This window comes from Cornus florida, unplaced genomic scaffold (assembly GCF_030987335.1).
Source record: "Cornus florida cultivar Cherokee Brave unplaced genomic scaffold, ASM3098733v1 CherokeeBrave_3.0.0_Hap2_Chr05, whole genome shotgun sequence".
Lineage (NCBI taxonomy): Eukaryota > Viridiplantae > Streptophyta > Magnoliopsida > Cornales > Cornaceae > Cornus > Cornus florida.
In genome coordinates, this window is record NW_026775575.1 from 93,177,066 (window position 1) to 93,249,154 (window position 72,089).

Here is a 72,089-nt window from a genome sequence, read left to right on the forward strand (position 1 = left end):
ACTTAAATTTTTTAAGTCATGATCAAAATAATGATGGTGATACAACATGTGCGGGTCACCTGAGAGAGGCTTTAAAAAGCAGGTGCGGGGCTGTGATTTTAAAACTTTATAGTTGACTCCCTATTTCCCGGGGGGGGGGGGGTGGGGGTAATGAAAGAGATGAAAGGTATATTGACTGAATGGTACTTTGGTCATTTTCTTTTTTTCCTTGGTACTTTGGTCATTTCATTGAGTTGATATTTTGGTCCAAAATATAATATTTTTATTGAGAGACAAACATTTCATATTGCTTTATAGGTGGTTGAGTACAGAGTGATTATTCAATCCAGCAAACTTTGGAGTGTTATTGTCCAAACACTACACAACTTGTTGATGAATGTCTTTAATCCAAACTTAAGTGGATGTGAGTGCAATTTACCCAAATTCTAATATTATGCTCCACCTCAAACTCAAGTGAAGCTTGAACAAGTTGCAATTTGATTTAATGGCACATAAATGCTTCAATACCCCGTAACAATACTTAACACGTTATGAAATAAATAAATTTGAATTTGATTTAATTGTATTCAAATGGTAATAGTGTAACATGTCTTGACATGCAAGGACCTTTCATTCGAAGGAAACATAAAACTTGTTTAATTTAAACTTGATTTTAATTTTTTAACTGACTTTTGAATTTCGACTAATGGTCAAAAAATCGTAAAAAAAAAGTGATGGTTATTCTAAAGATGTGATGGTTACTTTAAAGAAATCCTTGGAAAAAGTTTGACATATATATATATATATTTTTCATAGGATTTAAGCCGAAAGTATTAAGGTAAGAGAAATTTGTTGAGTTGAATTTAAATGATTTGGACATACCCTGAAAAAGGTGGAAAATACAATGTACCTTGCTACATACGGTAATTAAAAGAGACAAATCAAAATCAGTCTTCTTTATTATAATATTCCTTGTCGTGCAAGTTGAAATTCATCTGAAAACGGCACGTGAATTATCTGATTTGCACTTAATTTTTGTATTAGTTTATATATTCTCTAACGTGATCTCACCCTATATGTATTTGAGAATTAAGACAGAGTACCAGAGAGTAACGGCCGCCTTTTATGTTGGTGGACCGATTCAAATTTTTAGACTGCACCGTCAAGATCAAATACTACTATATTCTATATATCAAATGGTCGAAAAGACAAGACTATCCAATATCACTCACTGATGGTGATTTTACACCAAGCTCGTGTTCATAACATTAATATTTCCTTTCTCCTCACAAATATGTCTTCCATTTCCTTCCCTTCCCTTCCTCTGCTATCATCTTATTCTCTTTGTCCTTGGTCTTTATTTTTTTTATTTTTGGAATCGATCAATTCCTTAGTCTCTAATCTCTCTGTACGTTGACGTTGAGAATTGATCAACTATAACAAAATAGGAGTCACAGTAAGTAAATAGAGATAGAGATATGTCTAGTACTACTAGTTCAGATGGTGCTAGTAGACGTCCGTTGCTAGATGATGAGTCCGTCGGCGGTGGAGGAGAGGAGAGGGTGTACTGGTGGAAGAAGGTGGTGGACGGGGAGGAGGCAAAGAATCAGATGTTGTTTTCGCTGCCCATGATCCTCACCAACGTATGCTACTACTTCATCCCTTTGGTGTCCGTCATGTTCGCCGGCCACCTCGGAGACCTGCAGCTCGCCGCCGCCAACCTCGCCAACTCATGGACCACCGTCACCGGCCTCTCTTTCATGGTAATTTTCTCTCTGTCTCTCTATTGTAAAATTATAATAACATTATCATTGATTCATCATTATTATTGCTAAAGAAAAGAGTCACAAATTCCGATTCAGTTGATAATGGGTCCACGAGAAATTATACAAATCACATGGGATATTCATCACCACAAACTACCACTGTCTGCTACACGTACGTTAAATATATAATGATGTGTCACTCTCAATCCTTGCTTTTTCTTTTTAATTACTGTCTGCTATACGTTAAATATATAATGATCTGTCACTCTCAATCCTCGCTTTTTCTTTTTGATTAACTAGTTTCAGTAACGACGTTACAGTACCATTTATAAATGTTTTAAATTAAAGATAATGCTATTATTATTGAAACACACTAGAGGTGAATAGAGTGAAGTTATTCACTGGTGAGATGCTAAGTATTATTTAATTGATGGGATCTCTCTTTTATTTAAAAATTAGTTATATGGAGTACAATTTATACCTTAATTTTATACATAGTAATTGGTAATTTATCATAACAATGGAAAAAAATAAACATAATTAGTATTCTAAAATGATTAACTTATTATTTATAATAAAATTTATTATACTCTCTGTTTATGTATATTTACGGTAAAAAGAAATATTTTGTAAACTACCATTCTTTTCTTTTGGAATATTTTTGAAAAATTAAGAAAAAACTTAAATTGATTTAACATTTGTTAATTGAGATTTTTTTTTTTAAAAAACAAAAGACAAAAAATTTCAAGCACTAATAATAAATTTATATAAATTTGATGGAGAATACGTCACCAAAATGGTATGAATTATTTCATTTTAATTTAATAAACAAGTATGTTGGGCATCTTCTTGTTAGTCTATGGACTCTATGGCAATTTATGCTTGCTTATAGACCTGTCAACGGATCGGATTTGAACCGAATTATGGTTGATCCGATTTGAATTTGATAAGCAAACTGAGTGATCAGGTCCGATCTGATAATCCGAAGAATTCTTCTTTAGCCGATCTATGTCTGATACTCATTTTATCAGATGTCCGATCCGATAAATCCGATCCGTTTAGAAACTTTACCTTTGCATTTATACAAACACAAATCACGCAAATTGATTCAATATTCAAAGAAATTAGATACCAAATCTAGAATAAATGATTTTTGCTACTGAAAATATGGTTCATATCTTCCATATAAAGGTGAAACATTGAAACAAAGGGGATCAAATTTCGGATAGAAAAGATAGATTGAAATGGGTTCTGTAACAAAGAATCCGAATCTCCATAAATAGAAAAAGAGAGAGATAAGATGGAAGGAGAAAATAAGAAAATTCTGAAACAACTTTTACTTTTGAAAAATAAAAAATTAGGATTTTTAATAGAGAAAATAAAAGAAAAAATAGACTTACACATTCGTTTCCCATTCCCCATTGTGCTTGTAATAGAGGGAGAAGAAAAGAATCAGAACTTCCTCCTTCCCCATCATACGTCAATAGATGACTCTTTTTCACCTTCGTTTTTATCTGGAACTGGAAGCACGATGTAGGCTTACAGAACCGCTTATGGAGTTCTCGTGTCTTCAATGGATTGATATTAGGGGAGTAATCTTATGTTGATGAGGATATGTAGTAGTATTGTAAATATAACATTTTAATTAGAATTTTTTATTACATAATTTATATTTACACAAATCTAATATTTGAAATATATATATATATATATATATATATATATATATATATATATAAAATATGTATAATATAAAATATAAATATATTAAGTGCAAAAAATCCTCTATAAAGTTTGTGTGTAACTAGTCCATACTTTTTAAAAATGCGCATATTATTAGTCCATAAAATTCAAAAAAGGTGTAAATAAGTTCCTCTTACCACTTTTTTAGAAAAAATAAAAATGAAAACCCTACTTTACCCTTTTAGATTCCCATTTTGCCCCTTACCCATAAATGCATTAAATTGGACATGAAATCTGAAACGTTCCCAACTCTAAATTGTTCGTCACCGTTCTCGTGAAGAGGGTTCCATTGTTGTGCCTGTGTGTTGGCTTCATCATCACCGAGAGAGTGAGTTACTTTCACATCATCACTTTCTTTATTTACACAACCAGTGTTGGTTGTGTTCGTTGTCAACCAGTGTTCATCATCAAGTTGCAGCGGTGCAGATTTCTTTTTGATTTGCAGAGTTCTTCATTGGTTTGTAGGGATCCGACCCAAGTGAAGGAGGATCGGGTTAATTCGACCCCTGCAGACTCAACCCGATTGTGGTGTGGTTCTGATCTGTTTAGTTTCTCATATCAGTTCAGATCACCTTTTTTTTTTTTCAGCCTGTGCAATCTGTTAGAGGCTAGTTCTACTTATTTTATTGGCTGGGCAGTGTTCAGTTTGGTCTTGGCTGCTCTAGTTTCTTCTCTTCTCAACTTTTGTTTTGTATTTCTTCCCAATTCCTGGATCCATGGCAGAACATAGTGAAATCAAGACAACTGCTGCTGCAATTACTGATCATGTTGGGCGGCAAATTACTACCGTTAAACTGAGCAATACCAATTATTTGTTATGGGCTCAGGCTCTGAAGATATCTTTAGGGGCTTGAAGGAAACTCAAATACATTAAAAATGATCCTCCATCTAAAACTAATAAAGGATATGATGATTGGGAAACTGAAAATTACATGAAAATTATATTGTAAATAAACTACACTTGTAAGTGTGTGTGTGTGTGTATATATATATATATATATTAGATTTTAGGGTTCTCTGTAATATGATGAGAACACCAGCAAACATCTCGTTTCTCTCTCTCTTTTATCTATTTCGGTATAACCCTGCCAAGTAGAAGCTGGGGTTACCATATAAAACTGGGAACAGTTAAGAAAAATTATCTTAATATTTTAAGAAAATTTATAAAACTTATCTTAATATTTTAAGAAAAATTAAGATAAGTGTTTTTTTTTTTTTTACACGACCTATATTTATAGTTATTAATTTATTGAACTGAAGTGAGAGTTGTCATTTTATACCACACATGAACCTATTTGTATTTAATTGATAATATCGGTTTATTTATTTATTTATTTTATTTTATTATATAAGAGAAGGACCGCACTATATCCATAGTAAAAGGGTTTGTTTGCACTTAACACTAGAATTATATATTATTTTAGTCGGATCGGATTATTAAAGGATTGGTTCAACCCAAATTTATATCCGATTTGTTAAGTTAACGGATTCGGATCATTATCGGGTTATCGGATTTTTCACTCAATCCATATTTGACTATTCCAATCGAGATCTGATCTATTGACAGGGCTACTTGCGTATTTGTTTTTGTTTTTGAGCCATTACTGGAAATTTATTTAAAATTACAGAAGAAAGGAAAACAAAGAAAACGACACTGGACTATGTGTGTGTTTTTTGTTGGGACTATGTGTGCTATTGTAAACTGTAAACAATTTGAATGAGATTTGGCCTTGAACAAAAATCAAGTGAAATTAGAAAATTAACTGTAATTAGAAAACAATTTGAATTAGTTTCAATTTGATTCTCTTTTGATCGACAGATTATTGTTTTTTCACTTAATTTTGTTGTTTTAGGTTGGCCTAAGTGGTGCACTTGAGACATTATGTGGGCAAGGATATGGTGCAAAACTATATAGGATGATGGGTATATATCTACAGGCTTCTTGCATCATATCTGTCTTTTTCTCTCTGATCATTTCCATCTTCTGGCTCTACACAAAATCCATTCTCATCTTACTCGGTCAAGATCCCGAAATATCAGAAATGGCTGGCCTCTATATGAAGTACCTTATACCAGCATTATTTGCGTTTGGGTTTTTGCATAATCTGTTGAGGTTTCTACAGACACAAAGTGTTGTCATGCCACTGGTTGTCTGCTCATTGCTTCCGTTGATCATCCACTTCTGCATCACCTATGTTTTGGTTCATCGGACATCCCTGGGCTTCAAGGGAGCAGCATTGGCAGTTTCAATATCATTGTGGATCGCGGTGTTTATGCTGGCCATATACGTTCTTTGCGCCAAGAAATTTGAGCATACTTGGAAAGGTTTTTCGTTGGAGTCATTTCATCATCTTCTTGCATCTGCAAAATTGGCTCTACCCTCTGCAGCAATGGTATGGTAAGTGTGATCTTTTCACTCAAATGTCCTCTTCTTAAGCTTTATCCAAACCACACAATTTAGAGCTAGCCTCAATTCTAAAAAAATTTGGCAGCTTGGAGTACTGGGCTTTTGAGATTCTGGTATTACTAGCAGGATTGATGCCGAACTCAGAAATTACAACTTCATTGATTGCAATGTGGTAAGCTTTCTTTCTTATTTTCTTCTAATCAACATATCTATGTTTTTGTTCTTAATTCTTGACTCCGCTAGTCTTTGGGGTTTTCGTGTACCCAGTGTAAACACACAAGCTACTGCATACATGATCACTTATGGTCTCAGCGCAGCTGCAAGGTTAGTTGTGAGGGAAACTTTTAATGTTCTGTTTTTTCAAGTTCCTCTGTTCTCCTCCTTTTTGTTACGGCTACTGATTATCGTGGTGGAGTTACCGTGTCAGCACGAGAGTGTCGAATGAGTTAGGAGCAGGCAACCCCAGTCGAGCGAAGCATGCCATGGGTGTCACTCTCAAGCTCTCTATCCTTCTTGCTCTTCTTGTTGTTTCGGCTCTAGGATTTGGTCATGATATATGGGCTGGCTTCTTCAGTGACAGCTCCGTGATAATAAGGAAATTTGCTTCGATGACACCCCTGCTTGTAGTCTCGATAATATTTGATTCTGTGCAAGGTGTCTTGTCAGGTTAGAATCATACGGTTTTTTTTATAGTTTTTCTTTGATGATTTCATTTTTTAATGGATGTGATCGATCTCTCAACACTGCAGGGGTGGCCAGGGGATGTGGTTGGCAGCACTTGGCTGTCTGCATTAATCTGGCAACATTCTATCTCGTAGGCATGCCAATTGCAGCTCTCCTCGGTTTTAAGTTCAAACTATATGCTAAGGTAACACAAATATTCTAATTGTTTGTCCGGCGTTCATATATTTCACCTCCGAGTACATTATGAAGAATGGACTAAGTATTCATCCTTTGAGAACACCTAATCGAGTCAGCTCTGTCAACAACTGAAAATTGGTTGTCTCAAAGTTATGGTAGGCTCCACACCTGCGAGACAACCACTGTCGCCGGTCTTACACATTACAAACATTAAAAAGTATCTACTTAGGTATTTCTACAATATGTTTTGTTAATTTTCTCCATGCGTTGCTTTATTTTTGACACAGGGCTTGTGGATAGGCTTGATCTGTGGTCTCTCTTGCCAGACCGGCACTCTCTTGTTGCTTACAATATGCTCTAATTGGAAAAAGATAGAGCTTTCGGGGACCAGCAATAATAAAAACACAATTCTGGTTTAACCAGATGTTTTTCAAATTGAGCCATTAATAACGAACAATACTTGTCTATTCACCGGTGAAATGCAATACATGCGTCTGGTTTGAATGCACCACTATTGCTGCGAATTTATGGGCCGTTGATGAAGGCGGCGTGTGGTTGGTTTTGGAAATAAGCGGTAGAAGATTCGGTACTCTCGGTTACCTTTGGCATTTAAAATTCATATGAACCAAATAAATATACCTACAAATAGAACGCGAATCTATGTTCAAACTGATTTCATTTATGCTCTGCATGAGAGTGATTAATTAGATTGTTGGTATTGGAATTGGAATGGTAGAAATTTTAAATTAAAGTTTGATTTTGACTGGTGATACACAAGTAGCAATACACATCATGAAACAAATTTGATCATTTGCATCGTGAATGGTATTACCACAACTTCGTTTTTGTTTCTCTCTCTAAATCATCCCGCTTACCTCTTTCTCTCACTCAACTCTCTCTTTCTCAAACTATCAAACTATCATAGAGATCAAACATCTGAATGAGTTCCATGTAATCTTCCTGGGCACATAAACCCTAATTAAATCTCATAAAGTTTCCAATTCTTTACAACAAAGCAACTGTCCTCAATTCTGAATTACTTGGAAGTTTTTGAGTAATCATGGCATTACACCACCCTCTGTGTGGTTCACTGCATCAATTGACACTTAAATAACTTGATCTTCATTTATAAACACACACATATATATACACACACACTTACACAACCTGATCTCATTATACCCTGATCTCACTATACCGCAAACATAATCCTAATTTAAAAGTCATGATGCAAATTACAGATATCTTCTAGCTTCTTTCCTTTTTCGTTTCTCTCCCTTGTCCTAATTTGAGCACCTGTTGAAAGGTGTCATCAATCAAATTACAAATTAGAAGTTGAGAACTTGAGACTTGAGAGGTGTGAATGAAAGCTTAGGGGAGTCAACAGTAACAGAGTGTGTAGTTTCAGGCAGGACACTTCCTTGGTCACAAACATTTTTTGGGGTCTACAAGCATAGCAGGGGATATGTATGCATTCTAACTTGTTTAACCTTTTGTGTGCATTGAGCTGGCTGAAACTTGGCGCCAACAAGTGTCATCACAACAACGAAATTTTGAGGATAAATTTAACCCATGTCACACCTACCATCCAAAGACAACATTTATGGTAAACATAAACATGAAGAAGTGTATATAGCAATTTTAGCTTTCACAGTCGATCCAGAAAGCAATTGCCAGGACATAAAAACAAAAAAAAATGTAATGGCTACTACCATTAACATCAAAATTCTATGAGAGAAAGGAAATCAAAGAGACAAAAATCAAAAAAGAGAGGAAAAGAAAAAGGAAATAAAAGGATTTTCACATTCATTGCGATGTTGCACATCCTATGAAGCACGTATGCTTTTACAGGGAAACGTGATCATATCATATCCATATGAGATACTTTTCTCTATATATATCCATTATTTGAAATAAATCTAATCATTTCAGGATATATGGTACAAGTTTAAAAATAAATCTAATGTCATGCCGTAGAACATCATTAACTATGTCAGTGTTTCTCCATCAGCTAGATACAATCTAAGTATGGAAATCACAAATTAGGAGAACCGCTGTGAGCAGTGTTGTTTTAGTCTCTTCTTTATTAGTAAGGACAATATAGCAATCAAAATCCCACACTTCTAAGCAATGTTTCATACATTATTGAAAGTGAATTACAGTGTCTTTTCTCTTATCAAGGCATATGACAATTTGGCTGCACCTTTCATCTGGCAATGCTCAACCTTTGGGATGCAGCAGTGACATAATAAACATGATTATATTTTACTGAAAGGTCTTTCTCCCTACTCCTATTCTATAAATACAAATCCTAAGACCTCTTCCTTCATCAATGCTTGCACTGTAGTGTCAGAAAGTAAAATCACCTAAGAAAATCTATGTTAAATCATTGCTTGCTTAATTTTAGAAATTATAATAATTTATATGTAAAACATAAGAGCAAAGACCGAACCTAGAACGGTAACTACAGTGCACCAAGTCTGCCTTTTAGTTAATCTTAGTAATGATAACTATAGCGCGCCATTCCTTTCGTGCCTATTTGGCTTGGGCACTGGCTTGTGTGGTCAATTCTTAGGTCGGGGGTTGAAGGTCCATTAATAAACCTGACGATTTATTGCTACTTAAAGTCTTTAATTCTTGTAGGTGTTGAATATACCTCACTTCACATGGCCCATATTTATTGGTTAAACGGTGGTCAACAAGCAATGCCACATCAGAAACGATGGCCCATAAGTCAAACGGTCTTAGTTACGTGACACTTACCACGTCACAGAAGGTTGAAGACTTGAAGACCTGAGTTGGGAGCAGGACTCAGGATTACTTGGGATCAGAAGAGGTTCTTGATTTGGTGGATGAAGTTTAGGGCTCGTTGAGTGGACGCTCGACCTGACTCGGAGAGAGATATATCATTTTAACTCTCATATAATTTAAACTTATCTTATTTAACATTTATAATGTTAATGGGTCCACATGTGATGTCACATCTCATTTGGCCTATATAAGGAGGTTCTCCAAGGCTAAGTGGAGGAAGGAGAAAAACTGTCGCCTAAAGACGGAGAGCTCTCATGCTCTCTGATATTTATGCTTTCTCTATATTTTCCACACCCTCATCAAGGGAGTTAATGGTGTACTGTTACACTGCCATCTTCACCCTTTCTCTCGAGTTTGTTTGTGCTTCCAGCTTTCTCAATCCACCTTGGATTCTATTATGTTGTCTGGATCACTCAAATTTGTGTATGATATCACCATTTATATGTATTTTATTGTGTTACGAAAATGAACCCCTACAATTCTCATTCAAAAGAGAAAACAGAAAGACAACCAATTTCAGTTTCTACCCAGATCAGACGCTTTTATCTAATTTTAGATTAGTTGCATAGTCGGGTGATTAATCTGTGAACAAGCTAGAAGAAGAAGAAGAAAGAACAAAGGATGCTAAAGTGCTGGTCTTGGTCTTGTTTTGAATCATCAACAACGAATGATGCAACTCAATTACTCATTGTTGTCCAAGAATTATCTTGAACTAACTTTTTCCTGTAAATTATTATCTATAAAGTTCCAAGAAACCCTTCGTCACAGGAGATTCTTCTATGGATACACATGACTTGGGCTTTAATCCATTTGTAATTATAACAAAATTTTTATTAAGGCCAAAGTTACAGTATTCAGCAAGTCCCTGAATCCCCGAAGGACTGAACACTATCTTCATCTTCCATCATTGCTAGCAAAATTTATGAAGTTACAATAATATATATCTAAAATATAGGGTTAATTACAATGACACCCCCTGAGGTTTATCGTATTGACAGTCATATATAAGTTAGGCCTTTTTTTAACAATGACACCCCCTCAAGTTTGAAAAAGTTAACAAATACACCCCAATGGTCACTTGCCACCTATGAATTGACATTGTTGTCATTTCACTTTTAAATTGACAAATTTAAATAATGAAATTACCTTGCTACCCTTGTATAATATTTATAAAAATAAAAAATCCAATCCCAATACCATCTATTACCAGTCATACTGTGGCTACTCTATCACCACCGTGAAGCTCTCTCACCCAAAATCACCACTTCAATTGATCAAAACCGGAATATTCAACACAAACACACATATGCCAAACCTTCAACATACATACATATAATGGTAGCCACTGCCGCCGGCGCCGACTCCACCACCGTGAAGCCCTTACACCCAAATCACCACCATTAGTTCAAAACCTGAATCTTCAACACACACACATATATATGTATTTATGTTGAAGATTTGGGTGTTTATATATATATATATAAACACCCAAATCTTCAACATACATACACACACACACACACACACACACACATATTTATACACCTCCAAGATCGAAACAGTGGCCACGGCGGCGGCAGCGGTGGCGCTGACTTCACCACATCCTTTGCTCCCAAGCTCGAGAAGGATCTAAAGAAGCACACAGTCATCATAGGGATGTGCCCAACGTCGATGCCGCGGCTAGATCCGAGGGTTCAACGGTGACGGCTTTCTTGGTGGTGATGGCGGCAACGATGGTAAGGGATTTAGGGGCAGAGAGGTTTATGGATTTGGTGGTGGGTTTGAGGGAGAGGCCGCGGGTTTGGTGGTTGCTTGATTAGGGTTAGGGTTTGAGAGGCCATGGTTGTTATTCGTTGCCTCTGCTTTTTCTTTTGTGGTGGATCGCGGCGGTGAGGATCGGTGGCTGTGGTGGTGGTGGTGGTGGTTGAGGTTTGTCTTGATGCTTGATCTGTTATCCCAGTTCCTTTTCTTGGTGAAAGCTCTTTACCCGCGAGTGGATTGTTCTGGCACCGAATATATATATATATATATATATATATATATATATATATATATATATATATATATATATATATAACCCAACTCTCTCTCTTTATTTTCTCCCTCTGATTGTAATTGATAGTATAAAAATGTCATTTAGGATTTCTAATATTTAACCATTTAAATTAATAAAATTATGAAGGCTAATCTTGACTTTTCACATCTTTTAAGGGGCTGTTTGGATTCAATTTGTGACAGGGGGTGTTATTGTTCAAAAAATGCCTAACTTATATATGACTGTCAATATGACAAACCTCAGGGGGTGTCATTGTAATTAACCCTAAAATATAAATGCACAGACCTAATCTATCGTACATCGAGTCTTGCTTAAAAGTCAGTTTAGTAATGACAACACCCTAGGCATGGTTTTTCCTACATGAACAAAAAAAACATCAGATCATCCAAGAATTAATCCATTAACAATCCTGGCGATTTATTGCTTTTTAATGTCTTTAATTCACAATTGGAAAGGGTAAACATAAAGCAAAACCAATTTCATTAAAGTCATCCCAATCATTAAACAGGTGATTAGACTTTAGCCATAATCATACGCATAAATTTATATACCTGCGCCTGAATTTTCCCTAACAAGTCAAAGTCAATATATTATAAAAATAATCAAATATTTGCAATTGCCTTTGAAATGTCATATTTGGGTCACATTCCTGTCCCTGGATTGATAGTAAAAATGTTTGTCTCTACCCTACATGATCAAGTTCTTTGAATAATTATTGATCAATGTGATGGTAAAAAATTAATCAGTAATTTGGTTTCCATCTCAAACTTAAACAAATCCAAACCTCAGCCTGCGAATAGCCAGGAATATAATGTCATAGTAGAATCTTCTCCACTCTTTTACCTTCAACAAGATCTTTCTAAGCACAAAAGCCTCAGTAACTGAGAATTAGAGCTATAAAAGCTACCCGAACTGAAGAGAGAAGTTTCTTTACAAAATGACACATGGGAATTATAGCTATATTAGTACTAGAGTTCGTAAAGTTACAAAAAAAAAAAAAAAAACTGCAATTTTAATGTTGTTCAAAGCTCTGCTTAGGGTAGTGGATTGGTAAAATCTCTGTATGTATCTAATTGATGGACAATTTCTATGACCCTTATAATGATTCTTATTAATTTATGTTTTCTCCATAGACTCTTAGAGTAACAAGAGTCGGGATACATAAATTGACCCAAAGGGCATTAGGAAATGAGTTTATTTACTTTATTTTAATTTTTTGCACTCAAACGACAAGAAGCCACCTTTATTTTGTGTTTACATTTTGTTTCATTAGCTGTACTCTTGTATGACTGCAAACTCACCAAGTCATGTACAAGAAGAACCAAATATATATATATACAATTGTCTTCGAGGTTTTCTCAGTGCATATCAACCAGTTGTGGGTGCTAATCCTAAAAAGAGAAAATATATAAAACGCCAAAATAAAAGGTGATCTTTAGCTTAAATTGTTGATAAACAAACTGAATTTGCACTAGTCAGTGAGCCCGTGAGTTGATTAATTCATTCCCTTTATATAAAATGTTCTGTTAGAGTTGCACTATACAATCAACCGAATTTGATACCAGTTGTTGTGGCGGAAACGCAAAATAAGCAACACTGTTTAAGAAATAAACAAGTAATCACGAAGAATAAAAAAATCACACACAAGAACACAAGATATACATGGTTCATCCAAATCTTAGGGTTACGTCCATGGAGCACACCGAACAAAATCACTATGAAAAAGATGAAGAATTATAAGGAGAATTCTCTCTCTATCTCTCTCAATTGCTCTCTCTTGTATTGGCACACATTTATCTCTAACTTTCACTCCTATTTATAGAGTTTCAAACTTGTCCTACAAAAACTTGCCTTTTGTAGAATCCAAAACCAATAAGGAAATTAAATCAGATCAGGAAACTGAATTTTTCTTAAACTAATAAGGAAGTCAAATTAGATTAGGAAACTGAATTTTCCCTAACAGATTAGGAAACTGAATTTTCCCTAAAATTCAGTACTCTTGAAGTTTCCATATAATTAAATCTTTCTAAAAATCTTCCACCTAATCAGACTCCACAAAACCATAACAATCTCCCACTTGGAGTCTGGAGCACTTGTAAACCCATTCCATCTTCTTCTCATGCATGTCCCATACATGTCGGTGTGCTTCTTTCTGTCTTCAAGCTAGAAGACCAACTGAAGTTGCGCACAACTTCAGTTTCTCTATGGTTATTGTCTTGGTCAACATATCAGCCAGATTCTTGGTGCCAAGTATTTTCTCAAGTGTCAACACCCTATCTTCTAACAAAGATCTGATAAAGTGATACCGAAGTCCTATATTCTTGGTCCTTGAATAAAATGCTGAATTCTTTGCCAGATGTATCTCACTCTGACTATCACTGTGCAAAACATTCTTCACCTATTCGAATCCCAACTCTGTTAACAAACCTTGTAACCAAATCATCTCCTTGCTGGCCTCTGTCATCGCCACATACTCTACCTCTGTAGTAGATAACGTTACAATCCTCTGTATTTGTGAAACCTAACTAACTGCAGTTGTATCCACCATGAATACATACCCGGTAGTACTTCTTCTGTGGTCCACCTCACCAGTAAAGTCTGAATCTACATAACTATGTAGATTCACTTCACCCCTTCTGAAACATAAACATCTGTCTATGGTACCCCGTAGATATCTTAATATCCACTTTACTGCTTCCCAGTGTAGCTTGCCCGGATCCTTCATGAACCTGCTTATTACTCCCACTGCATATGCAATGTTTGGTCTTGTGCACACCATGGCATACATCAAACTTCCAATGGCTGAGGCATATAGAATTTTAGCCATGAGGTTTTTCTCATCTTCTGTCTTCGGACATTGATCTTGAGATAAGCGGAAGTGATTAGCTAAGGGAGTACTCACCGCCTTAGCATTATTCATGTTGAACCTCTTCAGAACCCGTTCAACGTACTCAGCCTGAGACAACTGCAAAATACCTTTATGTTTGTCTTCGGTAATCCTCATCCCAAGAATCTGCTTCGCTGCACCAAGATCCTTCATCTTCAAAATTAGAACCTACCACTAACATGTCATCAACATAAAGTAGAAGGATAATGAAACTTGACTTAAACCTCTTGAAGTAGCAGCAATGGTCAGCATTGCACTTGTTGTAGCCATGTCGCTTCATAAAACCATCAAACTTCTTGTACCATTGCCTTGGGGCTTGCTTCAAATCATATAAGATTTTCTTCGACTTGCACACTAGTTTCTCTTTCCCTTTGACTGAGAAACCCTCCGGTTGTTGCATGTAAATTTCCTCCTCAAGGTCACCGTGGAGGAAAACAGTTTTGACATCTAACTACTCAAGGTGCAACCCCTCTGCTGCAACAATGCTAAGAACTGAGCGAATGGTACTCAGTTTTACAACCGAGAAAAAAATGTATGTGTAGTCAATGCCTTGCTTTTGCTGAAAGCCTTTGACCACCATTCTCGCCTTGTATCTCTTGGAACCATCATGTTCCTCTTTCACCCTGTACACCCATTTGTTGTGAAGAACTGTCTTCACCATGGGCAACTTGGATAGTTCTCATGTTTTGTTAGAGATAAGGGACTTCATCTCATCTTCCATGCAAGCTCCCACTTGCTAGCATCTTCAACTTAACATGCTTCATCATAGCATTCAGGCTTACCATCATCTGTGAGTAACATATAATCCAAATATTTCCTATTCGGTACATGAGATCGCGTAGACCTTTTAGGTGCAAGCATAGGAGTTGGAACCTGCGGTGAACTATGCTCTGTGAGTTCTGGCCAAGAACCCTCTGTAATGTTTATCTATATATATATTTATGATATAAAAAAAAAATAAGTATAAAAGAAAAAGAAATAAAGTGGTGGGCCCCACCAATGTTTTAACCACAAAAGGCCATAAGGCCACTTCATGACCCAGCTTTTTTTTTTTTTTTTTTTCTCTCTCTCTACGTCCGAGACTCTCGGCAGTTTCTTTTTTTTTTTTTTTTTTTTTTTTTTTTTTTTTTTTTTTGCAAATTCAAGCTTTGATCTAGCTTTAATTTATTGGATTTTGGTAGAACATTGTGAAGCAAAGTTGGAGAGTTCATCGAGGCCTTCAATTTGATAGGAGCCAATCATCATTTGGTGCACTCTAGGGAGTTCGAAATTCTAGGGTTCTTGGGGTCAAAATTGGGGGTTTTGCATCTAAGTGAGGTAGGGGTATTCTAATCTACAACTTCTTAGTTTTTTTTTGTGAATTTTCTTCTTAAATTTGATCCGAAGCATGCTAATTTTGATTAACTAGCTTGTGGTTGTTGTAAGTATGATTAACTAGCTTGTGGTTGTTGTAAGTATGATTAACTAAAATGATAGATGTGTTCCATATGTTGTTTGAAATCATATATATGACTAAATTTATTACGGTGAATGAACATGCTTAGTGTTGACATATTGTATGCCCTAAGATTATGTATTTATTTATATATTGCTTTGAAAAATTGATGCTATGGTCAATAAATAAATAAATAAATAAAAGAATTAAATGTTTAGAAATTTTCTATAAATTGTGGTGATGATGTAAATGGAAATGTGTGAAATCATATAGTTAAATTGATGATTTGAAGTATGAAACATTCATGCATCCATTGGGAAAGAGAAGGGGGGGGGGGGGGGGGAATATTTGTTAGAAAAAATAAAATTGTTTTGGGGAAAATATTTTCTAAAAGTGTTGCGAAAATTGGACGTCTAGGAGGCGCCTAGTGGTTTGTGATGTTGGTGTAGTCTAGAAGGGAATGTAGTTGAGTTAACTAGGCCGGATGCGACGCCTTGAAGGTGCCTTGTAGTCGTGGATAGTTAACCAACCTTCCTTTCGTGACGCCATGGAAGTGCCTTGGGTCGGACTGCATTAATGGTTTGAATGTTGAAACGGAATTGTTTCGGAAATGGGGAGTGACATTTGCATAACATTGCACTTCATGACATTGTGGTAAATTTATGATTGGTTGATATTTGTTACATACTTGTTATTGTGATTGAGAAAGTGCGTTTCTCGATGGCATGATCTCGTTCACTTTTTATCTATTCATTGTATAGATTCACAAGGACATAAGAAGTGTGTCTTAAACACTTCCTACTGAGCTTATGCTCACCCCATTATTTTAAACATTTTTCAGGATATGGAAAAGAGGTGGTGGATGATGATCCACCACAAGTTTAGACGAGTTTGGGGATCTATTTTATTTTTGCTATCTTTTGTATTAGAACTTTAATATATATTTTTTGTAAATGTAATTTTAAATATTTTGTGAAACTTTAGTTTAGTTGATATAATGTTATAAGCTATGGACTTCAAAATTTTAGCTACAATTATGGACTGTAACTTGATGTAACGGATGTGTCCCTTGTTTGGATGAGATGGAGGAACGGAACTTTTGTATGTATGTAACCATTTTGGGAATGTAGTATAATATCTGAATTGTGCGTTGGGACATGATAAGTTAGATTTAAGGCCTAGTGAGGCCATTGCATTTATTTTTTGTATTTCTACAGGTTGTTGAGGGACATTTTCTGCGGAGGTCATGCCGAAATTTTTATAGATTTTTTTATTATTATTTTGGTATCTTTTCGGGTCGTTACAAATTTGGTATCAGAGTGATGGTTCGAATACCATTAGGACGACGGGTAAAGGCCTACCTAGGATTGCATGGGGAGTTGAATTATTTGCTTACTTGCTTAATTGCTTACGTGATTGAATGCTTATATGCCTATGTGTTAAGATGTTTAATTATTTGAAAGATATGCTTAATTGTTTAATTGCTTATATGATTTCGGGCTAAGTGCTTAATGTTGTTATATATTATTAGCATGATCATGTTTCTCATTAGTTGGGTATTCTGGGAGCAAGGAAAGTGTTTATGTGTTTCCATATTTGTCAAGTCATTCATGTGAAGATTCTGTTCTCGTGCGTATTTTAGTGTCATCGTTATTGATCCGTTTCCTTTTTCTTATAGCGTCATGCCAACACGAAGGGATCCCGGGGAAAGTTCTAGCTCCAATCCCGTGGAAAAGGATCAAGAGCAAGTTGAGGAAGATATCTTATTGCGTGATTTGGTCCCACCAAAAGAGGGACAAGCGAGGGGGACCGTTGACCCACCTTTACAGATAAATAAGGAGCAGTTGAGGTTAGCCGTTCAGGAGGCTATTTGTAATACCCCTAGTTTTCAAAAGGATAGAATTGGAAATTTAATTTTTTTTTTTATTGATTAATTGATTTAGTTATGTGACTTAGTTGTTTTGTTTTCTTAAGTGATTAATTGTGGTTGTTTAATTGATTTAATTTATATTTGTGTGTATTTAATTTACATGTTACTTGAGATTGTTTTAATGATATATTACTTGATTAATTTTTAATACTGATTTAATTGTTTTATTTAATTAATGTACTGTATTTTCTTTATGGTAACTTAGGGTTTTATTTTACACGGATGTTGCCAACATATTAGGGAATGAATGTTAGGGTTTTTGTTTTCCTGTTTGTAAACGAATTAGAGTTAGGTTAAGATTTTGGTTCTATAAATATATAGTTATGGGGGTTTAGGGTTTTAGAGAATACAAAAGGTTCTTCTCACGTACCTAAGAAACAGAGAGAAAATACAGAGTGCAATAGAGAGGAATTTTAGGAAAAATAGAGAGTAAACCTTGAGAGTTTAATAGAGAGGCTCAAGGAGTAAGGAATGGGGTTGCTTCTGGGTTTAACCAAGAGTAGCAGAGGCGTGGAACGACAGTTTGGAAGGTGGTCAGAAAACCTTAGAGACGGTGGTTTACAGTTTCAAACTCTGAAATTGCAAGCAAGTTTCTGTTCTTCTCTTTCCCGTTAATTCGTGTTCTGTGCATGTCTAGTTAGACTCCATGGATTAAAACAAGGATAAAATGGACTTAAATAAACTTTATAACAAGTTTTATATGCATGTATGAATTTCGTTTACTCTCGTGAATTAACTGCTTTGCAAAAATTGTTGATATTCTGTTATTTGTTCTTGCTGTGGTTTACGGTTAAGCGTTATTTTAATTGAGATCAGTAGGATGTTTGAATGCCTTGTAATCACTCTAGGACTGAGTTTGTACTCTAAAACAAGTGCTTGAAACATTATTTAATTTCACTAAATTAATCTGAATTAAATCTGTTGTAATTTGCTTAAAAATTTCTAACGGAGGTTCTGTAAACGTGGCTTTAAAACTTGTGTTCCTACACATGTTAGGATTGGATCTCAGTAGTTTAAACTTATCTAGGACTAAGATTGAACCTATAACAAGGATTTAAAAGTACTACAGAGGACTGGTACTCACAGAAATCGGAGAAGACGAAGATGAAACGGACGTAGGCTGCTAAGGGGAGGGAGAGCAGGCTCCCACTTTCCTTAGAGCCGGCTCCTAGGAAGGTGGAGCTGGCTCTTGGTGTACTAGAGCAGGCTCTAAAGAGTCTAGAGCCGGCTCTAGATGGAAAAGAGCATGCTCCAATTTTTCTAGAGCCTGCTCTCTTTTAAAACGCACAGTTTTGTTTATTTTAAGGGCTGTTTGGGCTAAACTGGATTCTGCACTTTGTTTAAATGGTTTAAAGTGATGTGTAGGACTATATAAGATTTGTATTATGATGGGAAAATATAAATTCATAATTGGATTGAGGAATAGAGCAAGAAGAACCTAAGAGAAAACTGGTAGCTTGCACACTGTCTTGTTGGTTTTAATTACTGAAATCTGGTAAGGTTTTTATATATGGTCTAAATATGTATAATTGAATATTATCCCAGTATTATAAGTATTGTGAATTACTTATATTTAACTATACCTAGTTTGGGTTTAAATTGGATACTCAAATTGTTATAATTGTATCGATTTATCGACTGTTTCGAACATTAAACTATGTACTGGAGTTTGGAATTTCTGTATTACATAATTTATTATTTAATTATATTTAAACAGAAGTATAAGAATAGTAAGTGCTTGAAATCATCTATTCTTGATGGGGAATAAATTGATATGTTTGTTTTATAAGTTTTATTAATTTAAGGATTCTATGGAGGATTGGAATACTATGACTTGTATTAGCATTTTAAATGATTAAAATGTGATGTTTGGATTCTGTAATAATTCCTGTTGACTTGTTATATGTGTTAAATGGTATTTATGCATATTATGGATAATGGTTGTTGATTATTTAATATTGTATGGTCAACTGTGTTAATTGGAGGATTGTATGTATCGGTATGGGACAGTGACATACTAGGTATGGATTAGTTCAAACACTAAATCCTACCTAAATTGGAAATGAGTTGGATTAACCATAAAAAGGTTAAGTCCTACTTATATGGATGTATATATATGAACCGGTATGGGACGGTGTCATATTGGGGATGGCTTAGATCAAAATACTAAGACCTATTTAAATTGGATTAAGGTATGGATTAACCATAGAGGTTAAGTCCATCACCTACATGTGTCATATCAATTGTGAATTGAAAGACTTACTATGGTTTCAGGATGGATTTATTATACAGATATCAGACCACTACACAGATGGATGATATTCTATATTAGGAGGAGTACGGACTTTATATATTTATTATATGTGCCATAGTATAAACCTGAGTCTCAGGACCATAGTTAGGGCGCGTATATCGCCTAGGATGGATAACTGGACATAGGTGTTGTCCCCTGGTAGGTCTAGGTACTCATGCCCACCTTAGGGTGCGTATTTGCATGTTACCTTCTATTCAGGCTGAGACAGACCTACTGGACTAGCGAGCGTCCTATAGTGTGTACTATATATACATATATGGACTACTCTAGATATTGTTGAGTCTTTCTAGGATGTATCTGCGTATCGGATTACTGTTTGGATCGTAGTAGATCAGGACTTGCATGTGGGCCTGACCCACTCTATTATTTTTCAGGTGTTCGACAGTACCAGTCTTGGAGCTGGATCGTGTTGATGCAAATACAGACACTCACTCTTCCAGTTACATAGGATTTCCTTTCTATTTTAAATTTTGGATTTTAATTCTGTAAATTTATTCAAGGATTTGGGATTAGGGGTCCACTGGGTGGATTCCTGAGTTGTACGGTTTTAAATCATATAAATTTATTTATTTCAAGTTTGAGGATTCTTATGTTAGATTTCTTTCAGCGTATTATTAATTTGTTCTTAATTCAGTTTTATTTTTGCTTGTTTACATATTAATTATTTGATATCCCTCGGATCTGTGCTCGGACTTGATCACCTGTGGCTCTAGAATCGAGGGGTATCACACTATTTTTGATGCATATCGACCGACAGGTGCGTCATCGTCACAGTTTGTGCCACCACCAGTACCATCACCACCATCTCCAAAGAAAAATGAGTTAGATGATACTCTTTACCACATTGCTAAGTTTGTGAAGTTGATGCCAACTTTGTTTTAGGGCGGTCCAGATCCGCTTGTTGCGGATAGTTTCATGGATAGAGTGGAGAAACATATTAATGCCATGAATTTGGCAACGGATAAGTTGAAGATTACATTGGCTACTTACAATTTTGTGGGAGATGCTGAGATTTGGTGGAAGACCGTTTCTCACACCCATAATCTGGATACTATGACATATGCTACTTTCAAGAAGTTATACTATGAGAAGTACTTTCCGGCGCCTAAGCGGAGGGAACTAAAGAAGGAGTTTGATGGGTTAAAGCAAGGAAGCATAACAGTTACAGAGTATGAGAATAAGTTTACATCGCTTTTGAGGTTTGCACCGCGGATTGCTAATGATGAGGAAGGAAAGATAGAGAAGTTTGTTGATGGTCTTAATCTCACCATCAGGCCAATTGTAGCTGCCTCAGAACTGACAGAGTATGCAAAAGCAGTACGAAAGGCCTTAGTAGTTGAGGCTGAAAGCAAGGATAGTAAGGCTATCTGGGAATCATACAAGCACAACAGGGGTATGAGTGTTTTCTCCGAAGGTCAATCAAGTAAGAAGCAGAAGCATGAGTAGTCAGGGTTCAGAGGACAGCAGCCAGTCAGATCCGCCCCCACAGCTTCAGTGTCCATGGGGTCTTCTACACCGAATGTTACTTGTTTTAGATGCGGATAACTGGGACATTACAAGTCCTAATGCACTCAGAAACAGGTAGCTCAGATGATTTGTTTCAAGTGTGGGCAGCCAGGGCATCACAAGTCTCAGTGTACTCAGATTCAGGTGGCATCTGGTGGATGTTTCGGGTGTGGCCAGCAGGGCCATGGGGTGAAAGATTGTTTATAGCGGGGCAGTGGTTTGGGTAGAGGTGAAGGTTTACAGCAGAGGCAGATGCAGTCTGCCACAGTTCAGTCAGGGTTTCGACCACCACCACCACCTCAGCCGTCTCAGCCAGCTATGTCAGCCCAGAATTCTAAACCTGGTAGGAGAGCTTCTTCGAGTGCACCCACTCAGCAGTCTGGTTATTAGGCAGGCGGTTCTCAGGGGCAGAGGACCCAGGGTTGCGTGTCTGCACTTACTCCAGCAGAGTCACCATCCAGTCCTTCAGTTGTTAGGGGTATGTTTCTTGTGTCCCATTCTTGGGCACGTGTATTGTTTGATTCCGGTACTTCTTATTCATTCATTGCTTTATCATTTGTACGGGCATTGGGTTTGGAGGTCAGTCAGTTGGACAGACCGCTCTGTGTTGACACACCTATTGGGGATTTAGTCATTCTTAGTAGAGTTTGTAGGAGTTGTTCCATCACGATTGCCGGACGTGTTCTTGAGTTCGATCTCATCTTTCTCAAGATGACGGGATTTGACGTCATTCTTGGGATGGACTGGTTGTTGTCCTTCAGAGCTGTTATTAATTGTTTCAGGAGCAGAGTTTCAGTGTGTACCCCAGATGGGGATTATTTATGTTTTGTGGGAGATCGATGTGATCCTCTCACTCATTCATTTTATGGTGTTAGGGGTCGGGATCGGCATACATTCTTTTTGGCTAGTCTTCTCGTCGATCATGACGTTGAGTTTTATGGGGTTGATTATCCAGCGATTGTATGTGATTTTCTGGATGTGTTTCCAGAGGACTTGAATGAGTTGCCTCTACACCGAGAGATGGAATTTGCTATTGATTTGATGCCTGGTACTGCACCAATCTCTATGGCACCGTATCGTATGGCACCGATTGAATTAGAAGAATTGAAGAAGTAACTTGATGTTTTGAGAGTGAAAGGCTTTATATGACCGAGTGTGTCACCTAGGGTGCACCGGTCTTGTTCGCTAAGAAGAAAGATGGTTTTTTAAGGTTATACAATGATTACCGGAAGTTGAATCTACCACCATCAAGAACAAGTACCCTTTGCCAATGATAGATGATTTATTTGATCAGTTGAGGGAGCCAGTTGTTTTTCGAAGATTGACTTGAGGTCAGGCTATTATCAGTTACGGGTTAGAGAGGAGGATATTCCAAAGACCGCGTTCCATACGCGATATGGACATTATGAGTTTCTTGTTATGCCCTTTGGATTGACTAATGCGCCAGCGGCATTTATGGACTTGATGAACCGCGTTTTCCACGATTACCTAGATTAGTTTGTGGTAGTTTTTGTGGATGACATTCTTGTGTATTTACGGACTCGGGAGGAGCACGAGGTCCATTTGAGTATAATGTTGCAGATTCTATGGGAGCACCGTTTGTACGCCAAATATGAAAAGTGTGAGTTTTGGCTACAAGAGGTGAAATTTTTGGGACATGTTGTCTCAGAAGGTGGGGTTTCAATTGATCCTTCAAAGATAGAGGCAGTTTTGAATTAGGAGCAACCCAAGAATGTCTTTGAGATCAGGAGTTTCCTTGGCCTAGCGGGTTATTATCGGAGATTTGTAAAGGATTTTTCCCGTTTGGCAGCTCCTATGACCAGATTGACCCGAAAAGGGATCAAATTTGCATGGAATGAGGCTGTGAGTCATCCTTTTAAGAGTTGAAAACAAGGTTGACTACGGCTCCGGTGTTAGTGATACCTGAGCGTGGCTTGGGTTATGTGATCTATTGTGACGCCTCACGTGATGGTTTGGGTTGTGTACTGATGCAAGATGATAGAGTAGTGGCTTATGGGTCTCAACAGTTGAAAACTCACGAGCTTAACTACCCTACTCATGACTTAGAGTTAGCGGCAGTTATATTTGCTTTGAAGTGTTAGAGACACTATTTGTATGGTAAGAGATTTGAGGTGTTCTCGGACCACAAGAGTCTCAAATACCTTTTCTCCCAAAAGGACTTGAATAACAGACAAAGGCGATGGGTTGAATTCTTAGAAGACTACAACTTTGATTTGCAGTATCATCCTAGTAAGGCAAATGTGGTAGCTGATGCTTTAAGCCGGAAATCTCGTGGGACTTTGGCTAGTTTAGCCATTCAGAAATGGAAGATGCTGGAAGATTTGGCTGAAATGGGATTGTATTGCTTTGATAATGATGATGATGATCATGGCAGTGAGTTAACATTCTTGTTTAGTCTCGTGGCTCAACCCACTATTGTTAGACGGGTGATTGAGTCACAGAGACAAGATTCAGATTTGGATGCCATTTACACTTTGATCTCTAGTGGCGAGACTGTGAAGGATTGAACTTTACATGCAGATGGAGGTCTACGGTTTAGGGGTTTGTTGGTTGTTCCCACAGTTTGTCGTGAGGACGTTTTACGGGAGTTTCACACTTCCCGCTTTACAGTTCATCCGGGTAGTACCAAAATGTATCACAATCTGAGACGTCAGTATTGGTGGAATGGAATGAAGAAGGATGTTGCACAGTTTGTAGCTAAGTGCCTTACCTGTCAGCAGGTGAAGGCCGAGCACCAGAGACCAGCTGGTTTATTACAGCCATTGTCGGTAGCGCAGTGGAAATGGGAGGAGATAGCAATGGATTTTGTGACGGGTCTTCCTAGGTCACAGAGGGGAAATGAAGCCGTATGGGTCATTATCGATAGATTGACCAAGACGGCTCATTTTTTGCCTATTAAGACAACAGATGACGCAGAGGCACTCGTTGTACTTTATGTGAAAGAGATTGTGAGATTGCATAGAGTTCCAGTGGCTATTGTGTCGGATAGGGATGCTAAGTTCACCTTGAAGTTCTGGGAAGGGCTTCAAGCAGCATTTGGCTCAGCGTTGCACCTTAGTACTGCATTCCATCCACAGACGGACGGCCAGTCGGAGCGTACCATCCAGATCTTGGAGGATATGCTTCGAGCCTGTGTACTTGACTTGGGTGGTAGTTGGGAGGATCACCTTCCATTTATTGAGTTTGCCTACAACAACAGTTATCAGGCAAGTATTCAAATGGCTCCATTTGAGGCGTTGTATGGTAGACCGTGTAGGTCTCCTATCTGTTGGACTGAGGTGGCCGAGACAGCCGTCTTAGGATCTGACATTGTACTCGAGACTATCGAGAAGATTAAGCTGATCAGGCAGAGATTGCTTACAGCTCAAAGCCAACAAAAAAGTTATGCTGATAAGCGGAGACGACCACTATCCTTTGAGGTAGAAGACCACGTTTTTCTTCGGGTTTCTCTACGGAAAGGGTTGATGAGGTTCGGGAAGAGTGGCAAATTGTCGCCATGATTTATTGGACCTTTTGAGATCTTGGACCGTGTAGGAGAAGTTGCCTACAGACTAGCATTGCCACCATAGATGGACAGGGTTCATAATGTCTTTCATGTATTGATGCTACGGAAGTACGAGCCAGATCCGTCTCACATTTTGAGTTGGGTTGATGTGGACATTGATGAGGATGTTTCTTACGAGGAGGGATCAATTCAGATCCTTGACACGCAACAGAAGGTGTTGAGAAAAAAGACGATACCGTTGGTAAAGGTTCTTTGGAGGCATCATGGAGTTGAAGAGGCTACTTGGGAGCTCGAACAGGAGGTTCGCTCCAAGTATCCAGAGTTGTTTTCTCCCTCAGGTATGGCCTAATTTCGGGGACGAAATCTTTTAAAGTTGGGGAGAATGTAATGTTTATGTATATATATATTTATGATATAAAAAAAAATAAGTATAAAAGTAAAAGAAATAAAGTGGTGGGCCCCACCAACGTTTTAACCACAAAAGGCCATAAGGCCATTTCATGACCCAGTTTTTTTTTTTTTTTTTTTTTCTCTCTCTCTCTCTTTGTGTCTGAGACTCTCCGCAGTTTCCTTTCTTTTTTTTTTTTTTTTTTTTTTTTTTTGTTTTTGCAAATTCAAGTTTTGATCTAGCTTTAATCTTTTGGATTTTGGTAGAACATTGTGAAGCAAAGTTGGAGAGCTCATCGATGCCTTCAATTTGATAGGAGCCAATCATCATTTGGTGTACTCTAGGGAGTTCGAAATTCTAGGGTTCTTGGGCTCAAAATTGGGGGTTTTGCATTTAAGTGAGGTAGGGGTGTTTTAATCTACAACTTCTTAGTTTTTTTGTGAATTTTCTCCTTAAATTTGATCCTAAGCATGCTAATTTTGATTACCTAGCTTGTGGTTGTTGTAAGTATGATTAACTAAAATGATAGATATGTTCCATATGTTGGTTGAAATCATATATATGACCAAATTTATTACGGTGAATGAACATGCTTAGTGTTGACATATTGTATGCCCTAAGATTATGTATTTATTTATATATTGCTTTGAAAAATTGATGCTATAGTCAATAAATAAATAAATAAATAAAAGAAATGAATGTTTAGAAATTTTCTCTAAATTGTGATGATGATGTAAATGGAAATGTGTGAAATCATATAGTTAAATTGATGATTTGAAGCATGAAGCATTCATGCATCCATTGGGAAAGAGAAAAGGGGGGAAAATATTTGTTAGAACAAATAAAATTGTTTTGGGGAAAATATTTTCTAAAAGTGTTGCGAAAACCGGACGTCTAGGAGAACGCCTAGTGGTCCGTGATGTTGGTGTAGTCTAGAAGGGAATGTAGTTGAGTTAACTAGGCCGGATATGACGCCTTGGAGGTGCCTTGTGGTCGTGGATAGTTAACCAACCTTCCTTTCGTGACGCCATGGAGGTGCCTTGGGTCGGACTGTACTAACGATTTGGTTGTTGAAACGGAATTGTTTCAGAAATGGGGAGTGATATTTGCATAACATTGCACTTCATGACATTGTGGTAAATTTGTGATTGGTTGATATTTGTTACATACTTGTTATTGTGGTTGGAAAGTGCATTTCCTGATGGCATGATCCTGTTCACTTTTTATCTATTCATTGTATAGATTTACGGGGACATAAGAAGTGTGTCTTAAACACTTCTTACTGAGCTTATTGTCACGGGCTTAGAGTTTCAGCACCACTCTAGCTGCTCCCGTGCGGCACCAAGACGTTGCTTTCACTCTCGCAAGTACTTGGTCAGCCTAACTCCCGTGCACACCTTAGCCAACACACTCCCCTCGTGCGCTTACTAGTGTTGTAGTTGCCCTCGCCCTCTCCTCACTTGGCTTGCACACTCACACACACTAAGGCACTTAAGTTGGCAAGGAAAGAACACTTCTATTACTTCAAAGGATGCTTTGTACAAGGCTAGCACTCAAGCTCTCTACAAGGCTCTCAAGACTTACTCTAGGACTTGTTGCCTACAAAATGAAGTCCTACCTCTATTTATAGGCATCCCCATCCCTAATGGACGGCTAGGATGCATTCTAACCAACGGTGGAGATTGATTATCTAGAATCTTCTCCCACATTCTTCACACTTCCATACTTATCTACTAGTATCTACAACATTCTAGAATTCTCCATACTACTCCACACAACTCTGGAGAACTCTAGAACCTTCCACACACTTCTACACATTTCTACACATATCTAGAATCTTCCACATAACTCTAGACTATTCCGGAAGACTCTAGAAACTCCACTTGCCATGCAGTTGCCATGCAGCGTCCTCCTCAGCGTCTGCGTGTCGCCTGCGTGGCACAACCTCCATAGGCGGGGCGTGACATTCTCCCCCACCCATTTCCCTGACGCCCTCGTCACGGTTTCTTCAGCTGACCCAGCCTCTCGCAGGTCATCAGCACTTGCGCATATGTCCTTGGCCCAAACGTACGAGCGCCCTTCGGGAGATGTGAAGTCCTCACGAGCTCCATCGTGTTGACTGCCACCTCTGGACTCTCCTTCCTGCCCACGAGCGGCACCATGCATGCGGCCTTGCCTTCCTCGCCTCCAAGTATCATCAACGCACCAAGGCATGGTAGTGGCGCGGCGTTGTTCCTGTCCATGAACTCCAGCCCCAACACCATGTCATGGTCGTCCATCTTCGCAACTTGGAAGTCGGCCTTGCCCTTCCATCCTTGCATGCATAGCTCCACCTTTTTGCACACTCTACTCACGCGTGCCTCCTCGGAGTTGACGGCCTTGATCCATCCTTCCGTCTTGCGCATCTCCAAGCCAAGTCGTTGCGCCTCCTCTGGGGTAATGAAGTTGTGTGTAGCGCCCGTGTCTACCAACGCTTGCACGGCTTTGCCACCAACCTGCGCATCCACATAGCGCACCCCAGCTACCTTCTTTGCCTTGCCCTTCTTCTTGGTGTCATGCGCCATGCTACTTAGCATCTGCATAGCCCCCATGCACCTATCTTCATCACTACCCGCATCGTCCACCCTGCCCTTGCCCTTATCCTTCACAAGGGCGCTCATGGTCTTCTTGTTGGGGCAGTGTCGCAATATGTGCGGCCCTTCGCACAAGTAGCACTTCGGCTCCCACTTACCCTTATCGCGGCGCTCCCATTTGCCACTAGCCTTGGACCTCTCTCCACGGTCCTTGCCCTTATCATGGCGTGGGCGTCTCTCCTCATCGCTGTGCTCATCATCACTGGACTTGGGCGAGCCCCGTTTCTTGAAGCGCTGGTCTCCCCCACCTTTGCCGTGGTCCCTCCTGGGAGACGTGGCCCTCTTGTCATCGCGCCTAAAGTCTTCAAGGCGCTCCGCTATAGCCATTGCGGATGCCAAGTCTCTAGGCTCCCTCCTTCTCAGCTCTGTGGCTACCCAAGACTGCAACCCATCAATGAACAAGCACACGCGTTGCCGCTCCGGCATCTCTGGGATCTCCAGCATCAAATTGGAGTACTCCTTCACATACTCCCTTATGCTGCCCTTCTGCTTCAGGCGCCTTAGGTTGATCATGGCGAGGTCCTCAACGCACTCAGGGTAGAACTGCCTCTTGAGCTGCCTCTTGAACTCCTCCCATGTATTAACTGCTCTTGCGCCCCTACTGGTGAAGTGCTGTCTCCACCATAGAGCGGCAGTGTCCGTGAGGTACATAGTGCCTGTCTGCACCTTCTCCTCATCATCCTCGATCTCCATGCACTCAAAGTACCGCTCCATGTGCCAGAAGAAGTTGTCAATCTGGCGCGCATTCCTCGCCCCATCGTACTCCTTGGGCTCCGGCGCCTTCTTCTTCCTTGGCTTCACCACGACCTCGCGCGCCTGGGAGAACTCCTTCTTACACTCGGCAATCTCCATGCGCAAGTCGTCTACCTGATCATACAAGTCCCTTTCCTTCTCTCGCGCCTTGTTGGCAATGCCGTCAATCAGCTCGTAGAGTTCCGCCATCTTTCTCTCGAGCCTGTTAAACTTGGTCTCCGTGTAGACCAAGTGTGTGGCAAGCTTCTCCTCCAAGCTCTGCTCTAAGATGTGGACTTGGTGGTCTCCTCCGCTAGCCATGTCTACTCCAACAAAGCTCCCTTGACGAACCTGGCTCTGATACCAACTGTCACGGGCTTAGAGTTTCAGCACCACTCTAGCTGCTCCCGTGCGGCACCAAGACGTTGCTTTCACTCTCGCAAGTACTTGGTCAGCCTAACTTCCGTGCACACCTTAGCCAACACACTCCCCTCGTGCGCTTACTAGTGTTGTAGTTGCCCTCGCCCTCTCCTCACTTGGCTTGCACACTCACACACACTAAGGCACTTAAGTTGGCAAGGAAAGAACACTTCTATTACTTCAAAGAATGCTTTGTACAAGGCTAGCACTCAAGCTCTCTACAAGGCTCTCAAGACTTACTCTAGGACTTGTTGCCTACAAAATGAAGTCGTACCTCTATTTATAGGCATCCCCATCCCTAATGGACGGCTAGGATGCATTCTAACCAACGGTGGAGATTGATTATCTAGAATCTTCTCCCACCTTCTTCACACTTCCATACTTATCTACTAGTATCTACAACATTCTAGAATTCTCCATACTACTCCACACAACTCTGGAGAACTCTAGAACCTTCCACACACTTCTACACATTTCTACACATATCTAGAATCTTCCACATAACTCTAGACTATTCCGGAAGACTCTAGAAACTCCACTTGCCATGCAGTTGCCATGCAGCGTCCTCCTCAGTGTCTGCGTGTCGCCTGCGTGGCACAACCTCCATAGGCGGGGCGTGACATTATGCTCACCCCATTATTTTAAACATTTTTCAGGATATGGAAAAGAGGTGGCGGATGATGATCCACCACAAGTTTAGACGAGCTTGGGGATCTATTTTATTTTTGCTATCTTTTGTATTAGAACTTTAATATATATTTTTTGTAAATGTAATCTTAAATATTTTGTGAAACTTTAGTTTAGTTGATATAATGTTATAAGTTATGGACTTTAAAATTTTAGCTACAATTATGGACTGTAACTTGATGTAACGGATGTGTCCCTTGTTTGGATGAGATGGAGGAACGGGACTTTTGTATGTATGTAACCATTTTGGGAATGTAGTATAATATCTGAATTGTGCGTTGGGACAGGATAAGTTAGATTTAAGGCCTAGTGAGGCTGTTGCATTTATTTTTTGTATTTCTACAGGTTGTTGAGGGACATTTTCTGCAGAGGTCATGCCGAAATTTTTATAGATTTATTTATTTATTATTTTTGTATCTTTTCGTGTCGTTACACCCTCATCTGTCTGCTCCGCATCAATGCTCTCTGGATCATCATCCAACTCAACAAACTCATGCTTACTCTGTACAGGACTAGTTAACCGTGTTGTATCTCTATCCTTGTACATCACCTTCTCGTTGAAAATCACATCTCTACTTCTGATGATTTTCTTGTTCTGATTATCCTAGAGTCGATAACCAAACTCATCTCCGCCATACCCAACGAAGATGCATTTTAGTGACTTGGGGTCGAGCTTTCCCCTAGCATGGTCACTAATATGTGCATATGCAATACAACCAAAAACTTTCAACCATGAAAGATTTACCTCTTTGCCACTCCATACCTCTTCTGGTATTCGATGCTCCAAAGGCACCGATGGTCCACGATTAATTGGGTAGGATGCTGTATTGACTGATTTTGCCCAAAACTGTTTGGGTAGACCCGAATGTATGAGCATGCTTCTGGCTCTTTCTGTCAATGTTCGGTTCATCCGTTCTACCACCCCATTTTGCTGTGGGGTTCCTTGCACAGTCCTTTCTAGTCTAATCCCATTATATAAACAGAATTTCTTGAACCCAGTGTCTTCAAACTCACCACCATTGTCTGATCTTAACCTCTTGATCTTCAAACTTGTCTCATTCTCTACCATGGCCTTCCACTTCTTGAATACATCAAATACCTCAGACTTGTGCTTTAAAAAATAAACCCATACCTTCCTTGTGTGATCATCAATGAAAGTCACGAAGTATGATATTCCGCCAATGGATGAAACAGTGGTTAGCCCCCAAACATCTATGTGAACTAACTCAAGTTTTTCCTTTCTGAGATCTCTGCCACTCTTCTTGAAACTGACCATCTTTTGCTTGCCCATCATGCAACTCTCACAGAAGTCAATATCAATTGCCCATATGCCTGATAGTTTCCCCTTTGAGTGCATAATCTTGAGCCCCCTTTCACTCATGTGACCTAGTCTTTGGTGCCAAAGGTTGTGATTTTCTTTGTTTTCTGCAACTGCTATAGACCCACAAGCACTGGTAGTTGTATAGAGAGTGCTAGATTTCTTACCACGTGCAATGGTCATAGCGACTCTGGAAACTTTTCACGAGTCTCTATTGAAGGTTGTAACAAAACCTTCATATGACAATTGTCCCATTGAAATCAGATTCTTCCTCAAGGCAGGGATGTGTCTCACATCCTTTAACTTCCAATCTGACCTATTCAACTTAATTTGCACTTCACCCTTGCCAATGACGCTGCAAGGCTGGTCATCACCAAGATACACCTTGCTAAAGTTACTCGGTTCATAGCTATTAAATAGCTCTTTGTTTGAGGTGCCATGAAACGATACGCCGGAATCTAAAACCTATGACTCCGCCTTGCTCTCCAAAGAGCATATCAATGCATCATCTGATTTTTTTGAGACAAAGTTTGCTTCAGTTTTTCTTTCGATTCCCTTTTTTGGAAGTCTGCAATCAACACGGTAATGTCCCTTCTTTCCACAATTCCAACACTCAGCATCACTGAGATCTATGGAATTCCTAAAATTTTGAGACTGTGTCCTTCCATTCCTTGACTTGGATTTGCTTCTGTTTCTATTACTGTTGCCTTTTTTCTTGTTTGAACCCTTGCCTTTACTTTCAACATTCAACGCCGAACCACTGGTGGAAACCCCTGTTGTTTGCTTCTAATTTCTTCAGTCAGAATCATGCTCATAACTTCATTAAACTTCAACTTGGTCTTCCCTGCAGAGCTACTGATCGCTATAACTGTGCCACTCCAACTCTTGGGTAACTGCCCTAGAATTAGCAGTGCTCGGACCTCGTCTTTGAAGTCGATATCAACAGACTCTAATTGCCCAACTATCTCATTGAATGCATTTAGATGTTCGTTGAACTTACCACCTTCGACCATCTTCATGTTGAACAACTTCTTAATCAAGTGCACCTTGTTCGCTGCAAAAGGCTGTTCATACATACTAGAAAGGGCTGCCATGAGAGACTTAGTCATCTTTTTGTTCTTGATATTGAAGGCAACTGACTTTGACAACGTTAATCTGACGGTGCCAAGAGCCTTCCTATCAAGTAATTCCCATCCTGCATCCTTTGTATCCTCTGGCTTCTCTCTCAAAGGTTGATACAAATTTTTCTGAAACAAGAGGTCTTCAATTTGCATCTTCCAGAAACTGAAGTTTGTGCCATCGAACTTCTCGATCATTGATGTGGATGTCTTATCTTCTGATGCCATTACTCCCACTCGAACAGACAGATCTGATCGAAAGACTTTCGGAATTTCGTCAAACACCTTCTGTGCCCTAGGTTCTCAACCAAAGGCTCTGATACTAGTTGTTAGAATTGCACTACATAATCAACCGGATTTGATACCAGTTGTTATGGCGGAAACGCAAAATAAACAATACTGTTCAAGGAATAAACAAGTAATCACGAAGAATAAAAAAAATCACACATAAGAACATAAGATATATATGGTTCACCCAAATCTTAGGGCTTTGTCCATGGAGCACACCGAACAAAATCACTATGAAAAAGATGAAGAATTACAAGGAGAATTCTCTCTCAATTGCTCTCTCTTGTATTGGCACACATTTATCTCTAACTTTCACCCTTATTTATAGAGTTCCAAACTTGTCCTACAAGAACTTGCCTTTTGTAGAATTCAAAACTAATAAGGAAATTAAATCAGATTAGGAAACTGAATTTTCCTTAAACCAATAAGGAAGTCAAATCATATTAGGAAACTGAATTTTCCCTAACAGATTAGGAAACTGAATTTTTCAGTACTCTTGAAGTTTCCATATAATTAAATCTTCCTAAAAATCTTCCACCTAATCAGACTCCACAAAACCACAACACGTTCCTCCATCGATGAATGTCGTTCTGCACTCCGATCAACTTCTCAGCCGAATTGAGAATCTTATGAGGCAGACCATCACATTCTTTCACAATTTGCTTTGCAATTTGTTCAAGCTCCAAGGGAAGTGGGGTGCTCCGCCATAGTTTTTCCATAAATAGCTCCTCCGCTTCTTCAGAAAGAAGAGAGTCCAACATGATGATTTTGGTGCAGCCCATCCTTTGACACAACTTTAATGATCGACTAGCCAAAATCAGCTTGCATCCACCTCTCATGGTTGGAATACCTACCTAACCTGGCTGCCCTATGCATCTCACCTCTCTCATGTGGAAGATGGACTCCAATTGCATCTGCAATGCGATCTTGCATTTTGCGAATGTCGAAATCTTTTCCAGAAACAGGCAACCAATAAACATGATTAAAAGAAGTGGTGGGACTTGTGGTATTTTCTAAGATACGATTGTGTATGTGGTGCATAATGGCTGTTTTTCCGACTCTGGCGTTGCAGGAGATCCTTGATAAGCCTATTCACATGCCTTCCAACTAGACTTCTGATCAGTGCACATCTGTAATTGTAAACCTCCTCCTCCTCTTCGTATGTGCTTGGGTATGCTTTGTTTCTTTTACTTTCGGACCAATTTTCGACTTCTTTCTTTCGCTTTTTTCCAGACTCTACATCTTTTTCAAATTTTGAGTAAAGATCCTCCTGATCCTCTTGACTTTTCCAGACAAAGAAGTTAATAACAGATGTCCAGATTGTTGAAATCATGATGTTAGCTAGAGATCGAAAAGAAGTAATACCTTTGGACAACTTGTATGAGACTTCTCCAACGCCAACACTCCCAAATCTTCACGCAAACCCTAAAGAATATATTGTATTTATAGCGTGTCCTAGGGTAACCCATCAGTTCTTTCAACCTTCCAAAAAAAACCAAAGTCGCGGCAACTTGGAGTCCCACACTCCTGCGCGCCACGGATTCCCTTTAATAATCTTAATTTCCAAATTCAGAAAATTTAGGTTTACTTTTCAAATAAAAGGACTCCGAGCCCATAGAGGATTGCTTTCCTGGTTAATCATTAAAAATACTTGTAATAAAGATAAAATTTTATGAACCTAAAATTCGAAACTTTTAATTATAATTTTTTTTAGATAACTGTTTTTCCTTTGAGAATTTTGGCCTTATTTATTTTTTTAAATAATTTCACATTTTCTTTTATAATTTTTTTTTTTCTTTCAAAAAGTCCCTTTTATAAAGTTACTATAATAAAATATAGTCGCACTTATGAAAGGTTATTATTGTAAACCTAATCCATCAGTTCTTTCAACCTTCCAAAAAAAACCCATCAGTTCTTGCTCTACAAGTATAGTAAAAACCCCCTTAGTTACTTACCAAAAAAAACTAAGTCACGCGGCAACTTGGAGTCGCACACTCTGCGCGCCGCGGATTCTCTTTAATAATCTTTCCAAATTAAGAAAATTTAGGTTAACTTTCCAATTTAAAGGACTCCGAGCCCATATAGGATTGCTTTCCTAGTTAATCATTAAAAATAATTGTAATCAAGATAAAATTTTATGAAGCTAAAATTCAAAACTTTTAATTATAATTTTTTTAGGTAACTGTTTTTCCTTTGAGAATTTTGTCCTTTTTTATTTTTTTATAAAAATAATTTCACATTTTCTTTTATAAATTTTTTTCCCCAAAAAGTTCCTTTCATAAAGTTACCATAATCAAATATAGTCACACTGATCAAAGGTTATTATTGTAAACCTAACAACAGAACTGATTTTAAAAAAATATTAGTACCAACAAATTAACATTTGAATTTAATTGTTGGTTAATGTACTTAGAGATGCAATGAATTTTTCACATGTTTTAATGTTTTGTTTGGATGACAAAGTTTAAAGTGGGTGTGATTGTTCAAAAATAGACCAACTTTTTTCTGTGTGACCTTAACCAAAACCTTAAGAAATGTCTATGTACTTTACCCTTAAATTTTTTAAGTGACTTTTTAATTTTGACTAAAGGTCAATAAATCATAAAAGATGTGATTGTTACTTCAAAGAAATCCTCAGAAAAAGTTGACCTTTTTTTATTTTTTATTTATTTATTTTTCACTGGATTTAAGCCGAAAGTACTAAGGTAAAAGAAATTTGTTGACTTGAATTTAAATGATTTGGACATACCATGAAAAAGATGGAAATACAATGCACCTTGCTACATAATTAAAAGAGAGAAATCATTCTTTTTTATTACACCACCAGGCCTCCTTCCTTGGCTGTGCTAGTTGAAATTCGTCTAAAAAAGGCACGTAAATTATTCGATTTCACTTAATTTTTTATTAGTTTATATATATATATATATTCTCTCCCACGTCACCCTATATGTATTTTTGAGAATTAAGAAGTTAAATTTACGAGTTATAAACTTAATAACAAATTCCTATCTGGATTATAGTGACATATGTTCCTGACATATCTGAAATGTTTATGATTTATATAATTGGTGAATTCAATGTATTATGTTTCGATTCACTATGAAATTGATAGTGTCCATGTAATTACAAGAAATATTTATATATATGTATGTGATGGCAATCAATGCATGATATATAAATAGTAATTATAAATTGTTCATAGTCGGTAATTATGGAAGAAGATATGAGTGCAATTTATCCAAAACCTAATATCATGCTCCACTAGCAATACTTAACACGATATGAAATAAATAAATTTGAATTTGATTTAATTGTGTTAAGATAGTAGTTACGTAACATGTCCGGACATGTGAGGACCTTTCCAACGAAGGTAATATAAAGCTTGTTTAATTTGAATTTGATTTTACTTTGACTTTTTAATTTTGATTAATGATCAATAAATCGATCATAAAAGATGTGATGATTACTTCAAAGAAATCCTCCAAAAAAGTTGACTTTTTTTTAAATTTTTTTTTTTTTTTTTTTTTTTTAAGGATTTAAGCCGAAAGTATTAAGGGAAAAGAAATTTGTTGAGTTGAAATTAAATGATTTGGACATACCATGAAAAAGATGGAAATACAATGTACCTTGCTACATAATTAAAAGAGATAAATCAATCTTCTTTATTACACCACCATGCCTCCTTGGCTGTGCTAGTTGAAATTCATCTAAAAAAAGGCACGTAAATTATCCGATTTCACTTAATTTTTTATTAGTTTATATATATGTATATTGTCTCACTTCACCGTGTATGTATTTTTGAGAATTAAGACGAGTACAGACTACAGAGTAACGGCCGCCTTTTATGTTGGTGGACCTATTCAACTTAAAATCAAGTATTTATCAAACACATCGATCACTCATAGTAAGTAAATGGTCGAAAAGACAAAACTTCACCAATATCACTCACTGATGGTGATTTTACACCAAGTACGCGTTCATAACAATTCCTTTATCCTCACAAATACATCTTCCCTTCCCTTCCCCTGCTCTCGTCTTATTCTCTTTGTCCTGAGTCTTTATTTTTTTATTTTTGGAATCAATTCCTTAGTCTCTAATCTCTATTGATGTTGAGAATTGATCAACTATAACAATATAGGAGTCACAATAAGTAAATAGAGATAGAGATATGTCTAGTACTAGTTCAGATGGTACTAGTAGACGTCCGTTGCTAGATGATGAGTCCGCCAGCGGTGGAGGAGAGGAGAGGGAGTACTGGTGGAAGAAGGTGGTGGACGTGGAGGAGGCAAAGAATCAGGTGTTGTTTTCGCTGCCCATGATCCTCACCAACGTATGCTACTACTTCATCCCTTTGGTGTCCGTCATGTTCGCCGGCCACCTCGGAGACCTCCAGCTCGCCGCCGCCAACCTCGCCAACTCATGGACCACCGTCACCGGCCTCTCTTTCATGGTAATTCTCTCTCTCTCTCTCTATCTATATGTATATATATTGTAAAATTATAATAACATTATCATTGATTCATTATTATTATTATTAAAGAAAAGAGTCACAAATTCCGATTCAGTTGATGATGAATTAGATAATGGGTAGTGCCACGAGAAATTATACAAACCACATGGGATATTCATCACCACTACCACTGTCTGCTACACGTTAAATATATAATGATGTGTCAGTCTCAATCCTCGCCTTTTCTTTTTGACTAACTAGTTCCAGTGTCAACCTCACAAATTAATACCATTCGAAAAAGAAAAAAAAAATCCTCACAAATTAATATTATAACCAATAAATTTTGTTTATTTATTTATTTTATGTTAAACAACAAAGTTCTACCATTTATAAATGTTTTAAACTAATTAGTTCATAGGATCTTCCTCTTATTTAAAAATTAATTACACAATTTGAATTTAATTTGCATTTTTTCCTTTGCAAGTATGTTGGGCATCTTCTTGTCCCTCTTCGTTTCTGGCAATTCATGCTTGCGTATTTGTTTTTGCTTCTCAGCTTCAAGTCAATTTAATATTATTAAAGGTTTTTGGAAATTTCAAAGGAGACATAGACTAACAACACGGCACTCCATTACTGGAAATTTTTTTAAACATACAGAAGAAAGCAGGAAAACAAAGAAAACGACACTGGACTATGTGTGTTTATGTTTGAATTGGTAATATTATGTTTTGGTTACACAATTAAAATCAATCATCATAATCTTTTACTCATTTTTAATTTTGGATTAATTGTAACATTTTTTGATATTCACCCTATTAAAATTAGCCTATTTTTTAACAATGACAGCCCCACTAAAAAATTTGACCCAAATAGGCCCTTAAAAGGTTAAAAAGACGAGTTTACCCTTCAATAAAATATTAAATTTAATATAAAATATCATAATTTTTAAATAACAAAATTACCCTTGTTAGGTTTCTCTTTACCTTGTCACTCAAAACTCAGAACTTTCTTCCTCTTTTTAACCTCTCGCCTTCATCAAAAACCCACCACCACCACCACCACCCACCACAATCTCCACCACCCACCACCATCCCCACTACAATATTAATCACATGTTTGTATTTAGGATTAAAGGCTCTCACACCCCTTGAGGTTTGAGTTTATTGCCTTCATATTAAACCTTAGCCAATTTTACTAATACACCCCCATGAGTTTTGGTTTATCTTGCTGTGACATCCCCTTTCTTTCAAATTGATAAAATATAATGCCTAAATTACCCTCCATGGTTTTATGTAAATATAATGCCAATTTAATAGACCAAAATAATCCTAACAATTCTTCCATGGCGAACCCAAATACCACCGCAACCACAGTACTATTGGAAGAGCAGAAAACAAACCATGGTCACCCCAACCACTGCCACCACACCACAACCACCTGGGGGGAAAATAAAAATAAAAATAGAAGCCATGGCCATTACTAGTTCTGCAAAGTCATTCCTATAGAATTTACCAAAAAAAAGAAAAAAAAGAAAAAAAAAGAAACAGAGGTTAGTTTACAAAAATTTAAAAAATAAAAAAACATGATATAGAATTTTCTAAGGAACGTAACTCTTTTGGTAATTAATCTACCTCTTGACAAATACATACATACATACATATATATATATATATATATATATGGGGATAGAGAGAAATACAGTGAATAGTGATAGCGATTCAGGGAGAGGGGAGAGAGAGAATTGAGTATATGGTAATATTGTCATTTCACGTTTTATCTGTTTACCCAAGTTTAAAGTTAAATAAAGGTAAGGGTATTATAGTAAAATTATTTTTTTCTTACTTTTCATAGGGGGTGTGAGAGCAAAAATGGCTGAGGTTTAATATGAGGGCAATAAATCGAAAACTGAGGGAGTGTTAGAGCATTTAACCCTTGTATTTACTTTCCAGAAATAAATTGATTTGAGAATCAAACACACATACATATACACACACACACACACATCCCCATTATGTATATCCTATGAAGCACGGACACACGTGGTAGGGGTGACGTACCAGTGTTGGCCTCGGACATGTGTCCGACACCCTTCTACCGGTGTTCAATTTTTTTATTGATTTTTTTAAGTCGAATATGCCATAAGATACGGCTGGGGCACGCCAGAGGACATGGTTGGTACACCGCAATTTAGATTCTTGTTTGAAAGAAAGAGAGGATGAAGAGATATGTGTGTTTTTTTATGTGGACCGATCGAAGACAACAAACCAAAAGCAACTCTAAATAAAAAAATGGAGGGGATGAGAGAGAAACTGGAAGAGAGAGGGGAAATCAACAAAAAGATGATGAAGAACTTTATGATCATGCTTTGGTTGGTGTGGATCAATCGAAGGCAGAATGAAAGAAGAAATCGCTTTTGATTGTTTGAGTAAAAATTTGTTTGCATATTCTCTAAATATAAATCAATAGATGGAGGAGAAGGAAGATAGATAGTTAAGAGACGGAGGAGATGGCGTCTGGCCAAGAATTCCGGCTATACTAGGGTCTCTCTTGTCTCGATGCGAAAATATCTTAACCAAAGGCTTGATTACCTTTTTCTTCCTCTGTCAGTGGTTAATAAAAGAGGATCAATTTCATCTTAAGGAGAAAGAATATGGTCAGTCAAAGGTGGGAAGACCGAGGAGATAATCTTATCTCCTTTTCAATGTGTTTGGCTACAAAGTTAAAACTATTCTAATATTGATACAAATTTTAGTATTGGATATAAAGATATACTACATATTTATTATTTGAATTTTAATAGAATTTAGATTGGACTTAATTTAAATGGATTATGTCTATTAATGTAAATTAAAAATTAATAGAAATTAAAATTTTATATATAATAAAAATATATATTATTATTTTATTATCGTATCCTTGCCTTGTCCGTGTCTTATTTTTTTGAAATTTACTGTATCACTGTGCTAGTGTCGTATAGTATCCGTATCCCGTGTCGGTTTCACTCTCCATGCTAGTAGGATTAAAATGATTTTATATCTTCTTGTTTTCCCCCTCTTCTTCTTTTCTCTCTCTCTCTCTCTCTCTCTCTATATATATATATATATATAAGTAAAACCGGAGAAAATGATATATATCTATCTATATATACATGTACATGTAAGGTAAAGTGCAAAAAAACTTTCAAACTTTACTCTCTTTCCCAACAGCCTCCCAGGAACTTCTATTTTTTACGGTAGGCTCCCTAAACTATACAATTTATTTTATTAAAAAAGACCAGGCAACACTGTTTCAGCTTGCAATTGTGACGTGTCAATGTGTCATAGGATATAATTTCAAAATGACATAGTTACCCTTATAAATGTTAAGAAATTATATGAATAAAAGCTCCAAATTAAAACCCCCAATTGTCATTTTTGTTAACCCTAATTTTTTATTTCTTCTCAAATCGTCATTACCATCTCCATATCTCACCATTCTCATTCTCCACAAACCAGCAACTCCAACTGCCGCAACACACAAAATGATCCATTAGAGTCCATTACAACGAGCAGTCATCTGCATGCTCAAGCTCGCCAGCGTCAATGTTGCCTTCTCAACACCGACCAAGTCCACCTCTGTCTCTCCTGCCACACCCACCCAACTTCGAATCCGCAAATTAAAGTCCCAATGTCCTTTAACCCTAACTCCCACTCCCATTAGCTTCATTCCATACACTTTTTTTCCCAAATCTTCAAACCCAACCATCGTCGACAGCTCAATCATGATGGCGTTGGATTCCGCATATTCATACATCAACAGTAGCCATGGCTGCCGGGACAGGACAATTAGCAACGACAACTACAAATCCAGAGCGTTACTTCGTCAATGATTTAATTGAGGTTGATTTCGTGATTAATTTAATCGGGTAATTTGATTGTCGCTTGGTGATGTTCATAGGCTGGTCGGCGAAGTCGGAGGTTGCTGCCGGTTAGGGAAGTCAGACGTTATGTACATTAGTAGTCACTGTAATGTAGGGTGGTTTGGTGTTAAAATGTATTGGTTTTTTTTTTTTCGGTTAAAAATTAAAATGTATTGGTGTTAGGTGGTGTTTGGCATTAAACTGATAAAGTGATTGTGATTGTGATTGTGATTGTGTTGTCCTGATTATACTGGCAGTTGGTAATATTATATTTGACACGCCAATAATAGAAGCACTAAAACACTGAAACAGTGCCCTTCCACTTAAGGGTAATTTTGTAATCTAATTATCTCCAGGAGACTTTGTCCTTAAATTACACATTTTAGATAGTCTAGGGCGTTGCTTAGTTCAGGAACGTTTATTGGGAAAGAGAATGAAGTTACGGGGTTTATTGTACTTTACCCAATACATATGTGTATTTTGAAGAGGTTAATTTAGTATATTAAAATTAATTAAAAGGTTAAATTGATAATTTTAGTTTTCTAAATGTCAATTGACAAGTCAAATGACTTTCTAATCATTTTATCATTTGTCAGAAGGGGTGTTTTTATTAAACGGAGCAAACGGGAGGGGCGTCATTATTTAAAAATATATTATCTTTTATCTGATTGTTAACAGGTAAACCTTAAGAGTTGTCAGTGTAATTAACCCTTTAATCTTAAACTAACATTTTAGTTTCAATTTGATTCTCTTTTGATTGACAGATTATAGATTCGCTAAAGTTTTTTCCACTTAATTTTGTTGTTTTAGATTGGCCTAAGTGGTGCACTTGAGACATTATGTGGGCAAGGATATGGTGCAAAACTATATAGGATGATGGGTATATATCTACAGGCTTCTTGCATCATATCTGTCTTTTTCTCTCTGATCATTTCCGTCTTCTGGCTCTACACAAAATCCATTCTCGTCTTACTCGGTCAAGATCCCGAAATATCAGAAATGGCTGGCCTCTATATGAAGTACCTTATACCAGCATTATTTGCGTTTGGTTTTTTGCATAATCTCTTGAGGTTTCTACAGACACAAAGTGTGGTCATGCCACTGGTTGTCTGCTCATTGCTTCCGTTGATCATCCACTTCGGCATCACCTATGTTTTGGTTCATCGGACATCCCTGGGCTTCAAGGGAGCAGCATTGGCAGTTTCAATATCATTATGGATCGCGGTGTTTATGCTGGCCATATACGTTCTTTACGCCAAGAAATTTGAGCATACGTGGGAAGGTTTTTCGTTGGAGTCATTTCATCATCTTCTTGCATCTGCAAAATTGGCTCTACCCTCTGCAGCAATGGTATGGTAAGTGATCTTTTCACTAAAATGTCCTCTTCTTAAGCTCATCATCCCAGACCCCACATTTAGAGCTAGCCTCAATCTAAAGAATTTCATAAATTCATCAATTCTAAAACAAGTTTTCACTTCACTTAAATTTGGCAGCTTGGAGTACTGGGCTTTTGAGATTCTGGTATTACTAGCAGGATTGATGCCGAACTCAGAAATTACAACTTCATTGATTGCAATGTGGTAAGCTTTCTTTCTTAATTTCTTCTAATCCAACATAACTATGTTTTTGTTCTTAATTCTTGACTCCGCTAGTCTTTGGGGTTTTTATGTACTCAGTGTTAACACAGAAGCTATTGCATACATGATCGCTTATGGTCTCAGCGCGGCTGCAAGGTTAGTTGTGACGGAAACTTTAATGTTCTGTTTTTTCAAGTTCCTCTGTTCTCCTCCCTTTTGTTATGGCTACTGATTATCGGGGGAATTACCGTGTCAGCACGAGAGTGTCAAATGAGTTAGGAGCAGGCCACCCGAGTCGAGCGAAGCATGCCATGGGTGTCACTCTTAAGCTCTCTATCCTTCTTGCTCTTCTTGTTGTTTCGGCTCTAGGATTTGGTCATGATATATGGGCTGGCTTCTTCAGTGACAGCTCCGTGATAATAAGTAAATTTGCTTCGATGACACCCCTGCTTGTAGTCTCGATAATATTTGATGCCGTGCAAGGTGTCTTGTCAGGTTAGAATCATACGGTTTGTTTGTTTTTCTTTGATGATTACATTTGTTAATGAATGTGATCGATCTCTCAACACTGCAGGGGTGGCCAGGGGATGCGGTTGGCAACACTTGGCTGTCTGCATTAATCTGGCAACGTTCTATCTCATAGGCATGCCAATTGCAGCTCTCCTCGGTTTTAAGTTCAAACTATATGCCAAGGTAACACAAATACTCAATGTACTAACATTGAGTATTTATCTTTTCTTGCATTTGAGAGTACCGAATCAATTCAGCTCTGTGGACAACTGAAAATAGGTTGTCTCACAGTTATGATAGGCCCCACACCTGCGAGACAAGTGATTGTCGCAGGTCGTACACATTACAAACATTAAAAAGTAGCTACTTGGGTATTTCTACCATTTATTTTTTTAATTTTCTCTGTGCGTTGCTTTATTTTGACACAGGGCTTATGGATAGGCTTAATCTGTGGTCTCTCCTGCCAGTCCGGCGCTCTATTGTTGCTTACAATATGCTCTAAATGGAAAAGGATAGAGCTTTCAGGGACCAGCAATAATGAAAACCCAGTGGTGGTTTAACCAGATGTTTTCCAAATCGGGCCATTAACAACGGACAATACTTGTTTATTCACGGGCAAAAGACAATACATGGATTTGGTTTCAATGCCACCACTATTGCTGCGAATTTATGGGTCGTGGATGAAGAAGTTCTGTGGTCAGTTTTGGAAATAAGCGGTAGAAGATTCGGTACTCTCGGTTATAGAATCTTTGACTCATGTAAGGTAAATAACACATAGTTTTGTCACTAACAATATATTATATACAATATGAAAAATATAAAAGGGCGACGTGCCTGCATAGCAAATGGTCAAAAGAGAGTATCAATTTTCCTTCTGTATTTATAACACCACCATACCTTTGGCATTTAAAATTCATATGAACCAAATAAATATAGTTACAAATGGCACGCGAATCTATGTTCAAACTGTTTTCATTGATGCTATGCATGAGAGTGATTAATTAGACTGCTGGGATTGGAATTGGAATGGAAGAAATTTTAAATTAAAGTTTGAAGTAAAAAATTTTTGGAGTATAAATGAAATCTTAGGTGTTCATTAAAGTCTAATGCATATTTGATTTTGAGTGGTGGTACACAGGTAACAATACACATCATGAAACAAATTTGATCATTAACATCGTGAATGGTACTACCACAACTTAGTTTTTGTTTCTCTCTCTAAATCATCCAGCTTACCTTTCTCTCCCAACTCTCTCTTTCTCAAACTATCAAACTAACATAGAGATCAAACATCTGAACGAGCTTCATGTAATCTTCCTAGGCACATAAACCCTAATTAAATCTCATGAAGTTTCCAATTCCTTACAACAAAGCATCTGTCCTCAATTCTGAAAGTTTTTGAGTAATCATGGCATTACACCACCCTCTGTGTGGTTCACGGCGTCAATTGACACTTAAATAACTTGATCTTCATTTATATACACACATATATACACACACACTTACACAACCTGATCTCACTATACCCTGATCTTACTATACCGCAAACATAATCCTAATTTAATGCAAATTACAGATATCTTCTAGCTTCTTTCCTTTTTCGTTTCTCTCCCTTGGCCTAATTTCTCTTTCCCTAAATAATATCGTAATGCAAGCAAATTCTTTTTAATCAAGGCTGTTATGTCCAAAAACAGCAGCTGTTGAAAGGTGTCATCTATCAAATGTAACGGCTACTACCATTCACATCAGTATTCTATGAGAGAAAGGAGATCAAAGAGACAAAAATCAAAAAAGAGGGGGAAAAAAAAAAGGAAATGAAAGGATTTTCACATTCATTGTGATGTCACACATCCTATGAAGCAGGATACTTTTACAAGGAAACGTGATCATGTCATATCCGTATGAGATACTTTTCTCTAAATGTATCCATAATTTGAAATAAATCTAATCATTTCACGATATATCATACAAGTTTAAAAATAAATCTGATGTCATTGCCAGAGAACATCATTAACTATGTCAGTGTTTCTCCATCAGCTTGATACAATCCAAGTATGGAAATCACAAATTAAGAGAACCACTGTGAGCAGTTTTGTTTTAGTCTCTTCTTTATTAGTGACGATAATATAGCAATCAAAATCCCATACTTCTAAGCAATGTTTCATACATTATTTAAAGTGAATTACATAGTCTTTTCTTCTTATCAGGGCACATCACAATTTGGCTGCACCTTTCATCTGGCAATGCTCAACCCTTGGGATGCAGCAGTGACATAATAAACATGATTATATTTTACTGAAAGGTCTTTCTCCCTACTCCTATTCTCTAAATGCAAATCCCCAAGACCACATCCTTCATCAATGCTTGCTCTGTAGTGTCAGAAAGTAAAACCACCTAAGAAAATCTATGTTCAATCATTGCTTGCTTAATTTTAGAAATTATAATAATTTATAGGGCAAATTACATATGACACCCACGAGGTTTTCATTTCGTACACCTAAATAAAAATATGCGCGATATATTCGTCAAATACCATTGTGGTTTTTCATTTCGTACACCTAAATAGAAGTATGCGCGATATATTCGTCAAATACCATTGTGGTTTCACTCTTGAGTGATGCATCAAATCAATATAGGGTAATTATATTTTTGGACAAAAATAACCTTGATATTGTGAGAAGACCAAATTGTCCATTAGTTAAATTGAAATCACATCATTTGAAAAGGACAAAAGTGCCCTTTCTCTTTATCTCTACGTCCAACAAGCAAAACTTTTTCCCCCACTATTTGAATTAAGTTTTGCATGGAGCATCAATGGTCCATCAAACCAATGTCTAAACACTAACCCATGTTTTGTATGTAACTACACAACTTAGGCCATGTTAGGAGTAGCCAAGATAGTGGTCTTTGGAAGCATCTTTATTTTTTGTGTTTTAGCTATGATCATGTTATATGCTTGTGTATATTAGTGAAAGAGACATTGGTCATGTAGTGTGGTATTTTTTGAAATGTGGTACAATATATTATATTATACTTACTAATTCATCAACATATACAAACCCACAAGTCATAAATATTACATCATACCAATGCCAACAAGCATATTCATGTTCCATACATACTAATTTACAAAACAAGGTGCCCACATTATTGCCCATACATATAAACTAGTGAGGCCAAAAAAGAACATGTTAAAGTTAGCAACTATTGCCCACATAACCAAAAATAACAATGAGCCCATCAAGAAGGTGGTTCTGGCCTAGTGCCAACAACCACCAAGTACATGTTAGCAAATTCAATTCACGCGTATGTATCCTATGGCCTGTTGCATTCAAAAAGAAAGTGTAGCATTATGCATATTTAAGTTACTTATTTATTTACTGGCAGCACCAAAAACCGAGGGAGTCACATTCCCTGCTGCCTTCAAAATAATCTTCATGAATGATGAAAAAAATAAAAATATCACTATTGTAATCTTTGCTAACAAATAACTGAAATGATATTTATTAAGGACCATTACTTGCCTTCCTTGAAGAGAACTCCTCAAGTCATACTTCCTAAAGTAGAAATCATATCATCATTTCTTCCCTAAAAATTTATATACACAAAATTCAACTTTGTGGGGGTCAACAGCATGCATCATAAGAAAAGTTTAAAATGTTACAAACTTACAGAAGATGTTCCAGGTGTACACCTTGTTAAGTTGCTGCTAGTCACACCACCCCTAAGTCCGACTCTTTCACTTCTAGCCTACATTTACAAATCAAAATTTCGTTATTAACAACAATCTTCATAAATTTTTCATACTACAAATCAGAATTTTGTTAAGTTTAAAGGAAATTTAGCAACTTACAGAAGATGCTCTAGATGTAGACCCTACTAAGTTTCTACCACTCACAGTAACCCTAACTCCAAGGCCTTCACCTCTATCCTACATATATAAATTAAATTTCCAACTATTAATAACATGCAACATATATAAACAAAACTTAAAAAAAAAAAAAAATTAACTTACAGGAAAATTAACTTACAGAAGATGCAGACCCAAATAAGTTTCTGCCCGTGACACCACCCCTAACTCCAACAACTCTTCCACCTCTACCTCTTGTTGCTGCAGTTGAAGATGCTTTAATTGGGGCCCTTTGACATGTTCTCTTGTTATGACCCATACCCTTACAGATTGAGCATCTAAGGGTACACGATCTTTTCATTTCACTTGTTCCACCTTGGGACTCATCTGTTTCCCTCTTTTTACTTTTCCTTGGCCTACCTAGAAGCTTAGTAAGGGGTGGAGCCTGTATTAGGGCACCCATTGCATTTGGCCACATTGACTCATCATGCAATGGATGTATCATTTTACCATATGCCTTCAGGTAAGTGTCTTTCCAGTATACATGATTTGTCAACTCCTCAATGTCCATTCCCTGGTATAAAATGAATGTAGCTGCATGCTTACAAGACACACCAGTGATATCCCACACCCTACAACAACATGATTTTGCACTCATATTCACCACATAAGTTTGCACTCATATTCACCACATAAGTTTGCCCAAGTTCCATCACCTCAAATTCATCCCCACCAAAAAAAATAAGCCTACAACTCCTAGACTATGAAATAGCCTCACCCACCTTTTTTTTTTTTTTTTTTTTTTTTTTTTTTTTTTTTTTTTTTTAATCTTTGGTGTCAACTTACCCTGCCATTCAATTGCCTTCTGATACCTCTTTTGTAATTTACCCATGATCTTACACCTAATTGAATCGACCATAGTTAGAATAGGCTTATCCCTCTCATTCCCAACCCAACTATTGAATGATTCAACCATATTGTTTGTGACATTATCAGTCTTGCACCCAGTGTGATACCCTCGGATTTTTGAATGCGGGTTGGCCAGGTCCAAGCCCGAATACCCGAGGATATCAAAAACAAATTGGTAATAATCGAACACAGAATACAAGAGGCTAAAAATAAATAAATAAAGATGCTGAAATGAACACTAAAATGATAATCCAATAAATCATTAGAATAAATTTTTATTAAATAATAAAATATTCTGATACAATTAATCTTTCAATACAACTCGGGAATCCATACTATGTGGACCCCTAACAAAATAACAATTGAATAAGTAACCATAATGACTGTCTACATCTAAAAGAAGAAACATAAATGAATCTCATAAGTAGACTCAGAAGAGTGAAGTGGACTGATCCCTGTTCAGCATGAACAATCCTCAACACCTGAAGAACACCTGAAAAATAATGGTGGGTCAGGCCCACAAACAAGTTCTACTTTTGTAATAGTTACGATTTTATATATATATGTACATATATATTAAAGTTATAAGATAATTCTTTTATTTCAAAAAGTAAGTGGGCCCCACCAATATATTAAACATCACAATAGGCTATAAGGCCATTACACAGACTTATTGGTTCTCTCTCTCTGCTGCATCACTCTTCCTCTCGGCAGTTTCCTTTTTTTTTTTTTTTTTTTTTTTTTTTGCAATTTCAAGGCTTGATCTAGCTTTACTCCTTTGGAATTTGGTAGAACTTTGTGAAGCAAAGTCGGAGAGCTCGTTGAGGCCTTCAATTTGATAGGAGCCAAAAATCATTTGGCCAAGCCTAGGGATTCCGAAATTAGGATATGGATTTGGGGATTTTAGGGGTTTTCACTTCCATTGAGGTAGGGATGTTCTAATCTATAACTTCTTGGGTCTTTTGTGAATTTTTTCACTTAAATTTGATCTTAAGCATGCTAATTTTTTTATTACCTAGCTTGTTGTTGTTGTAGTTATGTGTAATCAAAATGATAAATGTGTTCCATGTGTTATTTGAGTTCATATACATGACTATTTCCATTACGGTAAATGAGCATGCTTAGTGTTGATATGTTGTATGTTCTATGATTTTTTTTTTTTTTTTTATTGCTTTGAAAAATTGATGCTATGGTTATGGAAAAAAAAAAAAAAATGAATGTTTAGAAATTCTTATTAAATTGTGATGATGATGTAAATGGAATGTGTAAAATCATATAGTTAAATTGATGATTTGAAGTATGAAACATTCATGCATCCATTGAGAAAGAGAAGGGCTAAAAATATTTGTTAAAACAAACGAAATTATTTTGGGGAAAATATTTTCTAAAAGTGCAAAAATCGGATGCCTAGGATGCGCCTAGTGGTCCGTGATGTTGGTGTAGTCTAGAAGGGAATGTAGTTGAGTTTAACTAGGCCAGATGCAACGCCTTGGAGGTGTCTTGTGGTCATGGATAGTTAACCAACCTTCCTTTCGTGACGCCTTGGAGGTGCCTTGGGTCGGATTACACAAACGGTTTGGTTGTTAAAATAGAATTGTTTCGGAAACGGGGAGCGACATTTGCATAACATTGTACTTCATGACATTGTGGGAAAATTTGTGATTTGTTGACATTTGCTAGATACTTGTTGCTGTGGTTGAGAATATGTATTCCCCATGGTATGACCTCGTTCCTTTTTGCCCATTCTTTGTGTGAAATTCACGCGGACATAAGAAGTGTGTTTTAGACACTTCCTACTGAACTTATGCTCACCCCATTATTTTTAACATTTTTCAGGATATGGAAAAGAGGTGGCGGATGACGATCCACCACAAGTTTAGACGAGATTGAAGATCTATTTTATTTTGCTATCTTTTGTATTAGAACTTTAATATTTTGTAAATGTAATCTTAACTATTTTGTGAAACTTTAGTTTAATCAATATAATGTTGTAAGGTATGGACTTTTAAATTTTAGCTACATTTTATGGAGTGTAACTTGATGTAACTAAGGTATGTTCCTTATTTGGATAAGGGAGGAAGGGGATTTTTGATATGTATGTAATCATTTGGGAATGTGATAAAATAATTGTATTGTGCGTTGGGACATGATAGGTTATTTTTAAGGCCCATTGAGGCCATTGCATCTTTTTTTGTATTTCAACAAGTTGTAGAGGAACTTTTTCTGGAGAGGTTATGCCAAAATTTTATATATTTTATTATTATTATTTTGGTATCTTTTTGGGTTGTTACAAATTTGGTATCAGAGCGATGGTTCGAATACCATTAGGACGAGGGGTAGAGGCCTACCTTGGATTGCATGGGGAGTTGAGTTATTTGTTTACTTGTTTAATTGTTTCCGTGATTACATACTTATATGCTTTTGTGTTAATGTGTTTAATTATTTGAAATGCATGTTTAATTGTTTAACTGCTTATATGATTACGTGCTAAGTGTTTAGTATTGTTGTATATTATTAGCATGATCATGTTTATCATTAGTTGGGTATTTGGGAGTATGGAAGGTGTTTATGTGTTTCCATTCTTGTCAAGTCATTGTGTGAGGATTCCGTTCTCGTGCGTATTTTAGTGTCATCGTTTTTTATCCGTTTCTTTTTTCTTATAGTGTCATGCCACCACGAAGGGATCCCGGGGAAAGTTCTAGCTCCAATCCCATGGAAAGGGATCAGGAGCAAGTTGAGGAAGATATCTTGTTACGTGATTTGCTCCCACCAAGAGGGGGACAAGCGAAGGGGACCGTCGATCCACCTTTTCTGATAAATAAGGAGCAGTTAAGGTTGGCTATTCAGGCAGCTCTTTTTAATGCATTTTGACCGGCAGGTGCGTCATCGTCACAGTTTGTGCCACCACCAGCACCAGCACCACCACCTCCAAAGACAAATGAGTTAGATGATACTCTTTATCACATTGCAAAGTTTGTGAAATTGATGCCAACTCTGTTTGAGGGCGGTCTAGATCCACTTGTTGTGGTTAGTTTCATTGATAGGGTGGAGAAGCATATTAATGCCATGAATTTGGCAACAAACAAGTTGAAGATCACATTGGCGACTTACAATTTTGTTGGTGATGCTGAGATATGATGGAAGACCGTTTCACACACGCATGATTTGGATACTATGACATATGATACTTTTAAGAAATTGTACTATGAGAAGTACTTTTCGGCGCCTAAGCGGAGGGAACTAAAGAAGGAGTTTGATGGATTGAAGCAAGGAAACATGACAGTTACAGAGTATAGTTTACATCGCTTTTGAGGTTTGCACCGGAGATTGCCAATGATGAAGAAGGAAAGATAGAGAAGTTTGTTGATGGCCTCAATCTTACTATCAGGCCAATTGTAGTTGCCTCAGAACCTACAGAGTATGCAAAAGCAGTGCGAAAAGCCTTTGTGACGTTTCCAATTTTCAGCATTTTTCATTTTTCTAGTAATTCGTTGGCCCAAGGGTATTTCTGTCTTTTCGCGTTTTGTGGTTGGATCCATTTGCATTTCACACATTTTATTTTATGTGTTTTAAGTGGCATTTTTTATGGTGGTGTAGTGTATGTATTTATGTGGTGTAAAATTAAAGCAAAAAGAAAAAGAGAAAAGAAAAAGGATGGTGGTGGGACCCACCACCCATTCATTTTGTGACTTAGAGACCACAATTAGGTCTCAAATCTCACATCTCCCGTAAGTCTCTCTCTCTTCTCTTTTCTTTGCAAATTTTTCTTCCATTTTCATAATCAAACTTCAAGCTTTGATCCCATCTTCAATACTTGGAATTTTGGAGTGCCGTTTGAGACAAAACGGAGAGCACGACGAGCTCTACGCATGAGTACCAACAATTTCAGCTTTGAGCCTCCCTAGGGATTTTGAATTTCTTGACCCATTTTAAGGGTTTTGCATCAATTTGAGGTAGAGATTCTTAATCCATGCAATCTTGTGCTTTTGTGGGTTATCTTCTCATAAATGGTTATTTAGCATACTTAACTTGTATAGTATCTAGTCAATTGCTTAGTTGTTGTGTACATTGGTCAATTATGTAATTATGGTTGTTGAATGATCTATGTGAAGAGCATGTTTAAGTGTTGATTTTCATATGCCTATCATACTAGATTTTTATTATATGACCACATGTTGTAAATTCTTTGGAAATACTTATGAACCATACTTTGTTAATTAAATTTGAGTTGGTTGTAGAATGATGGGCATAGACATGGCATCGATGCATTCATGCATCAACATTGGGCATGAAAAAGGGAAACATTGTTTTGATATGAAAAATAGGGATTTTGGGGAAGTGTGATTAAATTATTTTATAAAAACCCGGTCGTCGAGGGAGTACCAAAGGGCCGGAGTGTTAATATAGCTTAGAGGGAACTAGAGAGACTGTCCTAGCATGGTTGAGCTAGCTGGGCCCAAAATGACGCCGCGGGGATACCAAGGGTTAGAGATACTAGCCAATCCTTCTCTCATGTCGTTGCGGGGTCACCAAAGGGCGGGTTATATTAACAGTTTGAAAGTGATGGTTTGGAATGACGAAAATGGGGAGCGACATTGGCATGCATTGCATTTCATGGCAATCTATTGTTTATATTGAGATTGATTATTATGTTGTGCTTTCCTGACATAGCATGACCCCGAACTCTATTGTTCCTTTCTTTGGTTGGATTGATGGGGACACAAGAAGCGTGTCTTAAGTGCCACCTGCTGAGCAAATTGCTCAGCCCACTATATTTAACATTTTTTAGGTCACTGCAAAGAATTGGCGGATGATAATCCACCACAAAACTAACGGAGTATTGGGAGCCTTCATTTTGCTATTTTGTACTTAAGCCATTTTTTTGTATGTCTGTTGTTTTGGAAATGTAACAAATGTTATTATTCATGGCCTTGTAACTCAAGTATGAGACTTAGCTTTTATTTGATGTAAATGGAACTAATGTAAGCATTATATTTAACGTCATGTAATTGTAATAAATGATGTTGTAAGATGATTATGTGATAGTACCCATGTTCATGATAGTTGAAGGTCTCATTTTGATGGTTTAGTTTAAGTAAGAACCATTGCAAAGCCCCATTTCTGTTTCTCTTCAGTCCTAAGAGTGTAGCACTTCAGTTTCAGGATTCAGGGCTCGAATGAGTCATTTCGGTCGACTGAAATGGCTCATTGGTCGACCGAACCAGCTGCAACTCTCGGGATCTCCTGTTTCGGTCGATCGAAATAGGTTTTGGTCGACCGGAATAGGGTTCGGTCGACCGAACCTTTCACATGCTTTCAGTATCTCTGCTTCGGTCGACCGAAGGGTTATTTCGGTCGACCAATTCTAGAAGGTCTGTTTCGGCCGACCGAAGCTCCACTTTGGTCAACCGAAGTGCACCTACTTTGGGGTTCTTTGCTCTTTCCTCTTCGGTATCCCCTTGTAACCTCTGGATATTGTGTTGAACCATGTGACAACATAGGGATGGTCTTAAAGGTGATGTTGTGACACTTGAAATGATGAACTTAACGTAGATGACCTTGGGTTCGAGTAAGGACCCTGGCTAACAGTTCGGACCTCCGGGTCTGGGTCGTTACAGGAATGGTATCAGAGCCGATGGTTCGAAAACCTTTAGGACGACGGGTAGAGGCCTGCATAGGATTGCATGGGATGTTGATTGCATTGTTTATGTGAATATTTGCTACTTGCTTATTACTTGTACAAGCATGCTTAATTGCTTATGTGCTTATATGCTTAAATGTTCATGTTGAGGTGTTTCTTGTATAGCTGTGCATATTAAGTGTCGTTATGGCATCCTTTCACGTTAAGTCGTCCAAGGTGAACCTTAGTGTCATGTTTTTGAACCGTTTTCTCTTTTTTTTTTTTAGCACGATGTCACGGCGTAAGGAACCCAGGGAACTTGGCCCTAGGCCGACTAGGGGTGATATTGGCGAGAGCTCCAACTCCAATCTGGAGGAGCTAAATGATGAGGACACACTTCTCAGGGACTTGATTCCCCCAAGAAATGTCCCCACAAGGAGGGATAATGTTGAAGCACCTGTAGAAGTGGGTGAAGGTTCTGCGGCACTGGAGTTGAATCGGTTGTTACAAAGTGCCTTGAGGGCAACAATTGCTGCTCAGTCGCAGTCGGCACCACAACCTACAGTTCAAGTTGAGGAGACGCCAGCTCAAAAGCGTCTTAAGATTATTAAGGGGTTTTCTCAACTGATGCCAGTTATGTTTGAGGGTGGTGCGGATCCAATGGTAGCAGAAGACTACATGGATTAAGTTGAGACTCAGTTGACCTCAATGGATATGACAGAGGATCACTTGAAGATCATCCTAGAAACTTACAAGTTTGCTAAGGATGCTAAGCTTTGGTGGAAGACGGTTACGAATCGGCATAAAGTGGAAAAGATGAGTTTGGACAAGTTCAATGAGCTATTTTACGAGAAGTATTTTTCAATTTCTAAAAGATGGGAGTTAAAAGACCAGTTTCTTGGCCTTATCCAGGGCAATATGTTAATGGCGGAGTATGAGAATAAATTCACTTCACTTTCTCGCTTTGCTCCGGAAATGGTGAGAGATGAAGTTGACAAGACTCGAAAATTTGTTTCTGGTCTTCATGACAGAATGAGGCTGTTGATAATAGCACAGTTCATCGAGGTTTATTCTGAAGCAATAGAGAGGGCTTTGATGCTTGAGGCTGATATCAAAGATAAAGATGCAAGAAGGGAACAGTGGAAGCAAAAGAGAGGTGCAGGGCCATCTTCAGAAGGATCTTCTTGGAAGAAGAACAAGGGTGGTTTGTTTCTGTTTTAGGGGCAGCAGTTCGCACGATCTACTCCTACTACTTCTATTCCAGCTGGGTCTGATAAGAGTGGAGTTGTTTGTTTTCAGTGTCAGCAGCCAGGGCATTACAAGTCCAGTTGCCCTATGAGATGGTCTTCAGCTTCTTTAGCTCCGAAGGCCTCTTATGGGTATGGCCAGCAGGGTCATTTGATTCAGGATTATCTGAGTCAGGGAGCAGGCACCGGTAGTGGCAGAGGGTCACGGCAGAGGCCGTCACAGTCGGCTACAGTTCAATCAGATTTTAGACCACCGCCACCACCATAGCCTGCTATGTCTTCTCAGGGTTCACGATCCGTTAGGATGGATGCTCCTACTATGTCAGTGCAGCAGTCAGGTGTTCAGGGTGGCAGTTGTAATACCCCGATATTTTAAAAAGGATTTATTAATTAAATTAATTTATATTATATTATTATTATTATTATTTTTAAATGATTTGTTTTAGTTAATTAGGTGCTTGATAGTTGTGATTTGTTTTATTTAATTAAGTGCATAGGTAAATTGTATTGTTTTAATTAAATTATATTTTTTACTTTTATTTGTTAAATTTATATGGTGTTTGATTTGTGGAATGCTAGTTAGTGAATTGTTTATTTGATTTGCGTGATTTTATGTTGGTGTAATTTTATTGTTAATTATTGGTAGCTATTAAATTTAATTTCATTATTTTAGGTATTTAAGTTATTTGGATTGGGATTAAAGGAAGTTGGACCAACGGATGTGGTATTGGGCTTGAAGGAAGCCTTGTTGGGTTAATTGGTAAAGGCCCTTGGTTGTGAGGATATTTAATAATTATCTTTGCATAATTATACCTATATAATTACATGTGTATATTAATTCATTATTAAATCATGTGGAGGGATATATATGTCCATATAATTATATATTGATATATATAGGTATATATAATTTATTTAACTAATGATTATATATGGAAGGTAATATATATATATATATATATATTTACATTAAAATATATGTATGTATATATATTATTTAAAAGATAAATATTATTTATTTTATATGATAATAATCCTAATGGGAAAAGGATTTAGGTTTTTGGATGTGTATAAATAGACACATAAGACTTTAGGGTTAGGAGTTTTTCCACGTTAGAAAAATAAGAGAATTAGAGAGAGAAGAAGAAGGGCTAACGAAGAGGAGGCCGAATCAAAGAACGTAAGAGGAGACCAGATTTGGAAAAGAAAAGGCGAGTTCTTCTCTACTTCTCCTCTTAGAACTCATAAACTTATCACCTTGATTATCGAAATTATAATTTTATTTTATTAAATTAAATTATTATTCAGATTGGAGGAGCATATTTATTCTTTACAAAATTATAGAATTAAACATGTGAATATATGTATGCATTGTTCTGATAATTTAGATCTTGTATGTGAGATTATGTTAATTAAATTTTATTTTTCTAAAATTTTTATATTTTGCGTTAACCTTGTGTAGCACGATTAATTAAATTAAATGGATTTTAATTTAATTGTATATGTTCATTTATGCCCAAAATAATAAATAAAGCTTTTGGAATTTTCTAAGTTTTTTTTTAAAATTTTCTGGAATTAATTTATATTTTTAATGTTATTATAGAAATTATTTATATATACTGTTATATATATAAATATGTTAAATTGTTTAACATATGACATTACTGGAGGCGGCTGTAACTTGCGCAGCAAATAGGGTGTGCAATCCAGTGTGGTGTTAGAGTAAGTTGGTGTAGCACTGATCTGGGCCATGGGTTAAGTTGATGAGTGATTAGAATAATCCTATGCTTCGCGGTGCATGGAGGGATGGTGCACTTGAGCATCTAGACCATTCATTAGGTCTGGTCAAAGGAGGGATTATCCAGTGTAGCGCGGCGTACCAAATCAACCAACAGCAACCAATTAGGAGCTGCCAACACGCGCCGAGAGTGGCTCAAGCGCGTGAGGGCGCGTGCAGGCGCGTGGACGCGCCGACCGGTAAGGGGAAGCGCGTGGAGGCACGTGGGAGTAGTCTAGGGGTATGTGGTGGCGCGTGAAGGCGCGTGGGGATGCGTGTGAGGTCCTGGAAAGTTGCTTGAGACTCCGGTGAAGTTCCAGTATTTATCTTAAGCTTGTTAGGGTTAAAATTAATCATTAGAGGGTGTGTTCTTGATGTTCTGAGAGCCTCAGAGTGTTACTAAGATACCTAGTAGCATTTAGTGGTATAAATACAATTAATTAAATATTTTTGCAATGAAATGAGGTGTATATATGTATATATATATATGTAGATATGATTTTAAATAGTCAACGATTTATATGGAATGTATGATACACATATATATAAATATTATAAAATATATGTGTATATATATATTATTTAATATTATTAAATATTATAAATCTTGTTTGGTATGACTTGATTCGTGTATGGTATGGTTGATTTAAAATCGTAATAGATACACGGTTATTAAATTAAGGACATGCTTATTATATGCATATGAAGTCTATGTATAATTATACTTAGAGTTAAGTTTAAAGTTAATACATGGTTGAATTGTAGGCATGGATGAGTTGCCAAAGGCTTTAATATACTGCCTTATTGGTTATGAATAAATTTCATATATGGGAAGCATGGTTGAATTGCTAATTAATTGTAAAAGTAAATATATTGAAGGAAGCATGGTTGAATTGCTAGTATATAAATAAATATATTTATAAATGGCATGGTTGATTTGCCGGTGCATATTTAAGTTGCTATATGTTTAGATGACTAAATTACTGTTTAGAATGGAGTTAAGGTTAGTGGGGTTTACTTTATGAGAAAATTATAAAAAGGGGGGCTTGGTCTAGGTATGACCGATAATTAATTACTGGTGGGTGGTTTTGACAATTTAATGCCCTATTAACAGATATGATTCTTGTACTATATATATAAGTATTTATATATATTAGTAGCATCATATATTAAAGTTAAAGCTTAATTAAGAATGGTTTTGGTAAAGATGATCTGTTTATTGGTTTTCAGAGGCTTGGTAGAGGGAACTTGCTCGTAGGGTTTAACCCGCGATTTATTTTTCAGGTTGTTAGAAGGTCAAGTCTCAAGGTTGAGGATCCGCGGCTGGAGGACTTATCCATTCTTTCTATTTATTTAAAAGTAGGATATTAGTTTTGTTTCAGTTGATATTAGTATTTTTTTGGTTGAAATTCTAAATAGTAACTTTTGGTTAAGGGGTCCTTGAGTTACGGGATTCCCGAGTTGTAACCATTTGGAAGTAATTAATGGATTTACTATTAATTGGATTTTTTCAGCGTTTTATTTTATTCTTTATTTCATTTTGTAATCCGTGCTTGTTTAAATACTTTAATTGTTTTGATATCCCTTGGTTTTGTGCGCGGACTTGATCAACCCGTGTTCCGAAATCAGGGGGTATCATAGTTGGTATCAGAGCACTCCAGGTTCAAGTGTCTCTAGGATTTTATCGTATAAGACTTCCGCGTAGCGTTCTTTATTATTTAGAGCTTAAGTTTAGGATTCATTGTATTCTTTACGGTTCGGTTTAATCGTGCTGATGTCTGTCTTTCTGTGTTGACAGAATGGCTAACGCAAGAACCAGACGGAACAATCGGCAACGAAGGGAAGCGGCCCGTAGGCAGCGTCAGGAGGATGAAGGTCAGTTTTATGAGGAGCAGGAGGAAGTTCAGCAGACTGGGGATCAGGGAGAAACTCCAGAGTTTCCTCCTCACATCAATGACCTCATTGCTCGGGCTATAGAAGTTGGGGTAGCAGCTGCACTTCGGAATCAGCCTCAGGTATAGCTGGTACCGTTACCGGCACCGGTTGTTCAGACTGATACTTGGGAGAAGGCCAGGAGTTCTTTCACAAAAGGGAGTCCACCTGAGTTCACGAGCTCCACTGATGCGAGAGCAGCTCACCAGTGGAAACAGGACATTGAGCGACATCTTCGCTTGGTTCAGTGCACGGAGGTTCAGAAGCAGATGCTTGCTACCTTCAAGCTAGTTGGGGATGCACTGCAGTGGTGGGAGTCAGTTACCACCATAGAGGAGAGGATGGCATTGACTTATGATAAGTTCAGTGCACGCTTTGAAGAAAAGTATTTCCCTTATGCTGTTAGGGCAGCCATGAAGACTGAGTTTCTTAATCTGTAGCAGGGGACCATGACAGTGGCGGAGTATAAACAACAGTTCACACGCTTATCTCTCTTTGTACCGGAGGAGGTGGATACAGAGGAGAAGAAGCGCAACAGTTTCGTCAAAGGACTGATGTGGTCTATCAAGAGAGCTATTACTGGTAGTCCAGCCTACACTACTTATGCTCAAGTGGTGGACGCAGCTTTGCAGCTTTATCAGCTAAATGAGGATTTCAGACAGACTAGGGCTGAGAAGCGGTGTGGCAAAGACTTTGCTAATCAGCCAGCTGAGAAAGTGAATGATAATGGGAACCGACAGAATGATAAGGGCAGATTCCAGGGCCAGCAGCCTTGGAAGAGGCACAAGGGTAATTCAGAAGTTCAGAGAGAGGGAGTTTCCACTCAGCAGACTGGAGCACCTCAGACTGGACAGGGACAGCTACAGGGTAATCACCAGGAGGGGCAGTCAAATATATTTAGGGGTCATTGCTATAAGTGTGGAGATTATGGGCATTCAGCCAAACGGTGTCCTGGGTTGGCTCAGAAACAGTATGGGCAACAGGGACAGTGGCAACCATTACCTACTCCATAGATTCCACGTGTACAGGCTCAGACATTTCCGGCCTTACCAACACCACCGCCACCGCAGGGACAGCCTATACAGCAGTTGCATCAGGGCATGGTGTACAATGCCACACCTTACAATGCATGGGTACCTCAGAAGAATTGAGGGTATGTTTTCTATTTCAAGGTAGATGTAGAAATGACTTAGTAGATATAAGTGCATCATGTTCATTAGTATCTGGATGGTTTTGGCTTATGATGGTGATATATATTTATACATATATATACAAATCATTGACTGTTAGTATATTACACCACTAGGTGTTTAAGTAATTTACACAATTGTGAGCATTTTATTATAGATATTTACATATTAGATATCTTACATGGAAAACAGTGGAATAAAGGAAAATAAAAATTTGGGACAAATAATCAAAATTTCATTTTATGGATTCGTGAATTCCGAGGACGAAATTCCTTTTGTTAGGGGGGAAGAATGTAATACACCGATATTTTAAAAAGGATTTATTAATTAAATTAATTTATATTATATTATTATTATTATTATTTTTAAATGATTTGTTTTAGTTAATTAGGTGCTTGATAGTTGTGATTTGTTTTATTTAATTAAGTGCATAGGTAAATTGTATTGTTTTAATTAAATTATATTTTTTACTTTTATTTGTTAAATTTATATGGTGTTTGATTTGTGGAATGCTAGTTAGTGAATTGTTTATTTGATTTGCGTGATTTTATGTTGGTGTAACTTTATTGTTAATTATTGGTAGCTATTAAATTTAATTTCATTATTTTAGGTATTTAAGTTATTTGGATTGGGATTAAAGGAAGTTGGACCAACGGATGTGGTATTGGGCTTGAAGGAAGCCTTGTTGGGTTAATTGGTAAAGGCCCTTGGTTGTGAGGATATTTAATAATTATCTTTGCATAATTATACCTATATAATTACATGTGTATATTAATTCATTATTAAATCATGTGGAGGGATATATATGTCCATATAATTATATATTGATATATATAGGTATATATAATTTATTTAACTAATGATTATATATGGAAGGTAATATATATATATATATTTACATTAAAATATATGTATGTATATATATTATTTAAAAGATAAATATTATTTATTTTATATGATAATAATCCTAATGGGAAAAGGATTTAGGTTTTTGGATGTGTATAAATAGACACATAAGACTTTAGGGTTAGGAGTTTTTCCACGTTGGAAAAATAAGAGAATTAGAGAGAGAAGAAGAATGGCTAACGAAGAGGAGGCCGAATCAAAGAACATAAGAGGAGACCGGATTTGGAAAAGAAAAGGCGAGTTCTTCTCTACTTCTCCTCTTAGAACTCATAAACTTATCACCTTGATTATCGAAATTATAATTTTATTTTAATAAATTAAATTATTATTCAGATTGGAGGAGCATATTTATTCTTTACAAAATTATAGAATTAAACATGTGAATATATGTATGCATTGTTCTGATAATTTAGATCTTGTATGTGAGATTAGGTTAATTAAATTTTATTTTTCTAAAATTTTTATATTTTGCGTTAACCTTGTGTAGCACGATTAATTAAATTAAATGGATTTTAATTTAATTGTATATGTTCATTTATGCCCAAAATAATAAATAAAGCTTTTGGAATTTTCTAAGTTTTTTTTTAAAATTTTCTGGAATTAATTTATATTTTTAATGTTATTATAGAAATTATTTATATATACTGTTATATATAGAAATATGTTAAATTGTTTAACATATGACATTACTGGAGGCGGCTGTAACTTGCGCAGCAAATAGGGTGTGCAATCCAGTGTGGTGCGGCTTAGAGTAAGTTGGTGTAGCACTGATCTGGGTCATGGGTTAAGTTGATGAGTGATTAGAATAATCCTATGCTTCGCGGTGCATGAAGGGATGGTGCACTTGAGCATCTAGACCATTCATTAGGTCTGGTCAAAGGAGGGATTATCCAGTGTAGTGCGGCGTACCAAATCAACCAACAGCAACCAATTAGGAGCTGCCAACACGTGCCGAGAGTGGCTCAGGCGCGTGAGGGCGCGTGCAGGCGCGTGGACGCGCCGGCCGGTAAGGGGAAGCGCGTGGAGGCGCGTGGGAGTAGTCTAGGGGTATGTGGCGGCGCGTGAAGGCGCGTGGGGATGCGTGTGAGGTCCTGGAAAGTTGCTTGAGACTCCGGTGAAGTTCCAGTATTTATCTTAAGCTTGTTAGGGTTAAAATTAATAATTAGAGGGTCTGTTCTTGATGTTCTGAGAGCCTCAGAGTGTTACTAAGATACCTAGTAGCATTTAGTGGTATAAATACAATTAATTAAATATTTTTGCAATGAAAGGAGGTGTATATATGTATATATATATGTAGATATGATTTTAAATAGTCAACGATTTGTATGGAATGTATGATACACATATATATAAATATTATAAAATATATGTGTATATATATATTATTTAAGATTATTAAATATTATAAATCTTGTTTGGTATGACTTGATTCGTGTATGGTATGGTTGATTTAAAATCGTAATAGATACACGGTTATTAAATTAAGGACATGCTTATTATATGCATGTGAAGTCTATGTATAATTATACTTAGAGTTAAGTTTAAAGTTAATACATGGTTGAATTGTAGGCATGGATGAGTTGCCAAAGGCTTTGATATACTGCCTTATTGGTTATGAATAAATTTCATATATGGGAAGCATGGTTGAATTGCTAATTAATTGTAAAAGTAAATATATTGAAGGAAGCATGGTTGAATTGTTAGTATATAAATAAATATATTTATAAATGGCATGGTTGATTTGCCGGTGCATATTTAAATTGCTATATGTTTAGATAACTAAATTACTGTTTAGGATGGAGTTAAGGTGAGTGGGGTTTACTTTATGAGAAAATTATAAAAAGGGGGGCTTGGTCTAGGTATGACCGATAATTAATTATTGGTGGGTGGTTTTGACAATTTAATGCCCTATTAACAGATAGGATTCTTGTACTATATATATAAGTATTTATATATATTAGTAGCATCATATATTAAAGTTAAAGCTTAATTAGGGATGGTTTTGGTAAAGATGATCTGTTTATTGGTTTTCAGAGGCTTGGTAGAGGGAACTTGCTCGTAGGGTTTAACCCGCGATTTATTTTTCAGGTTGTTAGAAGGTCAAGTCTCAAGGTTGAGGATCCGCGGCTGGAGGACTTATCCATTCCTTCTATTTATTTAAAAGTAGGATATTAGTTTTGTTTCAGTTGATATTAGTATTTTTTTGGTTGAAATTCTAAATAGTAACTTTTGGTTAAGGAGTCCTTGAGTTACGGGATTCCCGAGTTGTAACCATTTGGAAGTAATTAATGGATTTACTATTAATTGGATTTTTTCAGCGTTTTATTTTATTCTTTATTTCATTTTGTAATCCGTGCTTGTTTAAATACTTTAATTGTTTTGATATCCCTTGGTTTTATGCGCGGACTTGATCAACTCGTGTTCCGAAATCAGGGGGTATCACAGTTTCTCAGGCTCAGGCACAGGCACTGCAAGGACGTGTCTTTACACTTGCACCGGCTGATGCATCTTCTGGACCATCAGTTCTTTGAGGTATCTTTCTAGTGTTTGGTTCTTGGGCTCGTATTTTTTTTGACTCTGGTGCATCTCATTCCTTCATATCATTATCATTTGCACTTGCATCGGGGTTAGAGGTTAGTTTCATAGATCAGACGTTGTGTGTTGATACGCTAGTTGGGCTTCAGTGTCTTTAATCTGAGTTGTGTGGGATTTTTCCATTGTGATAGTCGGACGTACTTTTGTGTTTGACCTTATCCTCCTGGAGATGACTAGTTTTGATGTCATTCTCGGAATGGATTGGTTGGCTTTCTTTCTTGCCACGATTGATTGTTTCAGAAGGAGAGTCATAGGTTGCACTCCAGAAGGAGATTGTTTCTTTTTCGTGGGAGATTAGAGTGATTCCCAGCCTTCATCATTGTATGGAATTCGAGAACGAAGTCATGGAGATTATTTCTTGGCTAGTCTTCTAGCCGAAGAAGATGATGTTGTGGCAGAAGACTATCTGGGAGTAGTTCGTGATTTTTTGGATGTGCTTCCAGAGGATTTGACAGAGTTGCCTCCACACCGATAAATGGAGTTCACTATTAACTTGATGCCCAGTACCACGCCGATTTCTATGGCACCAGTTGAGTTGGAAGAGTTGAAGAAGCAGCTTGATGATTTGAGGATGAAAGGTTTCATCCGACCAAGTATGTCGCCGTGGGGCGCACCGGTCTTATTCGCTAAGAAGAAAGATGGTTCTTTGAGGTTGTACATTAATTACCGGAAGTTGAATCATGCCACCATCAAGAATAAGTATCATTTGCCAAGGATAGATGATTTATTTGATCAGTTGAGGGGAGCCAGTTGTTTCTCGAAGATTGACCTGAGGTCTGGCTATTATCAGTTGCGGGTTAAGGATGAGGATATCCCGAAGACAGCGTTCCGTACACGGTATGGACACTATGAGTTCCTTGTTATGCCTTTTGGCTTAACTAATGAATCAGCGGCATTCATAGACTTGATGAATCGCATCTTTCATGATTACTTGGACCAGTTTGTGGTAGTTTTGTGGACGACATTCTTGTGTACTCACAGACTTGGGAGGAGCACGAGGTCCATTTGAGTACTAGTCTACAGATTTTACAAGAACACCGATTGTATGCCAAATATGGGAAGTGTGAGTTTTGGCTACAAGAGGTGAAGTTTTTGGGGCATGTTGTTTCGGAAGGAGGAGTGTCAATTGATCCATCAAAGATTAAAACTGTTTTGAATTGGGAACAACCCAAGAATGTGTTTGAGATCCGGAGTTTTCTTGGTTTAACGGGTTACTATCGGAGATTTGTAAAAGATTTCTCCTGCTTAGCAGCTTCTATGACCCGATTGACCCAAAAAGGAATCAAGTTTGTGTGGAATGAAACCTGTGAGTCATCTTTTCAAGAGCTGAAGACAAGATTGACTACAGCTCTAGTGTTGGTGATATCTGAGCGTGGCTTAGGTTATGTGATCTATTGTGATGCTTCACATGATGGGTTGGGATGTGTGTTGATGCAGGATGGTAAAGTAGTGGCTTATGGGTCTCGATAGTTAAAGACTAATGAGTACAACTACCCTACGTATGATCTGGAGTTAGCGGCAGTCGTGTTTGCACTGAAGTGTTGGAGACACTATTTGTATGGTGAGAGATTCGTGGTGTTCTTGGATCACAAGAGTCTCAAGTACCTTTTCTCCCAAAAGGATTTGAATAACAGACAGAGACGATGGGTTGAATTCCTGGAAGATTACAATTTTAATTTGCAATATCATCCGGGCAAGGCAAATATGGTAGCAGATGCCTTAAGCCGAAAATCACGTGGAACTTTGGCCGAATTAGCTATTCAGAAATGGAAGATGCTTAATGATCTGGCGAAGATGGGATTGTATTGTGTTGATGATGATGTTTGCAGTGAATCGGCATTCTTGTTTAGTCTTGTAGCTCAGCCTACTCTTGTTATAAAAATGATTGAGTCACAGAGACAGGACTCGGATTTAGATACCCTTCACGCTTTAATCTCCAATGGTGAGACAGTGAAAGATTGGACCTTGCATGCAGATGGGGGTCTACGGTTCAGGGGTTTGTTGGTGGTTCCCACAGTTTGTCGAGAGGACGTCTTACGGGATTTTCACACTTCCCGCTTTGCAGTTCATCCAAGTGGTACTAAGATGTATCACAATTTGAGGCGTCAGTATTGGTGGAATGGGATGAAGAAGGATGTTGCACAGTTTGTGGCAAGGTGCCTTACCTGTCAACAGGTGAAGTGTGATACCCCCGAATTTTCGGATGCGGGTTGGCCAGGCCCACGCCCGATAACCCGAGGATATCAAATCAATTAGCAATAATCGAACACAGAATACAAATAAGAAAACAAGAATAAATAAATTGCTGAAAAGAAACTAGAATAATAATCCAAAAACCTCAGAATAAAATTTAATTAACAAAGAATGATTCTGATACATCCTACTTCTCCATTTCTATTACAACTCGGGAATCCATCTAGTGGACCCCTAATACATCTCACTAAACTCAAAAGATTGGAAACGAAACCCAAGTCTAAAATATGAAATAAAACCCTGGTCATCGGTGGAGTGAATAACTGTATCTACTCAGCACGATCCAGCTCCAAGTCTGGAACTAACAACCACCTGTAAAAATAAGAGTGGGTCAGGCCCACATGCAAATTCTTCTCTAACTACAATCCAAACAGTGACTCGATACGCAGATACACCCTAGATATCTCAACAATAGCTATCTAGTCCATACATATATATATATCCACACTAAGGGACATTCACTGGACTACAGTAGGGGTCTCAACCTGAATAGAAGGCAACATGCGAAAACGCACCCAAAGGTGGGCATGAGTACCTAGACCTAACAGGGTACACCTCAACCTACTATAGCCAGCTACGCATCCACTGCATATACGCACCCTAACCAACGAGTCTAAGGCTCAAGCTCATCACGTGGTACCATAAACATATATATAAAGTCCGTCCAAAACCAGGGTATGTAGTTCAAATATTTATTGAACTGACATACAATAAATAACCTAGTTAGTCTATCAACTTATTCAGTTGATATGACTTAACTATCATCCATTAATCCAGGAAGCCACTCAACTTAGTTGCAGTTGATTTGACTTAACACAATTAGGATTCAATATTTTTAAATCCATTTAATTTAATCCATTAGGTTAGGTTTAGGTGTTTTTGAGCTAAACCGTCCCCTAGTATGTCACCGTCCCATACCGGTGCATACAATCCTCCATATCCATGTAATTGACAGAATATATTTATTCAGCAATTTAATCCATTAGGTTAGGTTTAGGCGCTTTGAGCTAAACCGTCCCCTAGTATGTCACCGTCCCATACCGGTGCATACAATCCTCCATATCCATGTAATTGACAGAATGTATTTATTCAGCAATTTAAATCCAAAACCATGTAAAAATTACAGACTATTAATAACAGTACAACAATTTAATAACTAAAACCAAAAGCCAGGTAATTGCAGAATAGTTTATACCACACTACAGCAATTACAGTTCAAAACCATAATCCAATTACTTGTATGATAATATCTAAGATCCCACAATTAATATCCAAACCATGTAAATTACAACCTATAAATAATAGTATAGCAATTTACAATCCAAAACCATCCCAAATAATTACAAAAGACTATTTATAGTTTCAGCAATTTAAATCCAAGAGTTAAACCATGTATTTGCAGGAAACGGTTTAAAGGTTCAACAACTAGCATCCATAGCATGCGTAGATCACATTTAATATATCAATGACTCTATCATGCATTAAAAATAAATTTTTAAATCACATTATAGTCCCATAAATTGCTAGATTAATTTGACCAACTTAATTTTCTCCATCAGGTAACCGCGTGCTAAGTTGTATACTGATATTCTGTTTAATCTGTTAGCACAGAGCCCCAATAAGCTACAAGTCTAATTGTTATTCAAAAGACTCCATCACACATTTAAACTTTAATATAGAACTATATTATAGCCCCTTAAATTGTCAAATTAAAATTAGACAATAAATTTCCTTCCAGCCATTACCCGTATGCACAATTGTTAAATTAGCCCACTGTTAATTTCATTCACTTAGAGGTCAACCTTACTCAATTTAAGGACTTAATAACTCTCAAAGCCAACCCTCTAATCCCTCTATAAAACCCCAGAGTCAACAGAAACGTTCCCATGCTCCAACAGTATCCAAACAGTTCGTAGAGAAAAAAAAAAAAAAAATCAGAAACTACTATTTGAAAGAGCCTGCTCTAAATTCCAAGAGTAGGCTCTTTTTTGAGCTTGGAGCCGGCTCTAAGAATGTAGAGTTGTCTCAATGAGTATGGGAGCCGGATCCCACATCCATGGAGCCGGCTCTCACCTCCTTTGAGAGCCTCTGTCCCCGTTCTGCTCCGTTCTGACTTTCTGCTTCTTCTCCGGCATGTTTCTACCCTTCAGTTGGTTTCAAAAACTAATCCTAAGGGTTTTATTAATATCCACTAGCATCCCAAAGGTTTGATTTTAACCATTTAATTCAATTACATAGATCAAATTTGCTACCGAACTAGACATGCTTTAGGGACAACACTGAAACTATTTTGTAACCACAGCTCCATTCCATCCCTTTATTCCTTAATAATATTGAACCTAAGGTCTTCTATCACCCCATTAATATCCCCATGGTTCGTTTATAGAAGATAAAAGCAAGTACAGTAACAAACATTATAACAGAACTTAATATGCTTTTAAGAACAAAACTAGAAGCGGTTAATACATGAACTGTAAACAGATTTGAATTTACGACAAACAAATCATACATATAACATATATTAAACATATAACTTCCAGTTATTGATTGATTAAACCCTAGAGATTATCTAGGTTCACAGAACACGAGCCAAAGAGAAGGAGAAAGAGAAGAATTTGCTTGTGATTTCAGTTATGAAATCCCGGCGTCGTCTCTAAGTTTTCGGCAACTACTAACTTCCTTCAAGCCTCATATGGGTGTGATTTAATCCACCACAACCCTCCTGTGACCCTCTCTGTTCTTGTCCTTGGTAGCTCTTACAATTTCCTCTGTTCTCTCAACTCTCTCTCTGTTACGTTCTATTTTTTACTGTGCCGTGAATAGGGTTCCTCCAACACCCTAAGTGAAACTCATACACGTATATATATAGGCCTTTAGAAAAACCCTAATTAAACTAGAGCTAAGGCAGAACCCTAATTAAACTAGAGTCGGCCCATAAACTTAAGTCACATACACGTTAAATACTTGTATGACGGCTCCAAGAAACCCTAACTAAAAACTGTTAATTCAACTTCTACTTAAGCACTTATTAAAGACAATTAAATAATTAACCAAATAAGGCATTTAAAATATAATTTAAAATAAAATAAACAATACAATTAACACAGATAACTAAACAAACCATAATTCAAATAAAGAAAATAATTAACCAAATAAGGAAATACAAATACATAAGTAACAATTTACAAATAATTAAATAAAACAAACAAAATACAAAAATTACAAAATAAATAGACAAAAATGCACATAGAATGAAATTTAAATCCCAATTTTATCCTTTTTAATTTTAGGGGTATTACATGAAGGCCGAGTATCAGAGACCGGCGGGTTTGTTGTAACCATTGCCTGTAGCGCAATAGAAATGGGAACATATTGCTATGGATTTTGTGATAGGTCTTCCAAGGTCACGGAGAGGCAACGAGGCCGTATGGGTCATCATTGATAGACTGACCAAGACGGCTCACTTTTTACCTATTAAGGCAACTGATGATGCGGAAACACTTGGTATTCTTTACGTGAAGGAGATTGTAAGGTTACATGGAGTCCCAGTAACCATTGTTTCGGATAGGGATGCTAAGTTCACTTCGAAGTTCTGGGAAAGACTTTAAGCAGCGTTTGGTTCAGTGTTGCATCTTAGTACAGCATTCCATCCACAGACGGATGGCCAGTCGGAGCGTACTATCCAGATCTTGGAAGATATGCTTCGAGCATGTATGCTTGACTTGCGTGGCAGTTGGGGGGACCACTTTCCACTCATTGAGTTTTCATACAACAACAGTTATCAAGTAAGCATTGAAATGGCTCTTTTTGAGGCATTGTATGGAAGACCCTGTAGATCTCCAGTTTGTTGGACTGAGGTAGGTGAGACAGCTGCCTTACGACCCGACATGGTACTCAAGACTACCGAGAAGATTAAATTGATCAGACAGAGATTGTTCACAGCTCAGAGCCGACAAAAGAGCTATGCGGATAGGCGAAGACGACCGCTATCTTTTGAGGTGGGAGATTATGTTTTTTCTGCGGGTTTCTCCACGGAAGGGTTTGATGAAGTTCAGGAAAAGTGACAAGTTGTCGCCGCGATTCATTTGACCGTTTGAGATTTTGGACCATCTAGGAGAAGTTACCTACAGACTTGTTTTGCCACCTAGATGGACAAGGTTCACAATGTTTTTCATGTGTCGATGCTACGGAAGTACGAACCGGATCCATCTCATGTTTTGGATTGGGTAGACGTGGATATTGATGAAGATGTCTCCTATGAAGAGGGACCGGCGCGGATCCTTGACACACTGCAGAAAGTGTTAAGGAGCAAAACAGTACAGTTAGTGAAAGTTCTTTGGAGGCATCACGAAGTCGAAGAGTCCACTTGGGAACTTGAACAGCAAGTTCGCTCTAGGTACCCAAAGTGGTTTTCTTCCCCAGGTATAGCTTGATTTCGAGGACAAAATCCTTTTAAGCTAGGGAGATTGTGACGTTTCCAATTTTTAACATTTTTCATTTTTCTGGTAATTCGTTGGTGCAAGGATATTTCTGTCTTTTCGCGTTTTGTGGTTGGGTCCATTTGTATTTCACACATTTTATTTTATGTGTTTTAAGTGTCATTTTTATGGTGGTGTAGTGTATGTATTTATGTGGTGTAAAATTAAAGCAAAAAGAAAAAGAGAAAAGAAAAAGGATGGTGGTGGGACCCACCGCCCATTCATTTTGTGACTTAGAGACCACAATTGGGTCTCAAATCTCACCTCTCCCGTAAGTCTCTTTCTCTTCTTTTTTCTTTGCAAATTTTTCTTCCATTTTCATTATCAAACTTCAAGCTTTGATCCCATCTTCAATACTTGGAATTTTGGAATGCCGTTTAAGGCAAAACGGAGAGCACGACGAGCTCTACGCGTGAGTACCAACAATTTCAGCTTTGAGCCTCCCTAGGGATTCCGAATTTCTTGACCCATTTTAAGGGTTTTGCATCAATTTGAGGTAAGGGTTCTTAATGCATGTAATCTTGTGCTTTTGTGAGTTATCTTCTCGTAAATGGTTGTTTAGCATGCTTAACTTGTATAATATCTAGTCAATTGCTTAGTTGTTGTGTATATTGGTCAATTGTGTAATTATGTGTGTTGAATGATTTATGTGAAGAGCATGTTTAAGTGTTGATTTTCATATGCCTATCATGCTAGATTTTTATTGTATGACCACATGTTGTAAATTCTTTGGAAATCTTTATGAACCATGCTTTGTTAATTAAATTTGAGTTGGTTGTAGAATGATGGGCATAAACATGGCATCGATGCATTCATGCATCAACATTGGGCATGAAAAAGGGAAACATTGTTTTGATATGAAAAATGGGGATTTTGGGGAAGAAATTTGATTAAAGTATTTTATAAAAACCCGGTCGTCAAGGGGGTACTAAAGGGCCGGAATGTTAATATAGCCTAGAGAGATTTAGGGAGACTGCCCTAGTGTGGTTGAGCTAGTTGAGCCCAAAATGACGCCGCGGGGGTACCAAGAGTCAGGGACACTAGCCAATCCTTCTCTCTTGTCATTGTGGGGTCTCCAAAGGGTGGGTTATATTAATAGTTTGAAAGTGATGGTTTGGAATGACGAAAATGAGGAGCGACATTGGCATGCATTGCATTCCATGGTAATCTATTGTTAATATTGAGATTGATTATTATGTTGTGCTTTCCCGATATAGCATGACCCCGAACTCTATTGTTCCTTTCTTTGGTTGGATTCACGGGGACACAAAAAGCGTGTTTAAGTGTCATCTGCTGAGCAAATTGCTCACCCCACCATATTTAACATTTTTCAGGTCACGACAAAGAATTAACGGATGACAATCCACCACAAAACTAACGGAGTATTGGGAGCCTTCATTTTACTATTTTGTACTCAGGCCATTCTTTTGTATGTCTATTATTTTGGAAATGTAACAAATGTTACTATTCATGGCCTTGTAACTCAAGTATGAGATTTAGCTTTTATTTGATGTAAATGGAACTAATGTAAGCATTATATTTAACGTTATATAATTGTAATAAATGATGTTGTAAAATGATTATGTGATAGTACCCATGTTCATAGTAGTTGAAGGTCTCATTTTGATGGTTTAGTTCAAGTATGAACCATTGCAAAGCCCCATTTCTGTTTCTCTTTAGTCCTAAGAGTGTAGCCTTTCAGTTCCAAGATTCAAGGCTCGAAAGAGCCATTTCGGTCGACCGAAATGGCTCTTAGGTCGACCAAACCAGCTGCAGCTGTCGGGATCTCCTGTTTCGGTCGACCGGAATAGGGTTCAGTCGATCGAACCTTTCACATGCTCTCAGTATCTCTGCTTCGGTCGAACGAAAGGTTATTTCAGTCGACCGATTCTCGAAGGTCTGCTTCGGCTGACCGAAGCTCCACTTCGGTCGATCGAAGTGCATTTGCTTTGGGGTTCTTTGCTCTTTCCTCTTCGGTATCCCACTTATAACCTCTGGATATTGTGTTGAAATCATGTGACAACATATGGATGGTCCTAAGGGTGATGTTGTGACGCTTGAAATGATGAGCTTGACGTAGATGACCTCGGGT

General features: G+C 37.4%; 3 protein-coding genes across 3 annotated transcripts; all 3 read left to right on the forward strand.

Moving 5' to 3' along the window:
* The first annotated feature begins 1,105 nt into the window (after positions 1-1,105).
* Positions 1,106-7,507, forward strand: LOC132307688 (protein DETOXIFICATION 19-like). Its single transcript, XM_059805515.1, has 7 exons — positions 1,106-1,742; positions 5,342-5,886; positions 5,981-6,067; positions 6,163-6,219; positions 6,323-6,561; positions 6,645-6,763; positions 7,044-7,507. The coding sequence occupies exons 1-7, from the start codon at positions 1,458-1,460 to the stop codon at positions 7,173-7,175; spliced, it is 1,464 nt and encodes a 487-aa protein (XP_059661498.1). The 5' UTR covers positions 1,106-1,457; the 3' UTR covers positions 7,176-7,507.
* A 10,120-nt stretch (positions 7,508-17,627) lies between these two features.
* LOC132309726 (uncharacterized) lies at positions 17,628-21,635 on the forward strand. The gene is made up of 2 exons (XM_059808010.1): positions 17,628-17,810; positions 21,072-21,635. The coding sequence occupies exons 1-2, from the start codon at positions 17,628-17,630 to the stop codon at positions 21,633-21,635; spliced, it is 747 nt and encodes a 248-aa protein (XP_059663993.1).
* Positions 21,636-36,706: 15,071 nt separating this feature from the next.
* On the forward strand, positions 36,707-44,206 carry LOC132307690 (protein DETOXIFICATION 18-like). Its single transcript, XM_059805517.1, has 7 exons — positions 36,707-37,255; positions 41,964-42,508; positions 42,647-42,733; positions 42,830-42,886; positions 42,987-43,225; positions 43,305-43,423; positions 43,669-44,206. Exons 1-7 carry the CDS (start codon positions 36,974-36,976, stop codon positions 43,798-43,800), a joined length of 1,461 nt encoding a protein of 486 aa, XP_059661500.1. The 5' UTR covers positions 36,707-36,973; the 3' UTR covers positions 43,801-44,206.
* Positions 44,207-72,089: the final 27,883 nt, after the last annotated feature.

What these genes read in the sequence shown, in the direction of transcription:
- LOC132307688 (XM_059805515.1), top strand. Translation starts at nt 1,458, where the DNA reads ATGTCTAGTACTACTAGTTCAGATGGTGCTAGTAGACGTCCGTTGCTA. An exon ending in TCACCGGCCTCTCTTTCATG is followed by an intron (nt 1,743 to 5,341) that starts GTAATTTTCTCT and finishes TTGTTGTTTTAG; the next exon opens with GTTGGCCTAAGTGGTGCACT. An exon ending in TGTGCAAGGTGTCTTGTCAG is followed by an intron (nt 6,562 to 6,644) that starts GTTAGAATCATA and finishes TCAACACTGCAG; the next exon opens with GGGTGGCCAGGGGATGTGGT.
- LOC132309726 (XM_059808010.1), top strand. Translation starts at nt 17,628, where the DNA reads ATGCCAACACGAAGGGATCCCGGGGAAAGTTCTAGCTCCAATCCCGTG. An exon ending in TGAGGTTAGCCGTTCAGGAG is followed by an intron (nt 17,811 to 21,071) that starts GCTATTTGTAAT and finishes ACTTTGTTTTAG; the next exon opens with GGCGGTCCAGATCCGCTTGT.
- LOC132307690 (XM_059805517.1), top strand. Translation starts at nt 36,974, where the DNA reads ATGTCTAGTACTAGTTCAGATGGTACTAGTAGACGTCCGTTGCTAGAT. An exon ending in TCACCGGCCTCTCTTTCATG is followed by an intron (nt 37,256 to 41,963) that starts GTAATTCTCTCT and finishes TTGTTGTTTTAG; the next exon opens with ATTGGCCTAAGTGGTGCACT. An exon ending in GGTCTCAGCGCGGCTGCAAG is followed by an intron (nt 42,887 to 42,986) that starts GTTAGTTGTGAC and finishes TTACCGTGTCAG; the next exon opens with CACGAGAGTGTCAAATGAGT.